At 42.3% G+C, this 70,256-nt stretch overlaps 2 protein-coding genes across 4 annotated transcripts; both read left to right on the top strand.

Annotated features, from left to right (window-relative positions):
* The first annotated feature begins 35,371 nt into the window (after positions 1–35,371).
* LOC140908683 (uncharacterized) lies at positions 35,372–47,716 on the top strand. Of its 2 annotated transcripts, none has more exons than XM_073336347.1 (2): positions 35,372–35,663; positions 47,247–47,716. In XM_073336347.1, the coding sequence occupies exons 1-2, from the start codon at positions 35,625–35,627 to the stop codon at positions 47,337–47,339; spliced, it is 132 nt and encodes a 43-aa protein (XP_073192448.1). In that variant the 5' UTR covers positions 35,372–35,624; the 3' UTR covers positions 47,340–47,716. The 2 variants fall into 2 exon arrangements, with proteins under 2 accessions (XP_073192448.1, XP_073192447.1); XM_073336346.1 differs by having other exon boundaries at positions 35,379–35,663; positions 47,244–47,716.
* Positions 47,677–59,259, top strand: PTP4A1 (protein tyrosine phosphatase 4A1). Of its 2 annotated transcripts, none has more exons than XM_073336345.1 (5): positions 47,677–47,793; positions 50,368–50,460; positions 52,560–52,690; positions 56,330–56,404; positions 57,860–59,259. In XM_073336345.1, the coding sequence occupies exons 1-5, from the start codon at positions 47,689–47,691 to the stop codon at positions 58,008–58,010; spliced, it is 555 nt and encodes a 184-aa protein (XP_073192446.1). In that variant the 5' UTR covers positions 47,677–47,688; the 3' UTR covers positions 58,011–59,259. The 2 variants fall into 2 exon arrangements, with proteins under 2 accessions (XP_073192446.1, XP_073192445.1); XM_073336344.1 differs by having other exon boundaries at positions 47,689–47,793; positions 57,856–59,259.
* The last annotated feature ends 10,997 nt before the right edge of the window (positions 59,260–70,256 follow it).

Genomic DNA, 70,256 nt, shown 5'->3' on the forward strand with positions numbered 1-70,256 from the left:
TAAAGACTGTGCTGAAGTAGCTGAAAATATGTTAGAGTCAGTACAAAAGGAAAAGTCGTAGCAGGAAAATAATAAAATGCCAGTACAAGATACAAAGGACCAAATTCTCATCTGCCTCTAGAACTTGGATATGGTGATGTGGAAAGCCATCAGGGAGCTGGTTGCAGCCCCTTGATCCTGTGCCTTGGCATAAGCTAGAGCTGCTGAAGAGCAGCTGTAACTCACGCCACTGACACAAGATGACCTTACAACACCGGAGTACTGGATTTAGGGGAGATCCACTCTGCCACACTGCCAACATGCACCTGCTTTCCTTTCTGTAGGGGGCAGCTGGCACAATCAGCACAAAATGCACATAGTCCATCAGAGAATACAGTCAAGACACCTTACCCTTCTGTTTCAGTTTCCCTATCATTAAGATGGTGACAATCAATAGTTAACTAGGAACTGAATAGAATTGCTTTGAATTTTAAAAGCACTCTAAGAGCCTTTATTATTAATAATTTTGTGGAAACTTTAGAAGTTACCTTTACCTTTATGTTGCTCTGTTTTTGTTTTTGAAGGGTTTCCATGTGAAACAATTACAGTTGTTATACTGTAATTACTCCAACCGTTTTTTGGTCATTTATTGCACATTCCCAGATTTTGAGCCACGATGACTAATCTCCCACTGTCTCTTTTAAGACATCTGTGATTAGTGAAAACAAATACTGGGCTTTAAAGACATTTTTCCTATAGAGTGGTAAGCAGCATACTGCATTGAATGCCACCTCCAAGTGACTGTAAATAGAGGCGGTAAACTTTCCTTGTAACTTTTTTGAAATGGGAATAAAGCATGTCCTTGTCCTACATTGTCAGTCCTTTCAAAATGAGAGAGGCAAATACCCTGCCAACTCTGAAGAATTTTTCTGGCTGATTTAAAACACTGTTTTCTTAGAAAATCCAAGACGTCCTGTAATGTTCTGTTCCTTGATGCCAGCTTGGCAAATGCATATGGCACATCAGGTTGCAATTTTTTGCCTGAGTGGTAGAATCTGACTGTTCAATAACAGGTCAGTTCGACATTCTATAACTTCACTTCTAGTTTTCTATAGCATTTTTCCCTAGTATATCCAGAAGAGCTTTAACAGTCTGGCAAAATTTCAGCAATTACTAAACAACTAAGGTTTCTTATGTTACTTTGCTTCTTAGAAGTCAGAATACACCTGATAATGATTCCAAGAACCCAGTGCTGCCACAAACCCATTATTCCACTTGAAACAGCAGAACCAGTGGCAAATGTTCCAGAGAAGAACTTTCATCCACAAAATCTTGGAATCATGCCCTCCTGGCAGGGCAAACAGTGAGTCAGATTTGATATTTGCAGTTAGTTCATTCCCCTGCTTGAATGTCTTCTTCCCTAAGGGAAACAAACAGAAGTCTGGGAATTATATGTGCAGTCAGAGGTGGACTGACTGGATAACAGTCCAGGATTCTATGCTACAAGCATAAGCCCAGCTGACGTGTTTTCTCCTCTAGTGCAGATTTGCACATGCACTCAAACCCACCAGTCCAACTCAACTGTCTCAACAGTGAAAGATTCTCCCTTTGGCCTCTTCACTCATCTGGCAAATGGCCTGTGCCTTTGACTAACTGTACACAGGTAAAATTTAAAAAGTGCTGAGCTAAGCAAATATACAGGCCGCTTACCAGACTGTCTACGGAGCTTTCAGCATCTGAAGCACTGTGGACTAGTCAGACTCTATTTGCAGTTCAACTTTCAGAGTGCGTTGGAAACTATTAGCTTTGTAGGTACTGACTTGTGAAGTTAAAATCTCAAACTTAATATTGTGTTAATAGAGTTCTTGCATATAATATTTTTAAAGGAAATAAGCATGAGCCTATTTGCCTGAGTAACACCTAAAAGATCAGACCCATAAAAACTGCTACAAGAAAAATCTCTTAAAATGAAAGTTGATAGACTGAGAGACAAGGAAGAAATGTAGCTAGAACTACAATGGAAGTTTCCACAGATGATAGAATTATGGCTAGACCAGATTCTGCTCTCTGGGGCATCAGTCTAAATCTGGAGCCATTCCACTGAAGTGAACAGAAATACCCAGATTTAGACTGGTCTAAGAGCAGACCTTGGCCCATAACATGATATACTAAAACATACTTGTGCTTCTAAAGACTTCTTTTTCTCACTGTGCATCTCCCATCCAATTTTTGACCAGTCCCAAGTTTGCTTCTCTCAAAAATAATCAGACTTTCTAAAACCTTTTATTTGGGGGGGGCAGGTTGGAAGAAATCACATGGGGATGTGTAAGTATAAGATATTTCAGTCCCCAAAATAAGTGAAACCATTAAGAGCAGATGAAAATAGGGCTTTATAAATTCCACCTCCACTTTAAGTGCAGGATTGCTGTCCTTGACACAATAATTATATGTAGAGAACACAAAGCTCTCCTTGTGCTCAACTTCCAGTTTATAAACACTTGTGGTGTTCTGTCCAAAGCAGGTAAAAGGCCATAAAGCTAACAGGATGGCACTGGTGGTGAGAATTATCCTGCTTGATTTATGGGCTGTAATTATTATTATTGTGGCAGTAGCATACAAAGTATATGCTTTACATGTAAACTTTGTCTTTTTCCACTTGTCCAGGATTTTGTGGCCATGATTTGTTAACTGTTAATGTAAAATTAGAATCAGATTAAGGTATATTCGGCCCAGAACCCTTGGGATTTCAGAAGAATCTTGTTTAGCTTTCCCTTAAAGTGCCATTTAGGTTTTTACAGGGAAGATTCTTTCTGATTTGTACATTGGTGCCTAGTGGGTGGCGGAGGATGTGGGACTTTCCCCACACCTATGGCCCAAGTAAAAGCCAAACAGAATTACAGCACCTGTACTCTGGAGAGCAAAGGATCAGGTATTATGCTATTCCTGCTTCCCTTGGGGACACAGTGTCCATAAGGTCGGGGGCGGTTGGAGGTGCTGATCCTATGCCAGGGGAGAAACATAAAGACACATTCTTGGATCCAGAAGCTGGCTCATATAGTGTAATATTGCACAAGATCTGACATCCCTGAGGAGAAATGCTACCAAATTAGATATTATTTGGCCAACATGTGTGGGATAGAGAGATTTGTGTATGTAGCACTGATCTTAAAAGTCTAAAGAGGGTGTTGTTCCTTGGCCAAGCAGCAGCAGATTTTAGAACTTTGCAGTACGTCAATTTCCTGTTGCAAGAAGCTGTGTATCTGTTTTTCTCCTATTCTATTTTTATTCACAATACAAGTCCTGTTTACCTTACATAGAGATGGTAAAAATGGAAAGCAAAGAGACACCCAGACAATTCCACCTGCAAAAAGCCTACTGAAGACTCCAGTAGGTCCAGTCCTGTGGCTAGATAGCATTGCCTCATTGGCCCAGGGTTTCTCAGCATACTGTTTGTTCCTGTGTGCCCTTATATTCTTGTTTGGGAAACCCTTAGCGCGGGGCGAGAGACATACTGGCCGCCGCTTCCAGCAGCTCCCATTGGCCTGGAGCAGTGAACCGCGGCCACTGGGAGCCGCAATCGGCCGAACCTGCAGACGCGGCAGGTGAACAAACCGGCGCAGCCCGCCAGGGGCTTTCCCTGCACAAGCGGCGGAACAAGTTTGGGAACCACTTAAGACCATACAGAGCAAAGGCATGGAATCCAATGTCCTCCATGCTAAGAATGGACTAACTCAGGTGGATGTGACTATTAACTCCCTCCGCTGTCCAATAGTTCTATAACATGAAGAAACTCCTCAAAATCCTGTTTGCCTTTCCTGCACATCCCCAGTTAGAAAAACGAATGCTTAACCTACCCAGTCCTCATAATGACCATCAGGATGCAGTTGCTGTAGCCAGTTCCTGTGAGCAAAGGCTCTCTTCATTTAAGCCTGTCCATCAAGTGTTTGATAACAAGTATTCATGTCAATAACTCATCACATACATTTCACTACCATTTTAGCCAGAGGAAGAGTTTTGTGTTCACAAGTGCAATTCCTGTGTGTCTGGTGAAGTCTGAATGAACCACAGTGGCAAAAGCAGACAGAGAGTGGGAGAATGTAACGGCTATCTTTTTTGCATCGCTGTTGACTCTACAGAAATAAGCAGAGTTTAGAACCACATTGAGTAAGATGAATTCTAACTGCGATGTGAATCACTGAGACTCCAAACTGACCCAACAGGAGCATTCAGGACATGCCAGTCATCCATAATTGTCAGTCTGTCACAGAAACAACGAGGAGTCCGGTGGCATCTTAAAGACTAACAGATTTATTTGGGCATAAGCTTTCGTGTGTAAAAAACCCCACTTCTTCACAGACAGACAGTGCAGTACAGGTGGCAAGTTTTCCCTTTTTTTTTTTTCCTTCTCTCATTCAAAATAGTGAGTAGTTAATTTGCTAATCAATAAACTACAAGGGTGACATTGATATTCATCAGATTGCTCATCATCTGAGACAAATTATTGCTTCCCAGTGCAGGTATGCTAGAGGAGGGAGATGGAATCCTTTCCCTGCCCTAGCACACTCACTCATGAGGCAGGCATATGACTGCATGCACTTCCCTAGGGGTGCTCACGGTGCTGGCATTGTTAAGTGCTATAGAGCAGCGCTGCTCAAAGTGGTGGTCCGCGGACCGCTGCCGGTCCGCAAGCCATCGGCTGCCGGTGTGCGCACACACTGGAAAAAAAAATTGCCGGTCCCCCACATCAGATAGCTTGAGAAGCACTGCTCGAGAGGGACCACATTTAAGCAGAATGAAGGGATAATTGTGGATCTTCCCTATCTTAGTGGGGAGCACAAGGCACATCTTTTCCAAAGGTGTAGTATGGACCTGTGAGCTCATTCTTTCAGATCAGGTCTAGAGGCATTATGCCTACCTCTGTGCTATGCAGGTTTAAGAACAGTTCACAGGACTAGGAGCCAGGTTCTTTTCCTGACCACTTATGCCACCATATTGCCTCCAGAGGCTAACTGGGCTATCACACTAGCACAGTGAGATCTCTGGGAAAAATTCCTCCAAGTGGTCTCAGTATGCCTTGGGCATGTAGCAGCTGCTGCACCATTCCAGGGGCTGAACTTTCTGGACTAAAAATGGTTTATGGTCACCTCTCATGCACTCTGTCTCACGCTTTGTAAGCTGCATTGTCTCAGAGGACTTTCTTGACTGGTCATGCATGAAGATCAGTTTTGTCAGCTAAAAGAAAAGGAGTACTTGTGGCACCTTAGAGACTAACCAATTTATTTGAGCATAAGCTTTCGTGAGCTACAGCTCATTTCATCGGATGCATACTGTGGAAAGTTTAGAAGATCTTATTATAAACACACAAAGCATGAACAAATACCTCCTCCCACCCCACTCTCCTGCTGGTAATAGCTTATCTAAAGTGATCACTCTCCTTACAATGTGTATGATAATCAAGTTGGGCCATTTCCAGCACAAATCCAGGTTTTCTCCCCCCCCCCCCCCCCCACACACACAAACTCACTCTCCTGCTGGTCAGCTGTTGCAATTTCAAAGCAATTGTTTGCTATTTGGTGTTTTTCTTAAAGCACTAACTCCTGAAGTCATTTTATTTTTTAAGCATCTCAATCTCAACTTTTTAAATCAAAGTTTCTAGTCCTCATTGTATGTTAGTATAGAGGTGGCATATGTGAAACCTATGGGGTGGTAGTTGATTGATTGCTAATGCATCCTGGGCATTGTCTATGTGAAATCCTGCTGTGGATGACAAACCTAGGGAATTTCAACACCATGATGAGCAGAGGTCTATTAGTTGCTCTAGAAAACAGGGCCTTGAGCTGGATATCTGTAGACACTAGGAGTCCTAGGTTTCTTTTGTCCTTTGCCTCACAAGTCATATGGAAGCATTCAAAAGTTTTTGTTTCTGGGATGTGGCACCATCTGAGACTAGAGGGCAATGACTTCTACCAGGCCTCTTCTTTTTCCCATGTTCTAGGTGTGCTGCTCCCTGGGAGTACCCAGTGTTGTGAGGTGCCTTGCTACCACCTGCCCTTAGCATGAGGTTGCCTTGTCTGTGCCTGCTGTGGGTCAGTATGCCAACTCCACCAGCCTGTGGCAATACAACCACTGCCTTCCAGGACTCTGCAGGCCCCACTTTCTCTTTCCAGGTTAATGATAGGAACACTCCAATTCCCAGGTCCTCCAAGCGTGCCCTTGGAATGCCCAGCCCCTGTTCCACTTGTCATTCACAGATCCTTTACTCCCAAAGGAATAGAACACACCAGTTTACCAGTTTCATGTCAGGATCACCACTCTGCTCAATACCCAGATGTGTTTTATAGTAAAAACAAGAAACGTATTTAACAAAGAACAGAGACTTTAGAAGAAGCAAGTAGAATAAATGAGACCAAATGGTTACATAAAAAATAAAACATTCACACACATTCTAGAACTTAGTTTTTCTCATCAGCATTTTTTCAGCCATGCAGGCTGCAATCTCTTTTCCATTTCATAAGCCACACTCTCAGCTTGTTCCCCTCAGTAAAGGATGCAGACTGTAACTCTCTGTACCTCTAATTACAGTCCAAAAATCTATTGTCTTCACTTGTAAACAGGACTCTCTCCTCCTGGTTTATTTCTTCCTGTAAATTCCCTTTCTGGAAGATTTCACAGTCCCTTCATTAGCATTTGTCTCCCATTGTAAATGGGCATCCACTGTGAGCCATACAATACACAATTTACATGTAGCCAGACAGATAAACATCTCTTGCCTGAAAGAAACTTGTATCTCCTGTTTTGGTGACAAGCCCCAAGTTACAGACATTAAGAACATAATTTTCAGTGTAGGTACATCACGACTTATACAATATCCATCCATACATTTCACAGCGGGGACAAGTGTGACACACGCTTTCAGCAGAGACCTTACATGACAATCTTTGGCAAACTTCTATGTAGATACCAGGCACAGGAGATCCCTGTAATACCGCTGTCCCCTCTGTCAGTTGGCACCAAGAGGTCCCCGGATCACAGTAGTTTACGACCATGAATAATCCCACTGACTTCAATGAAAAGTCTGTACAAAATGTAAGTAAATGAAAACATATCTGAAACAAAGTAATGATAATGTAGTAATTGAAAATTAATTTTAAACTGAAAGAACTTTCAGAAACAACCTAATTTTTTATCCTGGAAAAAAATGGAGCACTGTACCTTGAAAACTAAGTCTTCAAGGCAGCAAGCCTAGATCTTTAACCAAACACGTGGTTGAGTACTGCCAACAATAGGATGCAAGAAGTAAGCAGAGTCCAAATGCATTTGAGTCCAACAGACATGGATGTTGACAAATAGCTATTTAATCAGTCTAATTTATCTGTCAATACTTACCTTAAACTTGTTTTTGAAATGTTGTATTTAAGGTGGACAGCTGATTTTAAAAGACCTTAAATAAAAATCAGAAAATGTTATATTTTGTCAAATTACAGCAAAAGGCAGCAAAAAAGTTTACATTAAAAAAGAGAGAGATTTCAAAAGTTACTAATCAATAAGCAGTATTCTATTATCTATATCATCAAAGAACTGGAAATCTTGGGAAAGAAAATGGTGGTCTCTAAACCTGTATTTCAGTTTTAAAATACACTTCAAAGAGCACTAAAAAGCATAAACCAAATTACTTTAACCCCACATGTAATATCCCTTCTTTGAAAATCATGTACGGTTGGAAACACTTTTTTTTTTTAAATGAGCATTTTAAAACTTGGATTTTACCCTTTAAGAGCAGAAGCCAGGAAGCACAAATGTTCAGATTGCCTTCTGCTGGGTGCAGTCTGCCAATAACCAGAATACAGAGTCCTCCTCACCAGTGGGGGATCCAGCTACAGTAAAAAAACCTGTGGCTCCAAGACTTCAGCTCCAGGACTTGTCCCTTTTTCCTCTGAAATTAATACAATTTCTAACCCTTTGGCTCTTTGTTCTTTCATTATGCTACATGACTTGTTGAAATACTGGATTGCTACTGTTCCTCATTCTTACTTTGAAGCCTGGGATTTGTAAATGCTCAGTTAAAGGAGTTCTCTCATTTACTTCACTGGAAGCTGAATTGGACTCCAAAGTCCTGATTTTCTACTTCTTTTCACCTTTTGTAAAAATTTACACTTGTGCAAAATAAGTATAAAGTGATACCATTCTAATTAGGTCCCAGTTTCACCCATTTTGCCTTCACAATGCACAGGTGTAAATGTCTACACAGAGTGAAAAGAAGTGCAAAATCAAGCCCAAAACTAGTTGTGGGACAGAGAGCAAACAAAGATTAGTGTCTGCTTAGGGGTAGAAATCAAGAGGTAAGTCAGGACATTTTTTTAACTCTCTTGTGCTGAGTTTGCACTTGACTAATTTGATGTTTGATTTTTAAAGTATCAGATCTTTTCCACTTCCAGCATAGAGGATTCTTGTTCAGACCTGGAAGTTGTGTAACTTGAATTACCTGATCTACTGAGGATATGGTGAAAATAATAAAGAAAATGGACAATACCCTTGGATATTCACATGCAAATAGATGTGTTCAGTAAATATTGTCACTGTGATTTTGACAAAATCAAAATGAGGCCTGAAATGAACCTGTTGCCTCATGAAACTTGAGTGTTCTGGGCTTAGAGGTAGCAGAGATTACACAATGATTTTTCACTAACAAAATGAAAGTTTTAGGATTTCACTTGTCTACACAGAGAAGATGATAGAGGAAGCATGTTCTCTCTGTCACATTGCTAACCAGAGATTTTATTACTCTCACTGATGTACACGCAAATGGTAGCAGGGACCCACAACTCTGCCTCTGCATTTTCTTTTTAAAATATTATTTTTATTTATTCTTAAGTGAGATAAGTGAGTCAAACCAACAATACTACAAGAATATAAAATATAGGCAACAAGTAAGATGTAAGCCATTTTTAAATAATTCAGAAGCCTATTCCTTTTTCTGTGACAAATGAACTAGTCAGATACATATGTCCAAAGGTAATGGCTGCCTCAGGCCAAGTTTTCAAACTTGAATGTCTGAAGTCAGTCCATACTTAGACAACTAAATAAGTGGCCTGGTTTTCAGAGATGCTGAACACTAATGCTTTCCATTTAAGTGAATAAGATGGTCTCATGATTAAGGTACCAGACTGGGTCTCAGGAGATCTGGATAGAAGAAGAGACTTTCAAATGTACCTTAGGGATTAAGGAGCACAAGTCCCATTAATGAAAAGAAATACAGATACATGTGTCTAACTTCGGGCACTTATGTTTGAAAATTTGGGCCTATACTTTCTTAGGCCCTCAAATTAATGTACATGTGAAGTTAGTTATTAAGGTCATAAATGTTATGCTATTCTTCAGCTTCAGAGCCACCAACTAAAAAGTGTTGAGGTCCTACAAGGAGGGGGGGAGGGAGAATTACTGTGCTCTCTGGAAATTCACATACATTGCATCCACCTTCTATCTGAAGAGAGAATATATGCATCTCCAGCCATGTTACTGTGCTGTGTCCCCATCAGAAACTCACAAGCTAAACAGAGGTAGGTCTGGTTAGTACTCAGATGGTAAGTTTCAAAGGAACACACAGAGCAAGGTATAAGACAAATTACTGATTCAATAAATAGGACTCTTTTCTCTGGTTCAGTTCTGCCTCAATCTCCCAATATGAGGTTAGATAGTATTGGCATGCTGTCTTTCAGACAAGATACAAAAGCAAAGTGCTAACCACTGGTAATGATGAATGGGACAATGGCACTTTCGTTTATGACAAAAGTAGGAGTGTAATCCCTGGTGTGCTGGCAAATTGGACAATGACATTTTGTTTACCTAAAATTCTAGTTTCAACAGAATACAGTGTTCCTCATTTTCTACCAGGAACTTCATTTCAGAGTGGGTATAATTTGTGATGAAAGGCATTACTGTGCCTATTTTAGAATTTTTATTTTATTTTCAGTGCTATGTTTGCATTATCATTGGTCAGTTGTTACCATGGAAGCAAATGTCAGTTTTTCACATTTGTGTCCAGTAACTTAAAATATTGCCCATGATATCATCATATTGGTCTCAAAATGTGTGGATGTGGAATCGTTAGCACTAATAGACAGCTGTCTGAAACACCAACGCAAAACAGATAGCAAGAAGTATTACAAATTCGTGTAGAAATCTTACTTCTCCTTCGAGTGATTGTGCACCATTTACATTCCACTGTAATTGTATGTGTACCAATGCAATAGAATCTTGTCCAGCAGTACCAGTGGACAGCACATGTGCCCCAGCTATCCTTGTGCACGGAGCTGAGTATAAAAGGGACATGGCCATTGCCTCCCTCTCAGTTCCTTCTTACCACCCCTGACAGGAGTTGGAGCTCCTTGTTGCTCTAGAGCTTTGTTTTTCTTGACTAACCAGCTTTAAAAATAAAAATGGTACATAGTTTTTCATAGTTTGTATTGTAGTTTGATTAGATAGTTTTATGCTTTGCACTCTGCATGTCTTTCTCTCCATGCACAGATCCCCAAAATTTAAACAGTGGGCCACTTGCAGGGCTGTGATACCTGTGCGTGAGAGACACTCAAAGTATCTGATTTGTTGGGGAAGGGAACAAATTAGGGACAAATTCCCCATATATACTTCTTTCCCAGCAAGGACAAAGAAGTCAAGGGAATTCCACAGCAGAGTCTGTTTGCTGGAGAAGGCAATGTGTCCCTCTTCAGAATCTGACCATGACCACAGGAGGATGGAGAGTTCTTCTATGAGAAGTGAACTCACAGCTGCCCCAGCCCCCAAACCTATATCTGGAGAAAAGAGACATTGTTCTCCTGTTGCCTTCTTGATACAGAAAAAGTTTCTTCATCCTCTGAGGCTGATAGACTGCATAGGTTTTATACTTCTTCCCACAAACGGGACAAATCATCTAAAAAGTCCTCTGGTACAGAGTCAAAGTTTGGTCATAAACATCTGTGTTCACTGGTACTAAAGTGGCACCACTGACTCCAGCTCTGGCAGTGCTGTCAAGACTGTTGCTTTCATCTTTTCTCTTGGTCTTCAACTCCGGCACCATCAACTACTTGTACTGTCTACAAAGCACTTACCCTCTATTTTGGTATCGTTGACAACACTGGTATTCTTTGCAAACAAAGATTTATTGTGCCTTTCTATCCCTGAGTCACCATTACTTCACTGTCTGACTGATAGCAGTTAGCTCATCCACACTGGCACTGCCTACCTCGCCTGCTTTATCAGCATAGTCTGGATACCAGTCAGCATTTTGTCCTCTGCAGCAGCCTCCATCTGGCTGATAGAGCCAGCTTCAATATTGTCAGTACCAATGGTGGAATAGCATGAATCATCAGTGACAAGGTCTCTACTGACACCCACTGGAGGAGCTCTTCTGTTTCTGGAAGAGAACTATATCTCTTCCTCTTACATGGGGCATGCTTTGAATCTAATTTCTCTTGCAGAGTCTTTCAGGTCACCTTAATCATCACATTCTAGGGACACTGCTCAGACGTGTGGTATAGAACAGAAACACTACCCTCATAACGATGTTCCAGTTTGGCATCCACCATTGTAAGGAGTATAGAGATTGGGCTACCCACCTTGTCCATACTGGGCACTGTGGACTGCTCCCAGAACTTCTAGATCTCCATCTGCAGCACAGTCAAGATATTATAAGGAGAGTTGCCACTTTACTAAGTGTTCTAGAAGAAGTTGTGCAGAACAATCTGCACAAACTCTTAGACATTCTGCAAACTACAACCCCTGCAAGGATTATTTCTTAATTACCCAAAAAAGGTGGTCTCATGCCCACTTCAGATTTGAGAAAATGGAACGTGTTCATCAAGAAAATCAAATTAAGGATGATCACCCTCATGTCTATTTTACTTCACCTGGGCACTGATATGCTGCCCTTGGTTTACAGGAATGCATTCTTTCATGTGATGGTACATCCCGGCCACAGAAAATACCTTTGATTTATTGTTGGGAACATGCACTATAATATTGCCTTTTGGTCTATCCTCAGCCCCAAGGCTGTTCACCGAGCGTATGTCAGTGGATAGTGGCCCATCTCTGTTGTTCCAGCATTCAAATTTTCCTGGATGATTGGTTAGTCCAAGGAACATCAAAAGATCATGTCTGACACAGCAGCAGTAGCATTAGAGATTTTTTTCTCTCATCTGGGGCAGAAATTAAATGCAGTGAAATCTACATTACTACCAACATAATGAATAAATGTCATAGGGGCAGGTTTCAATGCCACAATGAATAGATTTACCTCCTGATGGACAGGTTTCAATCCATAGTCACCCTTTGTGAAAACCTCAAGTCAGATCTGAGGACATCAGTGTATCCTTGCCTCCAGCTCTTGGGGCACATGGCCTCATGCACATACATAACTCAGCATGCCAAACTTTACTTCAGATGTACTCCTGAGGGAATTCTGTGCCAAAAAATTTAAAATTCTGCACAGAAAAATTTAAAATTCTGTGCACGATATTTTAAAATTCTGCAAGTTTTGTCAATAAGTAAATGCGGAGTCCCCAACATGGCAGTGGGGATCACAGGCCGCTGGCGGTACAAAGGTGGGAGATCACCCTGTGGTCCCTCTCCTCCCTCGGCACACGGACACAGTGGTGATGCTGCACATGACCCTGATACAGCACAAGGGCTGGGCCTGCCCCAGAAATACCCTGGGGCCCTGCCCCTCTGTCATAAATATAAAGGGAAGGGTAAACCCCTTTGAAATCCCTCCTGGCCAGGGGAAAGCTCCTCTCACCTGTAAAGGGTTAAGAAGCTAAAGGTAACCTCGCTGGCACCTGACCAAAATGACCAATGAGGAGACAAGATACTTTCAAAAGCTGGGAGGAGGGAGAGAAACAAAGGGTTTGTGGGTCTGTCTGTAGTCGTCTTGGCCGGGGACAGAACAGGAATGGAGTCTTAGAACTTTTAGTAAGTAATCTAGCTAGGTATGTGTTAGATTATGATTTCTTTAAATGGCTGAGAAAAGAATTGTGCTGAATAGAATAACTATTTCTGTCTGTGTATCTTTTTTGTAACTTAAGGTTTTGCCTAGAGGGGTTCTCTATGTTTTTGAATCTAATTACCCTGTAAGATATATACCATCCTGATTTTACAGGGGGGATTTCTTTATTTCTATTTACTTCTATTTTTTATTAAAAGTCTTCTTGTAAAACACTGAATGCTTTTTCATTGTTCTCAGATCCAAGGGTTTGGGTTTGTGGTCACCTATGCAAATTGGTGAGGCTTTTTATCCAACATTTCCCAGGAAAGGGGGGGGTGCAAGTGTTGGGAGGATTGTTCATTGTTCTTAAGATCCAAGGGTCTGGGTCTGTAGTCACCTAGGCAAATTGGTGAGGCTTTTTACCAAACCTTGTCCAGGAAGTGGGGTGCAAGGTTTTGGGAAGTATTTTGGGGGGAAGGACGCGTCCAAACAGCTCTTCCCCAGTAACCAGTATTAGTTTGGTGGTGGTAGCGGCCATTCCAAGGATAACGGGGGTAATATTTTGTACCTTGGGGAAGTTTTGACCTAAGCTGGTAAAGATAAGCTTAGGAGGTTTTTCATGCAGGTCCCCACATCTGTACCCTAGAGTTCAGAGTGGGGGAGGAACCTTGACATGGTGGCAGCGGTGGGATTAACCTGAAATCATTTTGAGATCCAGTTGAGATTTTTTGAACTAGAAATACAGATTTTAAAAAGGAATTTTTAGGAAGTCCAGAAGGCAGCTTTGAAACTGAAAGCAGCTTGGTTTCTCTCTGCTTTGTGGCCAAGCAGAGACAAAAGGGGATTATCTTGTGAATTGCAGGTTTTCTTTGCCTGGAGGCAGGGTACTTAACTCCTGCAGGGAAATTCACAGTCTTCCAACCCAGAGGTTTTTTTTTTTTTTCTTTTCTTCCTAAAAGTAAATAGGGGGTGTGTGCTCTACCCATTTGCCTGGAGACAAAAGTGGCAGGGTTTTTTTTAGGATTTTTTTTGTTTTGTTTTGTTTTACAAGGAGCACAGGTTTGAAAAGAAATTTTTTTTCTTCTTTGGGCTGGGTAAGCAGGTTTCCAAGTAGTTGGAGGGTTTTTGCTTTAATTTGGGCCCAGAGCAGAGACAAGGGAATTGTCTTTTTCTGTAGGCTGACAATCACTATCAGAGAATAGGTATTCTATTCCAGCACAGCAAAATTTTACAGCCAAGTTTTGTTTGTTTATTTCTAAACCTCGGGTGTAAAGTTAGTTAAAAACAGAGAGGTTAGAATGGCCAAATCCTCAGCTCGACTACAGCTGGAATTAGCCAAATTTCAGGCTGAGGAAAAACAAAGGGAACATGAAAGACAGATAGAACTCATGCAGCTGAAGAAGGAACAAGAAAGGGAGGCAGAACAACACCAAGAGGCTGCCCACAAGAGGGAAATGGAGGCAAGGAAGCATGTGGAGGAGGAGAGGGAAAAAGAGAGGAAGCATGTGGAGGAGATGGAGAGGATAAAGGCCCAGCAGAATATACCAACAAACCCTAGCAATCCTTCTCCAGGTACCACTTCCCATCCCAGAAAGTTCCCCACCTACAAGGCAGGTGATGATACTGAGGCCTTCTTAGAAAACTTCGAAAGGGCCTGCCTTGGGTACAACATCTCTACTGACCAATACATGGTAGAGCTGAGGCCGCAGCTCAGTGGACCCTTAGCTGAGGTGGCAGCTGAAATGCCTAAAGAACACATGAACAAGTATGAACTGTTTAAATCCAAGGCGAGAGTCAGAATGGGGATAACACCCGAGCAGTCTCGTCGGAGGTTCAGAGCCCTAAGGTGGAAACCAGACATGTCATTTACCCGACATGCCTACCACATTGTAAAACATTGGGATGCCTGGATATCAGGAGCAAGTGTTGAATCTCCAGTAAATTTGCCCTTCCTAATGCAAATGGAACAATTCTTAGAGGGTGTTCCTGAGGAAATAGAAAGATACATCCTAGATGGGAAACCCAAAACTGTAATTGAGGCAGGAGAGATTGGAGCCAGATGGGTGGAGGTGGCAGAGAAGAAGAAAACTGGTCGCAGTTGGAGCGGAGACCAGAAGGGACCACCCCAGACCACACCCTATTACCGGGGGCCGCCCAAAGCCCCACCTACCTCCCAAAGAACCCTCCAGACCCCTTATCGTCCCACCACCCCGTTCTCCAGCAACCCTCCTCGCCCCAGTGACCCGTCAGCTGGACGATGTTTTAAGTGTAACGAGCTGGGGCATGTAAAGGCCAACTGCCCCAAGAACCCCAACAGATTACAGTTCATTGCACCGGAATCACACCAGAGGTCCACAGGCCCAGATACCTCCCAGATACCCTTGGAGCGGAGGGAAACTGTGAGTGTGGGCGGGAAGAAGGTCACCGCGTGGAGGGACACCGGAGCACAAGTGTCAGCTATCCATGCTTCCTTAGTGGACCCCAATTTAATCAACCCAGAGATCCAAGTGACGATTCAACCCTTCAAGTCCAACTCTTTCAATTTGCCTACAGCCAAGTTGCCTGTCCAGTACAAGGGCTGGTCAGGAATGTGGACTTTTGCAGTCTATGATGATTATCCCATCCCCATGCTGTTGGGGGAAGACTTGGCCAATCATGTGAAGCAGGCCAAGAGGGTGGGAATGGTCACCCGCAACCAGGCTAAACAAGCCGTGAGGCCTAGCTCTGTTCCGGAAACTTCTATCAGGACCCAGTCAGAGGTGATGGACCTGGACCCCAGGCCAATGTCTGCAACAGCAGTAGTGGATCCAGTCCCAGAGACCCAGACGGAACCAGTCCCAGAACCGGAACCAGCCGAACAACCAACACCAGACCCCGTGTCAGCACTGAATCCAGTACTTGCAACCTCAACACCAGAGGGCCCCACCGAACCTGAACTGGCAGCAGCCGATAACCCTACACAAGAGGCTCAGCCGGAGCCTGAATCCCAACATAGTGCACCAGCGGAGAGCGGTTCACAGTCAACAGAAACAGCTCCATCCCCTATATCGCTTCCAGAGGGACCAAGCCTAGGTCCACAATCCCATGAGGAACTGATGTCTCCAGCATCAAGGGAACAGTTCCAGACCGAACAGGAAGCAGATGAAAGCCTCCAGAGAGCTTGGACGGCGGCACGGAGCAACCCACCGCCTCTCAGCTCTTCTAATCGATCCAGGTTTGTTGTAGAAAGAGGACTTTTATACAAGGAAACTCTTTCTGGGGGACACCAGGAAGACTGGCATCCTCAGAGACAGTTGGTAGTTCCAACTAAATACCGGGCCAAGCTCTTGAGCTTAGCCCATGATCACCCTAGTGGCCATGCTGGGGTGAACAGGACCAAAGACCGTTCGGGGGGGTCATTCCACTGGGAGGGAATGGGCAAGGATGTTTCTACCTATGTCCAGTCTTGTGAGGTGTGCCAAAGAGTGGGAAAACCCCAAGACCAGGTCAAAGCTCCTCTCCAGCCACTCCCCATCATTGAAGTTCCATTTCAGCGAGTAGCTGTGGATATTCTGGGTCCTTTTCCGAAAAAGACACCCAGAGGAAAGCAGTACATACTGACTTTCATGGATTTTGCCACCCGATGGCCGGAAGCAGTAGCTCTAAGCAACACCAGGGCTAAAAGTGTGTGCCAGGCACTAGCAGACATTTTTGCCAGGGTAGGTTGGCCCTCCGACATCCTCACAGATGCAGGGACTAATTTCCTGGCAGGAACTATGAAAAACCTTTGGGAAGCTCATGGGGTAAATCACTTGGTTGCCACTCCTTACCATCATCAAACAAATGGCATGGTGGAGAAGGTTAATGGAACTTTGGGGGCCATGATACGTAAATTCGTAAATGAGCACTCCAATGATTGGGACCTAGTATTGCAGCAGTTGCTCTTTGCCTACAGAGCTGTACCACATCCCAGTTTAGGGTTTTCCCCATTTGAACTTGTATATGGCCGTGAGGTTAAGGGGCCATGGCAGTTGGTGAAGCAGCAATGGGAGGGATTTACACCTTCTCCAGGAACTAACATTCTGGACTTTGTAACCAACCTACAAACCACCCTCCGAACCTCTTTAGCCCTTGCTAGAGAAAACTTACAGGATGCTCAAAAAGAGCAAAAAGCCTGGTATGATAAACATGCCAGAGAGCGTTCCTTCAAAGTAGGAGACCAGGTCATGGTCTTAAAGGCGCTCCAGGCCCATAAAATGGAAGCATCGTGGGAAGGGCCATTCGTGGTCCAGGAGCGCCTGGGAGCTGTTAATTATCTCATAGCATTCCCCACCTCCAACCGAAAGCCTAAGGTGTATCATATTAATTCTCTAAAGCCCTTTTATTCCAGAGAATTAAAGGTTTGTCAGTTTACAGCCCAGGGAGGAGACGACGCTGAGTGGCCTGAAGGTGTCTACTACGAAGGGAAATGTGCTGGTGGTGTGGAAGAGGTGAACCTCTCCATGACCCTTGGGCGTATGCAGCGACAGCAGATCCAGGAGCTGTGCACTAGCTACGCGCCAACGTTCTCAGCCACCCCAGGACTGACTGAACGGGCATACCACTCCATTGACACAGGTAATGCTCACCCAATTAGGGTCCAACCTTACCGGGTGTCTCCTCAAGCTAAAACTGCTATAGAACGGGAGATCCAGGATATGTTACAGATGGGTGTAATCCGCCCCTCTGAAAGTGCATGGGCATCTCCAGTGGTTCTAGTTCCCAAACCAGATGGGGAAATACGTTTTTGCGTGGACTACCGTAAGCTAAATGCTGTAACTCGCCCAGACAACTATCCCATGCCACGCACAGATGAACTATTAGAGAAACTGGGAAGGGCCCAGTTCATCTCTACCTTGGACTTAACCAAGGGGTACTGGCAGGTACCGCTAGATGAATCTGCCAAGGAAAGGTCAGCCTTCATCACACATCTCGGGCTGTATGAATTTAATGTACTCCCTTTCGGGCTGCGAAATGCACCCGCCACTTTCCAAAGACTTGTAGATGGTCTCCTAGCGGGATTAGGAGAATATGCAGTCGCCTACCTTGACGATGTGGCCATATTTTCGGATTCCTGGGCAGACCACCTGGAACATCTACAAAAAGTCCTTGAGCGCATAAGGGAGGCAGGACTAACTGTTAAGGCTAAGAAGTGTCAAATAGGCCTAAACAGAGTGACTTACCTTGGACACCAGGTGGGTCAAGGAACTATCAGCCCCCTACAGGCCAAAGTGGATGCTATCCAAAAGTGGCCTGTCCCAAAGTCAAAGAAACAGGTTCAATCCTTCTTAGGCTTGGCCGGTTATTACAGACGATTTGTACCGCACTACAGCCAAATCGCTGCCCCACTGACAGACCTAACCAAAAAGAAACAGCCAAATGCTGTTCAGTGGACCGGAAAGTGTCAGAAGGCCTTTAACAAGCTTAAAGCGACACTCATGTCTGACCCTGTACTAAGGGCCCCAGACTTTGACAAACCGTTCCTAGTAACCACAGATGCATCCGAGCGTGGTGTGGGAGCAGTTTTAATGCAGAAAGGACCTGATCAAGAATTCCACCCTGTAGTGTTTCTCAGCAAAAAACTGTCTGAGAGGGAAAGCAACTGGTCAGTCACTGAAAAAGAATGTTATGCCATTGTCTACGCTCTGGAAAAGCTACGCCCATATGTTTGGGGACGGCGTTTCCACCTGCAAACCGACCATGCTGCACTAAAGTGGCTTCACACCATCAAAGAAACTAACAAAAAACTCCTTCGGTGGAGTTTAGCTCTCCAAGATTTTGATTTCGACATCCAACACATCTCAGGAGCTTCTAACAAAGTGGCTGATGCACTCTCCCGTGAAAGTTTCCCAGAATCAACTGGTTAAAATCGTCCTTGAGATGTGGAAAATATTGTTAGTCTTTATGTACTTGGTAGTATATTTAGAGATGCATGTGTCTTATTAACTCTGTTTTCCTAGAGCTCCAGGAAGAAATCCCAGCCAGTGTTTCACCCTAGCTGAGATTTGGGGGGCGTGTCATAAATATAAAGGGAAGGGTAAACCCCTTTGAAATCCCTCCTGGCCAGGGGAAAGCTCCTCTCACCTGTAAAGGGTTAAGAAGCTAAAGGTAACCTCGCTGGCACCTGACCAAAATGACCAATGAGGAGACAAGATACTTTCAAAAGCTGGGAGGAGGGAGAGAAACAAAGGGTTTGTGGGTCTGTCTGTAGTCGTCTTGGCCGGGGACAGAACAGGAATGGAGTCTTAGAACTTTTAGTAAGTAATCTAGCTAGGTATGTGTTAGATTATGATTTCTTTAAATGGCTGAGAAAAGAATTGTGCTGAATAGAATAACTATTTCTGTCTGTGTATCTTTTTTGTAACTTAAGGTTTTGCCTAGAGGGGTTCTCTATGTTTTTGAATCTAATTACCCTGTAAGATATATACCATCCTGATTTTACAGGGGGGATTTCTTTATTTCTATTTACTTCTATTTTTTATTAAAAGTCTTCTTGTAAAACACTGAATGCTTTTTCATTGTTCTCAGATCCAAGGGTTTGGGTTTGTGGTCACCTATGCAAATTGGTGAGGCTTTTTATCCAACATTTCCCAGGAAAGGGGGGGGTGCAAGTGTTGGGAGGATTGTTCATTGTTCTTAAGATCCAAGGGTCTGGGTCTGTAGTCACCTAGGCAAATTGGTGAGGCTTTTTACCAAACCTTGTCCAGGAAGTGGGGTGCAAGGTTTTGGGAAGTATTTTGGGGGGAAGGACGCGTCCAAACAGCTCTTCCCCAGTAACCAGTATTAGTTTGGTGGTGGTAGCGGCCATTCCAAGGATAACGGGGGTAATATTTTGTACCTTGGGGAAGTTTTGACCTAAGCTGGTAAAGATAAGCTTAGGAGGTTTTTCATGCAGGTCCCCACATCTGTACCCTAGAGTTCAGAGTGGGGGAGGAACCTTGACACCCTCTGTGACAGGTGCATCAGGCGTGGGGCAGGCAGGTCAACCAGGCAGGATCCAAGTGTGGAGGGGCTCAGTGTGGGGGGATCCAGGTGTTGGGTGAGAGGGTTCTGTGTGGGACAATCTGAGTGCAGGAAGCTCAGTGGGGAGTCTAGGTGTGAGGGTATCTGGATGCACAGAAGCTCATTGGGGAGGTTCCAGGTACAGGGGCAACAGGACTCTACAGGGGCTTCCAGGTGAAGGTAGTTGGGGCTCAGCAGGGGGGTTTGGGTGCTGGGGTAGTGGGGTTTGGGGGTGGGAGTCTGTGTGCAACTAGTTGGGAGTCAGTGGGGTGGGGGTCTGGATGTGGAGGTTCATGGTAGTGCAGGGGGATGGGGCTCATCCGGGTGAAGGATTGAGTGCAGGGAGCTCAGTGGAGGGTGGTATGGGTGCAGAGGTGGGGGTTTGGGTGCAGGGAGGCTCCAGATGCAGGGGTTGAGGTTCAGTGGGGTGAGGTTTGGGTATGGAGGGCTGCGGGGGCGGGGGTCTGGGTGCACAGGGTGAGGTTTGGCAGGGGGGCAGATATGGGATGTCTGGATGCATGGGGGTTGGGTGGATGGGGGAACAGGTCTTCATACAGTGACCCCTCCCCCCGCAGCTGAGGAGTGATAGGGGCAGGAAGCAGGGGAGGATGCTAAGCTTCCTGCAGCCAGGGGAGGTTTCTGAGGGTGGGTCTGACACAGTTCCAGACACTCCTTGCAGGGGAAGAGGAAACCCCATTCTCTCCCACCTCCAGCTCAGCCAGGACTAGCAGCATAGGAGCCACCGGCTGGGGTGTCCCCAGCCCTGCAGTTATTTACCTCTCCACCGACTGCTCCGGGTGCCTGAAACCACATACCTGTGCTGCTAGGAAGGGGTGCATGTCCGCTCTTGCAGCTTCCCTTTGCTTCCCTGTCAAAAAGGCATTTTTTCTGCAGGGAAGCTAAGAAATCTGTGGGGATATGAATTCTGTGCACGCACAGTGGCGCCAAATTCCCCCAAGAGTATCAGATGTCTGCAGGCCTGACTTCACTCAGTATACTGTCCAAGTAAACATTTTGGATATGCTGATTTGAATAGCTACCCAGGTGCTTGAGTCTCTGAATTGGTGGTCCCCAGAACATCAGAACAACCAGAACCAGACCATGACCCTTCCGGCAGATGTCTCCACCATGGGCTGGGATCCTCATCTTGGAGATAGTCAAGATTAGGTGTTATGATCAAGACAGGCGGCTACTCTCCATATAAATATAATAGATCTTTGAGACACTGGTCAGGTTTGCAAGATATTCATTACTATCATCAAGAAATCAAATGGCTCAAGTTCCTAAAAGATAGCAGTTGCTATCTGTATCTAACCATGAAAGGAGGTTGGCGGTAACTCAGGTTTGCCAAGAAGCAATTTGATTGTGGAACTTCTGCATAAGAAACAATATTTTTCTAAAAGCATTTTACTTTCCAGTGCTGAAAATACCATGGTGGACTCTCTCAGCAGACACTTTATAGACTACTCATGATGGTTTAAACAAGAATTCTACAAGGTATTTCACATGAATTGGAACTCCTGGTAACAAACCTTTTTATGTCAAACGTAAATAACAAATGCAGATGGTTCTGCTGCAGGGCAGATCACAGCCTGGGCTCCATAACAGATATCTTCTTCCCTGGTCAACTCATCTACTATGTGCATTCCTTCCAGTTCCACTAATTCCACAGGTAATCAGGAAGCTGAAGAGACAAAGGAACCATAATCTTCATAGCATCTGCCTAGCCAAGGCAATATTAATACATGGACCTAATTCAATTTTCAATTTGACCACCTGTATGTCTGCCTCTAGTTGAGGGCCTTTTATCTCAGAACCGAGGCAAGTCACTGCACCCCAACCTGCAATCTCTCCATTTTAAGGCTTGGATGGTCTCTGGATGAGTAATTCTGAAAAAAAAAGTCTGCTCTCAAGATGTCCAAACCATTTTGGCCAACAGCAGAAAGGTCCCCACTAGCACCATTTATGAGGGGAAATGGACAACATTTTCAGTCTGGGCTAAATTGCATCAGTAATCATATTGTCACAGCCAGACATGCATATCAAACTACGTATTACATTTCAAATCTTCTGGGCTCTCAATTAATTCAGTGAGAGTCCACCTATCAACCATTTCAGCATTACATATCCTGTGGATGGATTTCTCAATCTTTTCACATCCTGTGGCAACTAGATTTCTAAAGGGACTTATATATATTTACCCTCCTATGTCCAATCGACTTCCATCATGGGATCAGATGTGGTATTGTCACTCTTAATAGATTCCATCTTTGAACCTTTGGCAACAGCATCGTTACCATTGGTATCAATGAAAACAGCATTTTTGGTTAAAAAAAAGTACTTCTGCAAGAAGGGTGTGAGAACTTCAGTCTCTAAGAGCTGACCCTCTGTACAAGAGTATTTCATAAAGGCAAGGTCTCTCTCAGGCCACACCCTAAGTTTATGCCTAAGGTTGTTTCCACCTCAGTCCAACCATATATCTTCCAGTGTTCTTTCTGAAACCTCACTCTAAATGAGGTTTAGGAGAAATTTCATACCTTGGATGTTCAGAGGGCTCTATCCTTTTTACCCAGACTGTAAAAATTCTTTCAGATCATCTCCTAGATGTTTTTTCTTGTAGCCTATGGTGAAAGGATTAAAAGGTAACGTGTTACAGCTCAGTATATATCACAGTGGATTTCTGACTGTATCAAGCTCTGCTATGATCTCGCTACAGTCTCCTCCTCCTCTAAGGATAACAGCCTATTCTTCTGAGGTTCATTCCACTTTGACAGCCTTATTCAGCAATATACCTTGTCAAGGTTCCTTCCCCACTCTGAACTCTAGGGTACAGATGTGGGGACCTGCATGAAAAGCCCCCTAAGCTTATTTTTACCAACTTAGGTTAAAACTTCCCCAAGGTACAAACTATTTTACCTTTTGTCCCTGGACTTTATTGCTGCCACCACCAAGCGTCTAACAAATATAACAGGAAAGAGCCCACTTGGAAATGTCTTTCCACCCAAAATCCCCCCAAGCCCTACACCCCCTTTCCTGGGAAAGGCTTGATAAAAATCCTCACCAATTTGTACAGGTGAACACAGACCCGAACCCTTGCATCTTAAGAACAACGAAAAAGCAATCAGGTTCTTAAAAGAAGAATTTTAATTAAAGAAAAAGTAAAAGAATCACCTCTGTAAAATCAGGATGGTAAATACGTTACAGAGTAATCAGATTCAAAACACAGAGAATCCCTCTAGGTTAAACCTTAAGTTACAAAAAGACACAAAAACAGGAATATACATTCCATTCAGCACAACTCATTTTATCAGCCATTTAAACAAAACAGAATCTAATGCATATCTAACTAGATTGCTTACTGACTTTTTACAGGAGTTCTGACCTGCATTCCTGTTCTGGTCCCGGCAAAAACAACATACAGACAGAGAGAACCCTTTGTTTCCCCCGCCTCCAACTTTGAAAGTATCTTGTCTCCTCATTGGTCATTTTGGTCAGGTGCCAGCGAGGTTGTCTTAGCTTCTTAACCCTTTACAGGTGAAAAGGTTACAGAGAGCAACAATACCCGAAGTCCAAAGGTGCAAACAATTCAATGTTTATTGGGGTGAACTTCCAGCAAGCATGATTCCAGTTTCCTTCCTTAGTGTCCCCCTTCCCAGCTCTGACACCACAGAGCCTTACCTGTGTCCCTATTCCCATTCCTGCCCTTAGCAAAACATGATTCCAATTTCCCCACCCCCATTCCCTGTTCCCATTTCTCCCGTTAGCAAAACATGATTCCAATTTCCCCACCCCCATTCCCCCCGCCACTCACTCACTTCCTGATTGACTGCAGACTATCTAGTAAAACTTGAGTTCTGCTTAGCTATACCTTAACCAATCATTTTCCTGAAATTTAACTAACCAATCCTAACATATTGTAACATGAGTATTTAACCAATTAAATCCCACCACTTTAATTAGTTTACACCCAGCAAAATTAATTATACAGCAGACAGAAACAATCACAGAACCAGACAGAGATTATACAGACAAACAATAGAGAAATGGGGACTAGAGTGATAGAATAACACAGAAATGCAAATTTCATATCCCAGCTATTGATAAGTGAGTTCTTGCCAGACAGGATGCTACCAAACTAAGTTTCCTTTTACATCTTCTAGGCACTTCCCTTTCTCTGGAGGCGATAGGCATTATCAGGACAGGATTGTATTCCTAACAGCCCAATAGCACCTTATTTCAATGTGACTAGTTTGGAATGTGAGGACGTGACCGGTCGCTTCCCAGTTTATGGCAGCCTCTGCTGCTTAGCCAAAAGCCTTAGCCTAAGCACAGGGCCTCAGACTGTCACAGTAAGAGAAGGACCTTACACCAGCAGACAGTGATTTTGATTCTTTCTTTTATACTTCTATAACTAGCTAAGTGATATGAATATACCTACATTCTTAGAGTATAGGCCTTTACAGACAGGCCTGAATATCTATATCCTAACAATTACCTTTATTACAGTGTGGCTAAAGGCTCTAACAGGGGTCAGGGCTTTACTACAGTAGGTGCTGTACAAACACATAAAAAGAGATAATCGTTGCCCCAAAGAGTTTAAAATCTAATAGACAAGACAGACCAATGGTGAGAGAGAGAGGAAATGTTGTCTCCGTTTTACAGCTGGGGAACTGAGGCACATAGCGATTCATTAACTCACCCAAGGTCTCCTAGTGTGTCAGTGACAGAGCTGGGAATTGTCCTTGAGATGGGTCTAGTATCTCAGTCCAGTGCCTGGAGCACAAGACCATCCTTCTCTTGAGAGAGAAAGGATGGTTGTGCTCCAGGCACTGAACTTAATATCAAGACTAAGCATAATGGTCACAGTCTCACTCTGTCATTTTCTATCATTGCTTGAAAAAACAGGCACTCTATCATACATGCCCACAACTGAGGTAAATTACTTTTTAATGTTCTTTGTTCTTTCAAATTTGTAACAGACTTTAAATAATAAGAGACAAACCAAAGTAACTGAACGTTGGGATGATATACGGTGTTGGCGGTGGTGAGAAAATCTTTCCTCTAAGGCCACTGTGCTGTAATGAGAAAAGGAGTACTTGTGGCACCTTAGAGACTAACAAATTTATTTGAGCATAAGCTTTCGTGAGCTACAGCTCACTTCATTGGATGCATTCAGTGGAAAATACAGTGAGGAGATTTATATACATAGAGAACATGAAACAATGGGTGTTACCATACACACTGTAACCAGAGTGATCACTTAAGGTGAGCTATTACCAGCAGGAGAGAAGTGGGGGGGAGCCTTTTGTAGCGATAATCAAGCTGGGCCATTTTCAGCAGTTGACAAGAAAGTCTGAGGAACAGTGGGGGGTGGGAGATGATACAGTTCTGTGGTGACCTAGAATCCTATTTTTGATGCCTCCGACTCAAGGAATATTTCCAACACACCTCTGAACAACATACTAACCCACAGAGACCTTCCTACCAAGACTACAAAAAGAAGGATTCTGGGTGGACTCCTCCTGAAGGTCGAAACAACAGACTGGACTTCTATATAGAGTGCTTCCACCGACATGCACGGGCTGAAATTGTGGAAAAGCAGCATCACTTGCCCCATAACCTCAGCCGTGCAGAACCCAATACCATCCACAGCCTCAGAAACCACTCTGACATCATAATCTAAAAGGCTGACAAAGGAGGTGCTGTCGTCATCATGAATAGGTCGGAATATGAACAAGAGGCTGCTAGGCAGCTCTCCAACACCACTTTCTACAAGCCATTACCCTCTGATCCCACTGAAGGTTACCAAAAGAAACTACAGCATTTGCTCAAGAAACTCCCTGAAAAATCACAAGAACAAATCTGCACAGGCACACCCCTGGAACCCCGACCTGGGGTATTCTATCCGCTACCCAAGATCCATAAACCTGGAAATCCTGGACGCCCGATCATCTCAGGCATTGGCACCCCGACAGCAGGATTGTCTGGCTATGTAGACTCCCTCCTCAGTCCCTACGCTACCGGCACTCCCAGCTATCTTTGAGACACCACTGACTTCCTGAGGAAACTATAATCCATCGGTGATCTTTCTGAAAACACCATCCTGGCCACTATGGATGTAGAAGCCCTCTACACCAACATTCCACACAAAGAGGGACTACAAGCCGTCAGGAACAGCATCCCCAATAATGTCACGGAAAACCTGGTGGCTGAACTTTGTGACTGTGTCCTCACTCATAACTATTTCACATTTGGGGACAATGTATATCTTCAAATCAGTGGCACTGCTATGGGTACCCACACGGCCCCACAGTATGCCAACATTTTTATGGCTGACTTAGAACAACGCTTCCTCAGCTCTCGTCCCCTAATGCCCCTACTCTACTTGCACTATATTGATGACATCTTCCTCCAACTAAAACCTCTCCAACGCATCATCAAGGATCTACAACCTATCCTGAAGGACGACCCATCACTCTCAAGATCTTGGGAGACAGGCCAGTCCTTGCTTACAGACAGCCTCCCAACCTGAAGCAAATACTCACCAGCAACCACACACCACACAACAGAACCAACCCAGGAACCTATCCTTGCAACAAAGCCCGTTGCCAACTTTGTCCACATATCTATTCAGGGGACACCATCATAAGGCCTAATCACATCAGCCACACTATCAGAGGCTCGTTCACCTGCACATCTATCAATGTGATATATGCCATCATGTGCCAGCAATGCTCCTCTGCCATGTACATTGGTCAAACTGGACAGTCTCTACATAAAAGAATAAATGGACACAAATCAGATGTCAAGAATTATAACATTCAAAAACCAGTTGGAGAACACTTCAATCTCTCTGGTCACTTGCTTACAGACCTAAAAGTGGCAATACTTCAAGAAAAAAAAATTCAAAAACAGACTCCATCGAGAGACTGCTGAATTGGAATTAATTTGCAAACTGGATACACTTAACTTAGGCTTGAATAGAGACTGGGAGTGGATGGGTCATTACACAAAGTAAAACTATTTCCCCACTTTTATCCCTCCCCACCCCCCATTGTTTCTCAGATGTTCTTGTCAACTGCTGGAAATGGACCACCTTGATTATCACTACAAAAGTTTCCGCCCCCTCCCCCCCAACCCCGCTCTCCTGCTGATAATAGCTCACCTTAAGTGATCACTCTGGTTACAGTGTGTACAGTAACACCCACTGTTTCATGTTCTCTATGTATATAAATCTCCCCACTGTATTTTCCACTGAATGCATCTGATGAAGTGAGCTGTAGCTCACGAAAGCTTATGCTCAAATAAATTTGTTAGTCTCTAAGGTGCCACAAGTACTCCTTTTCTTTTTGTGAATACAGACTAACATGGCTGCTACTCTGAAACCTGTGCTGTAATGGAGTGACTCCATGTATACTTTACACCCTGACCTTCTGTGAAGAATTCAGTCAGGAGACCCACATGGTCATGATTCCATTGTCAGGCTCCTGCCCCTCCTGTGCCACACTCCCAAATGACTTACTCCCCTCTCTAGCAGTAGAGAAGGTTCTCCCATGAAGCACAGCTCTGCAGCATGTAAAGAGTCTTCACACTCTGTAGGGACTCTCCACATCCTGGCTCCTTCCAGACACAGCCCAACTGCATCAATCCCACTGCCTAATGGGCCATCAGCATCAACAGCAGAAGGTACAGGAATTGCTCAGAAATGTTATAAATATCCATGGGATAAAATGTTCAAAAAATCCCACTCCTAAGTGTCTAACCCTAACTCACTTTTGAAAATAGGATTTAGGCTCTTAAGTTACTTAGGCAATTTTTGAAAACTTTACCCATGGTCTTTTAAATTGTCTAAAAGCCAGCTCCTGAAGTTCTTACTCAGTTTTTACTCAGTCGTAAGTCAGGCAAATTCCCATCATATAAGCTGGATTTATTTGGACATAATGAGGAATTTGTCTGAGTCAGGACTGAGTAAAAACTAGATGAGGACCTCAGGATGTGGTCTGAAATTAATAATGTTAAAATAGGAAGTATGCTGTTTTATTAATAAAGGGTAGCAACAGCACATCAAAAGTAGAAAGTGAGGTGGTTCTCCAAATATGTGAAAACACAAAACAGTAAAACAGTATTTGTGGCAAGTTAAGTAAACAACAGTATTGATAACTATGAACTAGTGATTTCCGAGTTTCCATTTACTGTGGCTTATTAAAACTGGAGGTGTTTTGTTGTACCTTTTTGTCCTGTTCAAAAGGTTACTGGTTCTGGAAGTTTCTATTGAAGGCTGGACTTGCTGAATTGCTACAGAGTTTTGAAAAGCAGCTTCCTAAATTGTATGGCTCATGGATTTCTTTATGGTAGCATAAACATTGATGGCAAAGAGTTTTAGGCTTTGTTCTGATTTTGTGCCCACTGAACGATATGATGTGTCTGCTTTCAAATCCTTTCCTGTCAAAGTTTGTACTGCAAGTTGTTCTCAGACTGTAGTTTGTGTAGATTTCTGATATCGTTTTCAGTTTGTCTCCTGCTCACAAAATTGAATCTTAATTTGTGGCATGTTTCTTAGATGTGTTCTGTAATTAAAACAAGTGCCTGCTTCCCTGTGTCACTGTTTTTTTGTTACTCTGAAGGACTGTGGAACAACTTTTCTATCTGTTTGCATCTTTTAATCTTCTCTGTATTCTGTGAGTTTCTTTCTTGTACACACCTAGGAAACCTATGTTGAATTTCTTTTGGTGTGTCAATTATGTACAACAGGCTATGAGAGACGAGATGAAATCCTGTCCCTATTGAAGTCAATGAGAGCTGTTTCACCCTTCTTGCCTTTGTTGTGAACATAATCTTGGATTTTCCGAATTCCTTATTTGTGAACTATATCAGAGTTTGACAGTTGTGAGGAGAGGATTAAGCTCTAGAATTCATCATGAGGAGATAGCAAGGGACTCTGAAGGGTTCGAGAGGAAGACCATGCCAGGGCATTTGCTATATTGAGAGAGTTATCCAACTGGATAGACTTTTGGGTTAAGTCTAGAAGGGGAAAATATGGCTACATCCAGCAAGCTGGAGAGCACTGAGGTACATGAGGAGCACTGAAAGGGTTAAACAGCAGGAAAGGGATTAGACTGGGTACCTGTGTGGAAATCGCTGTCTGCAAGGAGAAATATATGCACCTTCAGAGTTGCTTAGTTTACTGAAAACAAGGGTTCCAAGAGTTAATATACAGAAGACACTTTTCACTGAAACCAGTCGGAGAACACTTCAATCTCTCTGGTCACGCGACTACAGACATGAAAGTTGCTATATTACAACAAAAAAACTTCAAATCCAGACTCCAGCAAGAAACTGTTGAATTGGAATTCATTTGCAAATTAGATACAGTTAACTTAGGCTTGAATAGAGACTGGAAGTGGCTAAGTCATTATGCAAGGTAACCTATTTCCCCTTGTTTTTTCCTACCCCCCCCCCAGATGTTCTTGTTAAACCCTGGATTTGTGCTGGAAATGGCCCACCTTGATTATCATACACATTGTAAGGAGATTGGTCACTTTAGATAAGCTATTACCAGCAGGAGAGTGGGTTTGTGGGGGGGGGGGTGAGAAAACCTGGATTTGTGCTGGAAATGGCCCAACTTGATTATCATACACATTGTAAGGAGAGTGATCATTTTAGATAAGCTATTACCAACAGGAGAGTGAGGTGGGAGGAGGTATTTTTTCATGCTTTGTGTGTTTAAAAAGATCTTCTACACTTTCCACAGTATGCATCCGATGAAGTGAGCTGTAGCTCACGAAAGCTTATGCTCAAATAAATTGGTTAGTCTCTAAGGTGCCACAAGTACTCCTTTTCTTTCTTCACTGACAGAAGCCTTCAAACATGTTTTTGTAGGCCTGCAATAAACTCTCATTGTCAAGTTTCTCAGCAAGACATTCCAAGGTGTTCTTCACAAAATGTATCATCCGCCTTGAAATTTTCACACTCTGGAGAAAATTTTAACCATGTACTTTTAGAGGATAGGGTCTACCACTGACTTGCTGTGTGAATTTGGGCATATCATTTTAAGGCCAAATCTTCAAAAGTGTCCTGAAATAAACATAAATATGTACTGTATTTAAAGTACATTTAATGGAGCTCAAAACCGGTTATCGTAGACTATACAATTACATTTTCCTAGAGCTTGGTTCCTTTTCTCACTGTGAAGAGCAATGGAAGGAGATGCTGTAGTTTATGACAGCTACATTGACTACGCTGGTATAAATTCATATGATGCTGAGGAACTCCCATTGATTTCAATTGGAATTCTACATATAGAGTGCTTGTAGGATCAAGCCCTGTGTGGTTAAAATGGATAAAGAAGTTGACCTATACACTATCTCTTCTTTTTTTCAAAAAGCCCCAGAACTATTTATTTAGGATGTTATGACCAGTGTACAAATCATTGCTATGTAAATATCAGAAACAAAATTATAATAATTGAAACAATGAGCTTACCTTTTGTTTTAAGAAATCTTATGGAGTAATATAATAATAACCAAATCCTCTATTTAACAGGGTGTTACCATATTACTGAATGAACCTCTTTCCACCATCCAGAATGTATTGTTTCTAGTGATTTTATTAAATTGAAGGAAACTACTTAAATTTATCAAACCAGACCCGTCTATCAAATGTTACTAGTAAAAAAAAACCTGGACAGGAGTGCAGTCGTTTTTGTGGGTGCTTGTACTTTGATCTTGAATAAATGACAACAAATCTACTTATCCTCTGTATATTTAATGATGTGCTCAACATCTTTGTTTCTTCATTTTAGGGTATCATAAAGGCCCGTTTAGATGCTTTTATACAATGCTTAACGCAAAAGACGCCCAGTGCCTCTGATGGGGGGAGAGGAAATAATCTATTATTATGATATATATATCATCATACTATTAAGTCACTGTCATCGTCAACTGAAACAGTTTTCATTATGCAAGAAAATCCTAAATTTCCCGATCAACTACTGTCAATTACTCCTATTATAAAGGTCCAATTTACATTTCACTCCACATTATTACCGAAATGAGCAATACCCACGTAGTGCACAGAAATAGGTGAACTTCCTCAGCATTGTTTGATCACGTTACTAATTGTGATATCCTACAGTTTTCTACCTCATCATTCCGTGCTGCAGGGACGATAATATACTTATGATGATGAAGCAAGAAGCATGCTTTGGACTTCCACCTCCCAGAGTGAGAAAAAAATCAATCTGTCCTCAAAATATAATATTATAATTGTAAAATGTTTGAGTCTTGAAAAGAAATCTGTCTTGAATGGGAATCCTACAGTAAATACAGTCTTGTCTACATGCCGAAATATACCGGTATAATATATGTGTGTGTGTGTGTGTATGTGTATATATATATAGGAATACCGATGTCATGCTGTCTGAAGTGGCTAATATACCGGTATAATATATGTGTGTGTGTGTGTGTATATATATATATAGGAATACCGATGTCATGCTGTATGAAGTGGCTAATAACTGAGTGCCTATCTCAGGGCAGACTGTCAGGAAAATAAGGGCAGACACCCCAAACTGGTGGTATATTCTATTATTATATTTCACCAAGCCAGTAACAAATGTGAACTCCTGGATCACTATACGAGGCTTACCGTGTCGTCACAGACAATCCCCTTAGATCCTCCAGCCTATCTTGCCACTCAGACAAACTGAACTTTGTGATAAAAGGCTATGTAAACCAAAAATCACACCACATTTGGTTAGTCCCAATTCCAAAGAATCAGTCATGTACTCCAGATCAATCTGGTCCTCTGGATTTCACACCAAAAACAACACTGGCAGCCAATTCTCTAATAAACTACCTAAAGATTTATTAGCTAAGAAAAGAAATGAGAGTTATTGAGAGGTTAAAGCAGGTAAAATACATTAACAGGTGAGTCAAAGTTCATAAATCTAAAATGATAGCAGAGATGTAGTAATCTCTCAGGTTTCAGAGTAGCAGCTGTGTTAGTCTGTATCCGCAAAAAGAACAGGAAGACTTGTGGCACTTTAGAGACTAACAAATTTATTTGAGCATAAGCTTTCGTGAGCTACAGCTCACTGTAGCTCGTGAAAGCTTATGCTCAAATAAATTTGTTAGTCTCTAAGGTGCCACCAGTCCTCCTTTTCTTTTTAGTAATCTCTCAGTTTCCCTATAGTCTTTTTAGGGAATCCAGATGTTTCTAGGGATCTCCACTTTAATTTGGTATCTTCCCTATAAAAGTTCAAACAGTCAGAGATAAGGATTATTCCTTTGAATCAGTATTTGTAGTTTCTTCTCATAGAAGAAAATCTGAACGATGTCTTCATCCATGTGGGCCAGTGAATTTCCATTGTCAAACAGAACGGCCCTTGCTTTGAGTTTAGCACTCTTCTTCATCTACATTTCTAAGGCTCCAATCATGTTCAACAGGTAACTTAATTTTAGGGATATACATAATGTAAAAGGTAATGTAATAGCAAACACATTTTTCAGTAGTTTTTATGAAGTTTATGCATCAAGTACAATTATAATACTGTGAAATTTTATATTTAAATAGCTGAAATCATGAAATTTACTATTTTTAAAACCCTATGGCCGTGAAATTGACCAAAATGGACCATGAATTTGGTAGGGCCCTATCCATAATGTCTCAAAGATCTAATCAAACTTTTGTTTAGGCCTTCGTCATCTCCTGTCTTTGAATACCATAACTATAACCTCCTTCTCACTGCCCGTTCTGATATCCACATTCTCTCCACTTCAGTTCACTCAAATGCAGCTGCAAAGATCCTTGCCTGTCATTCCAGCCATGTCACCCTCCTCTGAATCCCTCTTTCCACCTTCAAGGCCCTCAGAGCTCTGCCCCTCTGTACTTATCTGCTCTATTTCTTTTTGTCACCCCTTCTACACCCGCTCTGTTCCATAAATTATATTATCTGTGGTGACTCGCGTCCTCCAAAAAGTATCTTTGCACCTTCCTCTATGTTATGAATATGCATGAAATGCACTTCCCAAACTGTCTTCTAATTCAAATCCCTCCAGATCCACCTCTTCTGCAACATCAACAAGAAAGTACAGGCTCAGGCAAAGCTGGGTATAGCAGAGATGTTTTTATTTCATTATTTTTTTAAAAGCCTTTAGATGCTTTCTAGGTGAGAGGAAGGGGTTTTCCCCTCACTATAGATAATCCACCTCCAGGCCTGGAAGTAGGTAGGTTGACAGAAGCATTCCTAGGCCATGTCTGTACTGGGGGTTAGGTCAGCGTAGCTACAGCTCTCATGAATGTGAATTTTTCAAGCGCTTGAGCACTGTATCTATGCCAACCTTTTAAATGTAGACTAGGCCTCAGATTGTACTTGGAACATGGATTGTAGCTGTCTATTTATGTAGTGCATAATACAACAGAAACCCCATCCTGACTGAGGCCTCTAAGTGCTACTCTACACAAATAATACATAAATAATACTGCATTTTAAAAATAGCACAACCCATCTTTTGCCAAAATGCTAAAATCTAGGGGCTGTCTTTTTGTTCTGTGTTTGTACAGCATCTAGCACAATGGGGTCCTGGTCCATGCCTGGGGCTACCCAGCACTATAACAAAAATAATACATAATAATAGTTCCAACAGTAGATGTTTGTGTGGATTAACCCCTTCCTAGTTTGGAAATTAGGGATTTTCAAAGGAATAGCCAGTGACCCTTACCTATAGTATAAGCCTCTATAATACCATAAGGGTGCTGCAACATACTAAGAAAGAAAGTAACTTGATCCCTAAAGCCCTGATCAGTCTAATGTGCAGTGAAAACAGTAAACAAAAGCCTGTACTGTTAGAGGAAAAACAGCATAGGTTAAAGCAGGTAAAGGGCCTGTTTAATCCTTCCCAGGACTCTACCCTGAATTCCTCAGACTTTTACCCAAGATATAGAGTGTCTGTGTCTACTCCAATCTTTCCCCCCCTAAAATTTCCTACTGTTATTACCACCAATAGAGTGGCAACAGTGGGAGAGCGCTTCATGTGAACGCTGGCCTTTTAATCAGCACATTGTCTAGCCCTGCTCTGAACAGGTCTAAATGACACAGTCGTTAAAGTGCCACGGGCCACCAAAGCCTCTGTACTAATGCCCTCACTGGTAGTGCGTCACAGGTGATAATACAACATAGGGAAACCCTGGCAAAACAAGTTGTTGAATAATGCAGTGGAAAATACTGAGTTTTAAACACAAATCTGAGCAGTCTGGTTTCTTAGTCCAAAATGAAGCCTCATATATGCTGGGAACTAATCTATGCAGGTCACTTCATATTACGGATGAGGGAGGGCTGAACTAGTTTAATCTGGAACAGTATGAGAAGCAACCTTGAAGCTAAAATAGGCAATTTTGTATAAAGGTGGGGTTGGCACACATAAAGGTATGTTGAGGTGCTTTCCCTGCTTGGTGGTATTTAGCTAGGGATTGTGCTACACATTCCTCTATCAGTAACATGATTTAATGATGCCAAAGTTGGTCGATTAAAAGATACGACTTTACCCACGTTGTCTCTCTAAAAGTGTTTCCCACAATATCACTGGAGAGATGGCGGCTTTTCAGTGCTCCACGAAGCCATCTCTCTGTATAGTTTATTAGTCCATTAGCATTTTGGGGGTTCCTTCGGGAGCAACGGGGCTAGAGAAATGCAGGATGTTCACTTCACACCTGCCGATCCGTGGTTCTTTACCTACGTTATCAGCACGGGCTTATTCAAAAAATCAGGACTCTGGCACGCAGTGGGCTGCGCAGGGACTGTAACTACCCCCTTTGTTGTCTAAAAGGCAACAAAGTAAAACGACCTTTCTGTCCCCCAGCCCCCGGCCACCTCCCTGCTCAGTGTCGCCCTCCCGGCCCTTCCACTGACCCCTGGCTGAGCTGCCTCCGCACCCAGTCAGCCCCAATTCACCCTCCGCCTCCGCCTCCGCCTCCGCCACGCGTGCATGAGACAGGCTGGGGCAGGGCTGGGGATATTTTTGGACGGGCGCCAAAAGACCACCACTGACGAGTGTGAGTGAAGCGCAGCCCCCACCGTGGGCGGGTCAGGCCAGTAGAGGCTTCACCGCACTTTCCCCTGGATCAGGCGGGGCGAGCCAGTCGGAGGGAGACACACAAGGCACTGCAGTGACCACTCCTCCTCTGACCCTGCTGCGAGGGCAAATCCTGGGCTCCCTGCTCCCGCCCCTCGGTAGCCCCCGCCCTCGCAACCCGGCCAGCGCCGGTTCATTCACGAACCGGTTCTCACCGGCTGCCTCCGCCTCTCGACACCCTCCCGCCCCCGCCCCTCCACTTTAGGCCCCGCCCCGCCTCCCAAGCGACAGCTCTGATTGGTGGGGCGCGACGCCCGTTACGGAGCAGTGTGTGTCACGAAACGCCTGTGCGGGAGGAAGGCGGCGCTGGCGGGTCCCCTCCCCTCCTGTGCCGCTTCGTCCGCGTTGGCACCGCGCTCTGCAGAGCTGCCCGCTTGCTGCCGCCGTCGCAGCAGCTGTATGGTCCAGCGCCGCTCCGCCGCCGCACCCCCTCCGCCAGCTCCCCGGCCTCCAGCGCCTCCAGCTCCTCCTGGTTCTGATCTTCCTGCCCCCGGCGGTGGCGCCCGCACCCCGGCTGTATGATCAGGCTACAGTCTTCAATGAGTAACCATATTCCTGTGAGTACCGGCCCCGCCACCCCTGCCCAGGCCGGTCTTGCCGCCCGCCGCCCCGTGTGCGGGGCTCTCGCCTCCGGGGCCGCCCGCGCTTCGCCTCCTCCCGGCTCCTCCATGTTGGCTCTTTGTTCTGGCGACTCCTTGAGTCCCTTCCGCGCCGGGCGGCGGCTCCTCCCCGGCGGGGAGCCGCGGACGGGGCCGGGCCGGCAGCAGAGGACGGGGACGGCGGAGTTCTGGGTCCCCCCCCCCCGCTCTCTTCCTGGGCAAGGCGGCGGCTCGACACAAAGCCGCTTTGTGAGCGTGGCTGCAGCCGGCCCCATCCGCCTCCCCTCGGTGCGAGTCTCGCCGCTGCTCTCCCTCCGTGCCCCCAACGGCCGAGCCCAACGCCCCGCAGCCCCGGGAGGCGGCTGGTCCCCGGTGGCAAAATGGCTTCGTGTCAGGAGCCTGCCTGAAGCGCGATTCAAGACCGGGATCGACCTAGCTCGTCCCCTGGACGCCTCGTGCGGCCCGGCTGGGCAGGAGCCTCAGCCTGCCAGCGAGTGCGCTTCGCCCGCCGGGGGCGAGAGCCGCCCCGCTGCCCGTCCCGTGATGGCCGGGCAGCCCCGGTGGAGGTGCGGGCTAACACACAGCGGGGGCCGGCACCACGGCGGGGTGAATGGCCGGGGTTTCACACTGACCCGGCCTGGGAAAGCGCCGAGACAAGCCGAGGCTTGTCCGAGGGCGGTGCGTGGGCGTCCGCCGGCCGGGCGGTGTCGCAGGGAGCCGAGGGCTGGAAAGTGACTCACTACGCGCGGGAGGGGGAGCCCCGCTGGAAAGTCACGATTGAGCCGTGACGCGGGCCACTCGTGGCTGTATGCAACTTACTGCCAAGCCCCTGGATAGCCCCGCTCAGACCCGACGAGTTACTTCCTTTGTTCGAGACATACCTGCGTCAGGCTGGGAAACCAGAGCCCCTGGCACCTCGTGTAACTCTCCTTTGTCCGAGAAATATGAGGCCTGTTTCTCTGTTGAAGTGTCTAGCTAGTTTACTTCCGACCAGATTTTTGGAACCCCTTTGTTGTTTGTATTCTTTTGCTTTTGAGAGGGGACCTCAGTCGAGATACCTATATTAATACGTTTTAAAACAAGGCTATTTTCATAAATGTATTGTCAACTTCCAGTAGCTTTTTTGCAGACTCAAAAATACCTGACTTGCTGAATGTTGGTTAGACATCTACTGTGAATGTATCTGGTAACTTGACAGAGACTAGGAGTACTTGTGACACCTTAGAGACTAACCAGTTTATTTGAGCATGAGCTTTCGTGAGCTAAAAGCTCATGCTCAAATAAACTGGTTAGTCTCGAAGGTGCCACAAGTACTCCTTTTCTTTTTGCGAATACAGACTAACACGGCTGTTACTCTGAAACTTGACAGAGACTGTCTGTTGTAGTTGTATCTGGTATCAAGAGATCTCAAGGTTGGTTGGTTGTCTTGTGGGTCAATCACAAGACTAGTGTCAGGAGCTTTGTCTGTCTTTGCTGTGACTGAGTCCATTAATCTTTCTGTTTCCCTTTCCTCATCAGTAATACCCTTGTAAAGTAGCAAATATTAAAATATTATCCAGTATTAATTAAGATTTCTGATGAGAGACTAAGTATCCTCACTAGTAAAGAGGCTAAGTGTGTGAAGGGGGAGAGAGGGAGTGCTTGGATGAGGGCAAAGCTAAGCAACTAGCAGATGGTAATCTTTGAAAGTCAGAGCAGTGACATTTTGTGCACACTGCACTTGTGTCAGTTGATAGCGAACCAGCTGTATATTTATTTATTTATTTATTACAAACAATAGAGGTAGTCAAATATCAGACTTGTGACATATTAGGATTCTAATTTTTTTAAGTGTTTTTACCTCTCCGGGCTCCAGAGGGAGCCTTCAAGTGTTATGTCTACTTGAATCTGCACATTGTCAGAAACAATGACTCAGCAGTCTTAATTCCACCTGTTTCATCTACTAATCTCATTGGGCTGTCAACTTGGAAGCCCAAAGATGACATTCAGGTGTCCAAAATTAAATAGCCCATTCCTGATTCCTTTAGCAAATGGAATGGCAAAAGGGTTGGGAGGGAAGGAAATTTAGAGAGAAGGATGTAAAAGATGGAGACACCAAGGGCAGAAATAGCAGCAATCCAGAGGAGAGCATATTTTTCTCAGTGAGTGATCCTGAATGTGTCAGTAAAATACTAAATAGATAAGTTTAGTTGTACAACAAAAGCTCCCTTCTCTTTGGTCTCTGTGCTATCTCACTCTGACGTCAATAGGAGATCTGCTGTGGATGGAGGCGTGTAGGGAGTACTGAATTAATATTTTGATCTACAGACCACAACTAAACAAAATCTGTTCTTCTTTTCAAAATGATCCCCAGCGACAAGCTCTTCGCTAAAAGTGCACTGCTTTGAATATATGGAAATGTGTTTTTTATGGTTATTACCGAGTTCTAAATTAGTGTGGCATATTATCCTGTTATATCAGCAATACAAATTTTAGTTAAGGTTTAATTAATTACACATTACATATGCAACCCAGGTTGCTAAGGGGCTATGCTTATAAATTCTCCTCAGGGGTGGGTGTGTGTGTGTTCAAATGTACAGATCTATTAATTTAACAGTAATGAGATAATACAAAGGCAAAATTTTGATCGGCAAAAATTCTGTTTTTTTTAGTCTTGAGGAACAGAATCTTGCTATTACAAAAATTTACAGTTCATGAATCTACAAATATATATATCACCATGTCTTTGTAATATGTTTCTATTTCAAAAGGATGGAAGATGCTTAATTAAGATAACAGGATTCTAGTGGCTTGCTGTTTAACTACTACTAATATGCTTAGATGATTCTGTACAAGACCAAAAAACAGTCCTTGCCCTGAATAATTTTACAATGGGAGACGCAGAGAGGAAGCATTGGACAACTAAGAGGAAGGAGTAATTTAGAACTAGGGCTTGACTACATGGGGGCTTTAAGGAAAGTTAATCTAAATTAACTGAAGGTGTGAATTTAAAGTGGATTAGTTAAATCATATTTAAAATCAGTGTAGATACTTATTCCGAATTAACATGGCCTTAATTTGCTTTGGAAATGAATTAAGTGAAATCGAATTAAGTCTGCTTTAATTCTGAATAAGAGCATTCTCACAAGAGTAAAATGGGGTTTATTTAATCCACTTTAAATTCACATCTTCAGTTAATTTGGACTAACTTCCATGAGTGTGTCTGAGTAGACACATGTCTTGTATGCGTTGGGGAATGAATGACTGTTAGCATATATGTGAGGGGGTGTTGGGGGGGGTTGCATGTTAATAAATTAAGCTTCCTTTACCTGTGAAGTAGGAAGATACTGTACAGATAATGAAACAGAGGACATGTGAGGTTACATGACTTGTCTTGATATAGGAAGTCTGGCAATCTCCCAGCGCAGTCCTATGCTTTAACCGCAAGAACATCATTCCTCCTTGAAGTATTTCCAGTATATAGTGTGTTGTGTTCCAGACACTGGGAACCTTCTGCCTGAAGTGATATATGGACAAGTTTTCTTCCAAGGAATCGGTCGATTTTGTGACTGAAAAGCATGGACAGTATCTGTTCATGTACATCAGTATGGGTAACACTCTTTGGTTACATGCACAAGAAGATGGAAATCTTTTGAACAGCAGTGTCTGGGAATGGTCATGCAGGTTGCAGGCTTAGTCCCCTATGCCTCTTCCTAAGGGCATGGTGGCCATAATCGTTCTTCAGTTTCCTCTTACTGTCTATGTCAGCATGAACCCATAACCAGCCTTGTTCACCTGGAAGTGATTTGTCTGGCTAGCAAATTAGAACTAAATTAGCTTCCTGTTCTTTGTTACAGTTGCAGAAAACATTCACTAAAGGGTACCCTTGTCTACCGTTCCTTCAGGATGACACTGATTAGACATGACATCTCTAGTTTAGAGGTACTTCAGGCTAGGGGGGACATGCATGCAAATCCAACATTTAGGGTCTACTGGTATTCATAAAATCACTGTTTAGCTGCTTCCTAACCCTGTAGGTGCATACATTTCCACTGCTAAAGTTCCCTAGGTGTCTACATTTCTGCTGGTGGGCAGGTGCACCGCCACTTAATTCATGCCTGAACTCTGGCAGGATTTACAAACTAGGCATTCACTTGCTTATCTTGTCTGTGGGGCATGATCCAGTAAGCATGCTCAGAGTCAGCATAAAAGTGTGTCTACTGTATTGAGTACCCCCAGAATTCAGCCAGTGGAAGTGGTGATTTGCCCTTTTATGTAGTAGCTCAGTGTTTAGAGCATTCACCCAGCACCTGAGAGACCTGAGTTCAGTTTCCTCCTGCCTGATTTGAAGCAGGGATTTGAACCCAGGTCTCCCAACTCCCAGGTGAGTGCCTAACTGTTGGGATATGTGGTATTCTGGAGTGGGTTTTGGAGCCCCTCCTGTGGAAACTGTATAAAATACTTAAGCAGTTACTGAAGTGGGTGCTGGAATCTGGGTCTCCCAGGTGACTGCTAACTAGCGCTGTCAAGCTATTAAAAAAAATAGAATACCATTTATTTAATTAGTTGTGGTGGTTTTCTACATTTTTAAATAGATTGATTTCAATTACAAAGCAGAATACAAAGTGTTCAGTACTCATTTTATATTTATTTTTTATTACAAATATCTGCTCTGTAAAAAAACAAGAGTTTTATTTTTGAATGCAGGGTTTTTGTACATAATTCTACATTTGTAAGTTTAACTTTTATGATAAAGAAATTGTACTACTGTACTTGTATTAGGTGAATTGAAAAATACTATGTAAAACTTTAGAGCCTACAAGTCCAATCAGTCCTACTTCTTGTTCAGCCAATCGCTCAGACAGACAAGTTTGCATACCTTTGCAGAAGATCATGCTGCCCGCTTCTTGTTTACAATGTCATCTGAAAGTGAGAACAGGCATTTGCATGGCACTGTTGTAGCTGGCATTGCAAGATATTTATGTGCCAAATGTGCCAGCTGGGCCAGCTACAACAGTGCCTTGTGAACACCTCTTCTCACTTTCAGGTGACATTGTAAATGAGGAGGAGGGCAGCATTATCTCTTGCAAATGTAAACAAACTTGTTTGTCTGAGCAGTTGGCTGAACAAGAAGTAGGACTAATTGGACTTTTTTATTACATAACTGCATTTTTAAAAAAAAACCCTATATTTGTAAGCTGCACTTTCATGATGGAGATTGCACTGCAGTAGTTGTATGAGGTGAACTGAAAATTACTGTTTCTTTTATCATTTTTACAGTGCAAATATTTATAATAAAAAATAATATAAATTGAGCACTGTATACTTTGTGTTCTGTGTTGTAATTGCAATCAATATATTTGAAAATTTAGAGAAACATCCAAAAGTTTAATAAATTTCCATTGGTATTCTATTGTTTAACAGTGCTATTAATTGCAATTAATTTTTTAATCGCAATTAATTTGAGTTAATCGTGTGAGTTAACTGCCACTGTTAACCACTGAGCTATAGTCATTCTTTCTGGTCCAGCAATTATTTAAGTATTTCTTACAAAGTGGACCAACTTCAACAAAAGGGACTGAGACTCTCACCCAGATTACCCTACATCCTAGTATTTAGGAGGTGGGAGCCCTGTGTTCAAGTCCCTGTTCTACATCAGCCAGAGTGGGGATTTGATCCTAGGTCTTCTATATCCTGGGTGAGTGCACTAACCGCTGGGATAGAGGGCAAGTATAAGGACTGACTTGATTCAGGCACCTAGCTCCAGGAGAAGGTTCATGGCTGTGAATCCTGAGTGGTAAGGAGGTGGAGGTTGGGTCACACCCTTCTTTGCATTTCCTGCTGGCTAGTTTTGATGGCTCCCTTCGCAACATGCAGGCTTCTGTGAACCTTTTTAAGGTGCCTAACTTTCCCCAGGTATTCTGTTGGGTGCTTGGGTGCCTAGCTTAGGGTTGTGAGTTCCATTAAGTGGTAGGGTACCTAAAAGTTTAGCATTACAATGCATAATTCCCTCTTCTGAATCTAGCCCTTTTCTCAAAAGGACTCTTGAGACTCAACATTTATGCCCTGGAACTACAAACATTCCAGCCCATGCTACAAAATTCAGTAGGACAGAGCTTGAAAACACATTTGCAATATATTACATGAACAAGTAGAGAGGAACTCGTTCATCAACCCTGTGTCAAGAACCATCAAGCTATGGACATGGTGTCAGCAATGTGGGATAATCCTCATAGTTCTCTACCTCCCCGGGTCAGCAACGGTCTCAGACTTCCTTAAGCAGGTAGTCAGTCACCAATCATGAATGGTCACCATAGAAGTCCATCCACAGATCTGACATTCCACCCTGGTGGGGGGTGCATCCTGTGATAGGCCTGTTGGCCACCAAGGGCGATGCTAAATGCTTAATCTTTTGTTCCGGGGGAAACATGAGCCTCGATTTGTTAAAAGATGCCTTCCTTATATCATGGTCTTGTGTGCTTTCCTTCTGATTCCTCTAATTCCCAGAGCGATATGCAGGATCAGAAGGGACAAAGTCACATTAATCATGATAGCCCTTTAACAGTTCTCCAGAGGGGTCAGTTAAGCCTCTCGTCTGACTTCGGGATTGTTTAGACATAATATTGAAGTACCAAGATCAGATGCTTCATCCATACCTGAAGTCAGTGCATCTGTCACCTTGGATGTTGGCTAGTTGAGTACTGCTGATAGAGACTGCTTCCTACAAGTGAAAGAGATCCTTCTACAAACTATAAGATTTCCACAAGGAAAATTTATTCCTTGAAATGGAAGATAGTCAGTTTGGGCAGCCAAGCATGATCTTGACATATTGGAGGCTTCTATACTAAAGATCCTTGAGTATATCCTGCATTTCAATCCGTTCCATCAAAGTATACCTTGCAGTAATCTCTGCATGTCATTCATGTGTTCACTCATCATCTTTCACCATGTACTCTATCCAGATTTCTGATGTGATTATTATATGCTTACCTGCCAGTCAAGAATCCCCCACCCCCTGCATGAGATCTTAATATTGTCCTTACAAACTTCATGAATCCCTCTTTCAGATAACTCAGTGCAATCTATACACCACCTTCCTCAGGACTTAGTAACCATCACATCACCTACAAGGGCTTGAAAACTCCCATGTTCTTTTGGCTTCCTCCATCCCTCACCAAGTATACACAATTTCACAGAGACACAGTCATGTTAAATTTCAGATAAAGTCTCATCCCAAAAGTGGTTTTGGAAATTCATTTGCACCAGTCCATTAGTTTACCTGTATTCTTCCCTAAACGTCATTCTGCTCCAGGAGAGGCGAAACTTAACACTTCAGATATTTATGGGGCTTTTGTATACTACCTTGACAGGAGAGAACCTTTCAGATGATGGTCTTGTCTCTTCATCACCATCTCTTTTCTTTAAAAGATCAAGCCATCTTCTCCCAGAAGATGTCAGAATGGATGAGGCAGTGCATATCTATCTGCTCCCAAATGCCTGTTGAACCTTTCCTTCCAGATTCACAGCAGAAACTACATCCTCTGTCTGTTTTTAGGAGTATTGTCATATCTAAAATGTGTAAAGCAGTTACATGTAGTGACCCTTGACTTTTGTCAAGGATTGTGTCCTTGACTTAGCAGCAGTACTTAATGTTTAGTTCAGAAGGGCAGTGCTACAGTCACTGTTTTAGTTATTAACTGTCAACGCGACTCAGTCCCACCTTTCAGATGGATGCTGTTTCAATCAGTCCTCTTCATCTGAGATACTGGTTTTAATAAGGGAATTGAGGGGCTCTGCCCTCTATGCCTTGGGGAAGAGAGATACAAACTTCGTTACGCAGGCTGCTTTTGCAGCCCCAGCAGACACTGCTGTTCACAAGATTCTAATCTTGTGGAGCCTACCTGAGGTGCGTATGTACACAATTTCTATACCATGAGTTACTGTGGCATTAAGATAGAATGGTTACTCTTTTTCTGTAGAGTACTGATTAGCAATGTGTATATATGAACAGAATAAAACTGCCTGGACACTAAAAGCAGTGCATGTTATGCATTTTCCTCATGCGCTTTGAGCTGTGCCTGGTATATCCAGTCATAAAATTGTACACAATAAATTGGCACATTAGTCATTCATATGATTACTAGTTTACATATCTGGTAATGGGAACCATCACCATTTTATATATTACCCAAATTTAAATCAAACAGACAATTAGAATACAAGTTAGGTGTTTTCAGCATCTAAGAACATTCCATTTCTAATTCAGTAATAGAGGATTACAGAAACAGAAATAGCATTGTCAAGATTGGAGCACTAGAGATGAGCTATTTGGTGGTCTAGCTGAAGAATACAGAGATTAACTAGTTCCATTCATCCAAGGGTTAAGTAACCAAATCAAGTAAATTGGTGGAAACCTGTGTGAGGTGTTACAGATAATTAACCACTTCATTGCTGTTTAATGTACCAGATATATAGGCCAGCACTTCAGATGCACTTCGTACACTAACCTCATACAACTGCTGTTGCCAAATGTAGAGCTTGTGAAATTGAACCAAATAGGCTTAATGTGGTAGGAGCTTACTTTGGGTTACAAACTGGCTGCTATCAACTGCAAAAACGGAAGGTGACTTAAAGCTTGTGTAAAGCTAGTCAATGACCTGACTCTAGTCATAGAAAATCTCAGGGTTCAAAACCATCTGCAGATCCTGTATGGTTAGTAGTAAGTGTTTGGACTAGGAAATATTTAAGGTAGAGGATAGGGGTTGATAATATGAATGTTTCCCAAATGACTAATACAAATCAAGTGGTTCCAAAATGCTTTCGGTGTCCACTTTAGAAGTCAAATGTAACGCATCTAAAGCTAAAATAGGCTGGCAAAATAATTTAATGGTAATACAGTGCCATTTAAAGGAATTAGTTTCCATATTGAGCTCCTCTGGCTAGCAGCGATGAGAAGAGATTGCATTTGCATCAACATGAGCTTCGCTCCTTCCTTTAACATAGTTGACTTCTCCCACTGTAGCCAGGAGAGCAGCCTGTCTGGCTCCAATTCTCAGAAGAGCAGCAATAGAAGCCATGCTAGTATTAAATAGCTATGTTTAAGGACTTTCCATTTTGGGGGGTGGGAGTACTGGGTGCTTTCTGTTGGCCCACTAGCAACATATGGTATAGATTTGACCCAGCACTAACTAGCCTGATATCACTCACTCAGTGTTTATCTGAAAACTCATGTATGGCATTGGTGTGTATAATCACTGAAGACAAGGCTCAGTTTAAACCATAGAGCGTGTCTATTCTGTCAAGTTTTCAAATCTGTTGACAGTAGACAATATTACGTACGCCATCAATTTCCACAATACACAAGCTTTCATTAAATCGTGAGTTCCTGGCTATTGTGGTTGAGGAGATTATATTCAGCTGTATCTCAGAAGGTTAACTAATGCTTTGTAGTCCTGCTGAATCTGCAGATGGCTTTAGTACCTCTATTGCTATAAGTTTTTTGCTAGCCAGAAATTATATTGCTGAAACACTCCTAGTGTGTGTCACTTTTGATATTCATTATCCAGTTTACAACAGTAAAACTCGTAATCATGTCAGTTTTCATGCTGCTTATGTTTGGGAAGGCCATGAGGGTAGTGGTCTTACAGCAAGATAGCTAATGCATTCGTTACCTTGCTCTCTGTGTGAGTGGATGGGGTGGAGTTTGGGTTTTTTTTGTTTTTTTTTTTAAGAAGCCATCTTTTTGGCAATGAAGAACACAGAGACTATCACATCATCAAGGAGACTTTGGATAGGGTGAAGAAACAAAGCCCCTATGTTCCACTGAATAGGGTGGAACTTAATTCACGTTGTTTATTCTTAATAGTCTGGTTGATACGTAGCTTGAAGGATCCAGGGTTAGACTTTTTGTTTGAAATCCCTGGATCCTCCCCATGCCCAGTAATTTGGAGATGGCTGGATTTCTTCCTGAGGCATTGTCTCTGGATGTTGTTGGTGGAAACCGCACTTTTGTATCCACCTCTAGATAATATAGTCGTTTGGTAGTAGGTGGCTGGCTCTGCACACCATTATTTTTTGAGCTAAACAACTTTCTTGCCTCCCCCTCAGTTCTTCCTTTCCCCTTTTCTCTTTTATGTATCGATACAACAGAGAACTGCAAAGCATTACATTCATTGGTAATGTTGTAGTTTGGGCACAAAGCGGATCCCTGCAATGAGACTCCACAGTAAACTAAGTATGAAATAACTGAAGTTTTTAAAATGACATTTCTACATCTTTCAATATTCCTGCTTGAGTATGAATGCTCATTTGCTTCAAAGCAGGATTCATGGTATCCTTACACCCCTTTTTGCTGCCCAACCATGCAATATATACCATGAGGTATCTTCACTTGGAAGCATAAAGCAAGTGTAGCGGCTAGGAATAATACTACTTTAGTAGGCCTGTTGTTCATTGTTATAATTAGTAACACCAGTAGGTTTTGTGTAATGATTTGGTGGTGAAGAAAGTTTTGGTGGTTAGACTAATAAAACTGGCTAACGCAGGCATAAGTTCAGCAGGTACCCACAAAACTGATAGTGTACATCCATTCTAATAGGTGAAATCCTCTCTTCAGTTTTAGACCTCTCTTCAGTGGACTCCCAATATGGCTGACTTCCATCTTTAATGTTGAAATGCATCTGTTCATCTTGCAACATTACTCTTCATTAGACAACTTTAATCCTCCTATCTTTTTTTAAAATGCTATATTATTTCTGGAAACATTAATTGGTCAGATGTCTTACATATGGAAGCGCATGTGGAAGTTTTGAATTTATGTAATAGGCACTGTTTCACAGTGGCTCTGCTGAATGGGAATTAGCGATGCTTGCACTCAAAGCGCACATGTTATGGTAGCAAGTCTTCTGCTTTTGCCTTATCCTTTCAAAGGGTGTGAATTCCATTTAGGGGGTTGGGCGTTTTGTGTAAACTGGAAAGTATATACAGCAGATACTGGAAGTATTGTGCATGAGATAAAGTTAATATGACTTCAAAGATGCACTAATCTCCAATGAATATAATTTCAGTGTCTGCTTTCTGATATTCTTGTCTTGATTTGAAAGCTTATCTTCAGATTGTTCTGGGTGCTCTTAAATGTAGCCTTTTTATAGAAATACAACTGTTGAATAAAAGTTTGGTTAGAACTCTCTCATTTATGCAACTTTTAAAATGTTGGTGTATTAACTAATTTAGAAATACCGTTTTGTCCTGCCATGAGTTCAGGGGACTGGAGTAAATGACCTTTCCTTCCAGTTGTATGATTCGATACCTGATCTTTGAAAATGTAATTCTGAAGTCCAAATATTACTCATTTGTATTACTGTGATATCTAGGTTTTTTTTTTTTTTTTTAAAGGTAATTTCTTTGAGGACAGCTTTAGTTGTACGAGATTGTAAGATATATTCCAAGTGAGACTACTTTTTTGTATAGATATTAAAATGTCTTCAAGTAACTTGTACTTTAAAACAGTGATAGAAGTAACTTCTTGTTTTTTGTTTGTTTTTCTTCCCCTCTTTACAGCAGTTCTGTGGTGTTCTTGGTCACACATTTATGGAGTTTCTGAAGGGCAGTGGAGACTACTGCCAGGCACAGCACGACCTCTATGCAGACAAGTGAACTGTAGAAATTCATTACTACTCCACCAAGAAGCCCCCATAAGAGCAATTAACCAGGATAAGAAGTGTTCAATTGAAATTGGCAGAGCATTTGACAAAGGAGTTCAGACCTGGATGGGGTAAACCTCAGCGCACTGCCTTCCAGCCTCAGTATTACTGGATTGAAGAATTGCTGCTTCTTGTTAGGAGGTTCATTTCATTTCCCATTGCTCCCAATTTCATACTTGCCAACACTGAAAGTTTTCAAGTGGAGTATATTGAAGTAGACTTCAGTTTCACTACATCATTTCTGTATTAGAATTTTTTTAATCCTTTCACAATCTTGTTGCATGTTTTTTAACTAAATTAATATGGCACGAATGAACCGCCCAGCTCCTGTGGAAATCACCTACAAGAACATGAGATTTCTTATCACACACAATCCAACCAATGCAACCTTAAACAAATTTATAGAGGTAAGGTCTGTTGGACGGAATGCTTATTTACAATACATGTAATGCTTAGACTAGTTCATATTTAATAATAATCTATTTTAACCAATCAAACTCAACTCTTGATTACTGTTCATTTTGCTTCAAGACTTAATATAGACCAGTTTTCAACCTGGGGTCTGCAGACTACGTCTACAAAATTTTGGGGGTCCTCCAATGAAAAATGGTTGAAAACCACTGATATAGAAACTTTTCAAGGAATGAGGCATGCTTTACAGAGTTCCAAATTATAAATATGGAGATCATTCCTCATCCATTTTTTTAAGTGAAACATAGTGATGCTATCACCAACAAACAGTTGCAGAACAGGCAGGAAGCAGAGAATGTGTGATCTAACTGAAGCAATGCAGAACCCTGATGGTGTCTTAGTTATCTTCTCCTTACATGAAAAAGTTGTTAATGAGTGGTCAGTAAGGGTATTTGCTGCTTAAAATGAGACAAAGCTTAGTTCTTCACTGCCACTGATTCAATAATGACATTAAAGGAGAAGTGCCACATACCAAGTTACTTCAGAAGCTGTGCTAGTATATGGGTTTTCCAATGGAAGTCTGGCCCTCCACAAGTAACAGTGCAGCCAAGGACAATATGGTTGCAAGGTGTATTGTATATGCACTTTCTTGACAGTTAATGGTGTCTTCCTTCCAAAGGGTCAAAGTCACATGGTTTCAATTCAGTTCAAAGTGTGGTAGGTGTTTGTCCCCACTTTACATTTGTGGGAAAGAGGACACAGTTTGTCTTGCTGATCATGCAAGAAACTTTTGGCAGACGTATGTAACAGAGATCGGATTCCCGTTTCTGTGCTTTAATCACTAGATAAGATCCTGAGTATATAAGAGGAACAATCTTAACAGGCAAGCAACATCATTCATATCTACTATGAAGCTAAAGCTCTTTTACTAATTTGCTCATTATCTTAGGTTTCACCATGGAATACTTGTTCAGGATTATTCATGAGTCCATTAGTTTTGTAGTACAGCAGTGTTCAGAAGTGCCAGTCACAGTAGGCACTATACAAACAAAGGAATAGCAATTTTTTTTTTTTAAGTACTTGAGCTTGTCTATCTCCACAACTCTCTAAAATCCTGTTTCTGGGAGGCCAGTAGGCTCATAAAGGGATTCATACTCTCCACTGTTATCAAGAAACATGGATAGGTTCCTGTAGATCACTGTTCCATGTCTGAAGATGCAGCTAGTTATAGCCGATTAACTTAATCTCCCCATACCACCAGCAGCGGCACCACCACCACCTCTTTTGAGTTTCTGTAACCAACGTGGATATTGCTTCTCTTCCTCACACCTAGGCAATTTAGCAGTTTCTCAGAGAGAGGAGAGAATTCATGTTGAAGCTAGTTAGATGAAGACTATTTTCCTATCTGCAGTTGTAGTTTTTGCTACCCAGGAAGTGATTTATAGAACAGAGTCAGCTGAAGATGTATTACAGTGAAACTTGATGAAGAAAAAGCTATCGTAAAGCAATACAAGATAAAGCTTCCATAACGACTAGTTATAAACAGAAGCCTGCTTTAGTTAAAGACAACTAAAATGCTGAAGGCTGAAAGGCTAACTTCAGCTTCCTGAGTAATAAAAACCCAGAGATGCAGGTGCTTGCGTTTGATTAAAACATTAGGGTGGGGAACCCTAAACTTATTTCAAAATAATAACAGCAATTCTCATTCAGTGGCATCATATAGATTTATTTTTGCATCTGTTTTTTAGCTTAGCTTTTTTAATATGCCATAAAAAATAAATATGACTAGAGTAATTTAACTCTTTACCTTCTGACAGTCTGGAAGCAGTCACTGTTGATTTATTACTGACTTGATATTCAGTGAAAACTAACTTTACACTGAATGCTTCCGGCAGTAGGTAAGCAGCATTCCTGTAGTGGCCAGCTGGAAGTAACATTAATGTCATTGTTCATTCTCTTGTGCTAAAATAATCGGTTCTGCAGTAATATGCTCACTTTACAGACTGAATACTGAGTCACAAAAATTAAGTGATTTGTCCAAAGGATCACAGGAAAAAGCATATTAGTGTGTCCCGTAGTATCTTAAAATCTCAACTGGCATTTCCATAGTTAGTTTTAAGTATGTGTTGCTTAAAATTTCAGTTAATCTGGTTTAGACTGTAAACTCTTCACAGGAGGGGACATTTTTTTTAAATCTGACCAGTGTCTAGCATAATAGGGTCCTAATCCTGTTTGGAGCCTCTTGTTATTACTGTAATACACAACACATTGTTTAGAACTCTGTGTTACTCTCAGAGCCAATTTAAGAAACTCTCAAACTTTGTATCTTGAGAATTTTTTTGAGGATCAGCATCTGATGCTGATTTACAATGAAGTAAACAAAATAACAAGAGCTACACTTTAAACATTGTTTACCAAATGGAAGACAATTGGTGGGTGGGGTGGAAGGGAATCGTATTGAAACTTACGAAAGATGTTCATACTATTAAAGTACAAAAAATACTTGTCTTTGCCTTGCTGAGAGAGTCACGTCAGCTGATTATAAAACAAAGTAATTTTTTCCTTCTTAGGAACTTAAGAAGTACGGCGTTACCACGGTAGTAAGAGTATGTGAAGCCACGTATGACACTGCACTAGTGGAAAAAGAAGGCATTCAGGTTTTGGTGAGTGGCTTAAAAAGACTCACTTTAAGGCTTTATCAGACCTGTAACATTCACAAGCTGTTAATGTCTACTGCACGTTCATGAATGACCTCAACTCTTAAGATTTCTCCTGGATCTTCCTTACTTTAACTTTTTTGGCAGGGGGAAAAGGAGAGCCTAGCACTTAAATTAAGAGTTGAAAGGTGAGACTTATCGCTTCAAAGCCCAAATCATCCTGCAAGCATGCTTCCTGAGTAACTGGACTTGGTAGATGGAGATGGCACTTAATAAACAGAACAATATAACGTGCCTATGCTTAGGAATTTATAATCTGCAGGCTATGCTAGTGAAACTCTGGAATAATTATCCACTTGGTAACACTATTTCAGCTAAGTTGGTGAGAGCAATGTTAAGCACTTAGGGTGGGCAGATAACCAGTGTGCACTGCAGTATAGTGCTCTATCCCTTCCCAAAAGTTGACTTTTAAACACAGGAAATTCAGGGCTTGTTTAGCGCTTTTTTTTTTTTTTTTTTTTTTTTTTGCATTAAAAGCTTATTAATAGGACTATCCTACTTTATTTAGGGGCTAAATTTGGTCTCATGTCTTTGGGGCAAAGGTAAATGGAAGTAGAGGGTTCCCTAATGTTGGAACTGATATGGGTCTGCTATGAAAACAGGAGAGGGCAGAATTTGGGGAGGCACACACAGCCAAAATTTCCCACAATTGCTCACAATGGTTCAGATGTTTAGCAGTTCAGTGGTGGGAAGTGCTAATGTAGACAAGGCACTGGCCTCAGTGCCAAGTACAGGACTGTTGAGACCTGTCGGCATGGTTAGATGATAGTGTTGAACTTTGGTGGCTTCCTGAAGTCTTTTCTACACTAATCCTTCCACTGTTGTGTGGGTTCTTAATGTGGTGACATGAACAGATGTTGGGGACAAGGTGGTCCAGACCTTCCATATGGCTAAATGGGAGATGAGTTCTGTTGGATATTAGTTACAAAGGTGGCAAGGGTCTATCTCTATGTAAAAAGTTAAAAACCACTGCACCATTGTTGCCACTGCAGGAATTGAACTGACTGTAGCAATGATGCAAATTTGAGACCAGAAAGACTAGTACAGATGTCTGCTCCAGGAGTGCAAAGGTGCCAGAAGGCAGCCTAATCTTCATATTGAGAATTCCCCTAGTGTGGAGCAGTCCTTGGATTTCTAGGCAGTGGAAACACTGAATATTTGGCCACACATCCATCTTACCCTGTGTTCAGAATGCTACAATACTCTGCCTATTCTCAGCTGGTGAGTGGGGGGGCTGTTACCGGCTGGTGTAGTTCAGAGCAACACGGGGTTGCTCTGAATTGCTTCAGTGAGAGTTTTGGGCACAGTAGAGAAAATGGCTCAGTACAGTGATGGGCCATATGAAGCATTGCTGTGCAAACAATAATACTGTAGACTTCAAAATGGAGTGTGTCTTATTACATAGGTATGCATATTGAAAAGTCTATTTTTCTTTATATTGCTTAGGCTAGCAGCACAGTTTTATCCCTCTTAGCATCTGATTTTGTACACTCTTGAAATTGTACAAATCTCAAAGTTGGAGAGCGGGGTAGCTAGTCAGCTACTTTAATTTTGAAAAGTGAATATACACTTTAGTTATTAAAAGCAGATAGTTCAGAAAACGTTAAATACGTATCCACTGAAGCTAGGTTGCTGTTGCTATTGTATTGCCAACTTGTCAAGAATTGACCCTGGGGTATTCGCCACTAAAATGAGATTTCCCAAAAGGAGGGGGATATGGTGTACCTTACAAGAGAATGAAAATAATGTATTTAACATGCATGAAACTTTTTTATTGTATTCCAGTAACCAACATAGGTAATCATAGAATGAAGCTACTTGTGTTCTGACAGAGAGATGTCAGTCTTTAATTGAATGAACTACCTCTGAATACAAATCATACCTTTCAGCTGTATTTCATTATCTAATGACAGGAACTTCAGTCTAAGGGGTTAAGTTGAGGGATGGATTATCAATTGAGGAAGTCACTTTCTCATAGTGGTTAATGTTCCCAGCTATAGTAGAATCTGATTCTTTATGTGGAAGAAATTTGCCTTTCATTCTAGGATTGGCCCTTTGATGATGGTGCTCCACCATCCAACCAGATTGTTGATGATTGGCTAAACCTCCTGAAAGTTAAATTCCGTGAAGAACCTGGTTGTTGTATTGCTGTACACTGTGTTGCTGGTCTTGGGAGGTAAGTGAAACTCTAAAATAATCAGAACCCTTTGGAACAGAGATAGTGAAGGCTTTTTCAATTTTTAGGCATAAATATTTCTTTGTAGAAATATAAGAAGTTTCTTTCTAGAAATATAAGAAGTGCCCGGCAGTCAACCTCAGAGTTTACCTGGAATTTATAGGCTGGGAGATGGAGATTAGATCTCATGTTTACACAAACCCTTATTCTGGATTAAAGTAGGGTGTGAATTTTAAAGCAGAATAGCTATTCTAGAATAACACCATGGTAGGCAAGCCCTAAACCTAGTAGTTAATGTGAAAATACCTGTGCTGTCATGCCTTTTCACAACTGTTTCTTGCTACTTAAAGGAATAAAACAGCAGTGTGCTCTAACTTTAACCTTGTTAATCAACTTTTTTATATATATAAATTAAAAAAACTTGCTACTAGAGCTGGTCAAATAGCAGAAAATTTTAAAATTGTATTTAGTCTATTTGCTGAATAGTACTTGACCAGTTCTATACGCTGGTCAAGTAGTACAAAAAAGCTTGTTGAATAACTTATTCAGAAAATACCAGTGAAAATTGTTGAATATATTAGTTGAATATATTCGTAGTATTATTTGACTCGTTCAACTAGCTACATCCCTTGCTCTTCTTGTCATTTCCTTTCTGGCTCTTTAATCTTAAAATATCTGAGTTGTTCTCAGTGTCACACCTTTTTCTGTTACCTTTTTCCATTCCTCCTGTTTGGAAATATTGCCAGACTCCTAGAAGCTAGAGGACTTATAACTATAGCCACAGATGGATGTGGGATAGTGAGAAGGAAGGAGGATCCTGGGAACTACAGGCCAATCAGCCTCAACTCAGTCCCTGGAAAAATCATGGAGCAGGTCCTCAAGGAATCAATTCTGAAGTACTTAGAGGAGAGGAAAGTGATCAGGAATAGTCAGCATGGATTCACCAAGGGCAAGTCATGCCTGACTAATCTAATTGCCTTCTATGACTAGATAACTGGCTCTGTGGATGAGGGGAAAGAAGTGGACGTGTTCCTTGACTTTAGCAAAGTTTTTGACACGATCTCCCACAGTATTCTTGCCATCAAGTTAAAGAAGTATGGGCTGGATGAATGGACTATAGGGTGGATAGAAAGCTGCCTGGATTGTTGGGCTCAATGGGTAGTGATCAATGGCTCCATGTCTAGTTGGCAGCCGGTATCAAGCGGAGTGCCCCAAGGATTGGTCCTTGGGCCGGTTTTGTTCAATGTTTTCATAAATGATCTGGAGGATGGTGTGGATTGCACCCTCAGCAAGTTTGCAGGTGACACTAAACCGGGAGGAGAGGTAGATACGCTGGAGGGTAGGGATAGGATAGAGAGGGCCCTAGACAAATTGGAGGATTGGGCCAAAAGAAATTTGATGAGGTTCAACAAGGACAAGTGCAGAGTCCTGCACTTAGGACGGAAGAATCCCATGCACCGCTACAGACTCGAGACCGAATGACTCTGCAGCAGTTCTGCAGAAAAGGACCTAGGGGTTACAGTGGATGAGAAGCTGGATATGAGTCAACAGTGTGCCCTTGTTGCCAAGAAGGCCAATGGCATTTTGGGATGTATATGTAGGGGCATTGCCAGCAAATGGAGGGACGTGATCATTCCCCTCTATTCGACATTGGTGAGGCCTCATCTGGAGTACTGTGTCCAGTTTTGGGCCCCACACTACAAGAAGGATGTGGAAAAATTGGAAAGAGTCCAGTGGAGGGCAACAAAAATGATTAGGGGACTGGAACACATGACTCATGAGGAGAGGCTGAGGGAACTGGGATTGTTTAGCCTGCAGAAGAGAAGAATGAGGGGGGATTTGATAGCTGCTTTCAACTACCTGAAAGGGGGTCCCAAAGAGGATGGATCTAGACTGTTCTCAGTGGTAGCTGATGACAGAACAAGGAGTAATGGTCTCAAGTTGCAGTGGGGGAGGTTTAGGTTGGATATTAGGAAAAACTTTTTCACTAGGAGGGTGGTGAAACACTGGAATGCGTTACCTAGGGAGGTGGTGGAATCTCCTTCCTTAGAAGTTTTTTAAGGTCAGGCTTGACAAAGCCCTGGCTGGGATGATTTAGTTGGGGATTGGTCCTGCTTTGAGCAGGGAGTTGGACTAGATGACCTGCTGAGGTCCCTTCCAACCCTGATATTCTATGATTCTAAGGAGGGTGGTGGCACTGTCCAGAGATAACATTTGGTGAGAATCAAGCACCTGCCTACCGGTAGCTGGGAAAGAGTGTAAGTGTTGAGATTTTTTTTTTGGGGGGGGGGGGGGGAGCTCGGTCCCTAGATCCTTTTGGGGGACTCCATCTTATTTCTACTAGTCATAGGCTATCGTATGAATGATTAAATTTCAAGACTTTCTTCTTTGGCCTACTTGAAGGGGTACCTTTTTTCCCCTTCCTTTCGCACCCCAGAACTTCCTGGTCGTGTGTGTCTACTAAAGTTTTCTGACTGCTGTGAGGGGGTGTCTCTGGTGCTCTACTCCCTCTTGTGTCGGCCTCTGGGTTTTAAGTCTTCTCAGGTGACTAGCTCCTATGTGTGTTTGCTGCTTCTAGCTTTCCCAAACAATAGCAGAGTGAAATGGACCTAATTCTTGTCAGTTTCAGTTACTGCCTAATCTTATTGAATAACACTGAAAAATAAGACTAATCAGTTTTTCTTTCTGCTGCCCAAGATAGTATCCAGCATCAGCAGGCATTGGAGCTGTCTGCAGTGTGGAGAATTATATTTCTCTTTGAAGGCTTATTTCAGTTGTAAGATGGACATTCTTTTTTAATTGAGCTCATATTCTGCAGAAGTTGACAGCAGTTGCTCATAAAGTTTTGACATGGAAGTGGACTTTCAAGCCTTGACAGCAATACCAAATACTAGTTGCTTGACTTCACTACTTAAGATTCAAATTCTTGGATATGAAAGTGACTTCTCAGCCATAATTACATCTTCCAATATAAATGTATATTTTTGAGTGTTTAACTCTGAAAACATTTCACTTTGGACTGAAATATTTCATACTTATCAATCTGAAGAACACTTTGGCAAGTCGGGAAAAATTGTCTCTTGTTTAAAGATAGGCATAAATAATTTGACTTTCACCAGTTAAGACTTTTCAGGTATTCTCTGTAGTCCACCTTGCAGTTGCTTTTAAAAATTTGCTTTAGAGCATAGATTTCATTGAGAAGAATTGCTTCTAACTAAATTTGAAGTTTTGTTTCTAAATAGCTGTGATCGTTACAACTGTTAAACAAAACTGAGTTGGGAAATGGGTTGAAAGTGTCAGTTAGTGAAGACTCACATGAGGAAAACACGGTCTCCAAAGAGATTTCTTGCAAAAATTGCAGTCTGAAAATGAACACCTAAAGAATGTAGCCACTTTACTCATGCCATAGTCCTTCATCTCCTGAAATGTCACTTTTGGTCAATCTCATTAACATATTGCTTCTCCTATTTCCTAGAGTTGTTTCAAAAACAATTTGTATACTGTGTCAGAATCAAGAAGATATAAATGACTTAAATCCATATAGAAGAGCCATTTTATATGCTTTGAAAAGAATCTGCTGAGGTTTAAAATTTGACTCTTTTGCCATGTACATTCTAAAGACTTCTCTTGTTCTTCCAGAGCTCCAGTGTTGGTTGCCCTTGCACTTATTGAATGTGGAATGAAGTATGAAGATGCAGTGCAGTTTATAAGGCAGTACGTATTAAACTTGCGTCTGTTCATTCTTTTTAAGTCTAAAGTAGATAGTGAGGGGAGACTCGTCTATCAAACATAACAGTATACACAAGGGCATTGTGTAGGAATCTGGAGAATAAAGATAATATGTTGCTATGAAACTTGTTCTTCAGATTTAAACATACAGTACATTTATTTCCTAAGTAATATTGAAAAACCAATTAAAGGTTTTAAGTCTGAAACATTTAAACCACCGGCCCATAGCCCAGATCACACCCACTTGATGTATTTACATGAGCCATGTGAAATGTTAATGTGTGCTTCAGGCTCTGTTTTTAAACTTTTTAGCTTTCATAATTGAAAGATAAGTTTCCAAACAGAACACCATTAATACATCCTTTTCGTTAGTCATATCTGCAGAGTGGTAGGTATGCAAGAGAATTAATACACTTGGAACTCAGGTTGAATCTGTAGTACTGATAGCTGGAAACAATTCCTCTTGAATTGTAAATCTTATTTTCATAACCGTGTTCAAGAGTAAATATGGATACATGATTTCACTTACCAATTATCTGATCTTAACTACACTTGAGAGATGCCACAGTTCAGACTAGTTTTGAATTGGTTTTGCTCAACACTCTGACAGCTTAATGTTTGTAAGTTTGATGTGAGTCTGTCTTGTGTCCATTTTCACAACTCCCTGGTTTGTACTCACCAGCCTGATGGCATTTCCTAAAACAAAACAGAATACTACCGGTATACCACCACCACCTCAAGCAACAAGCTGTATAGGTCAGCCTTAAACCATGCTATGAAGGTTGACAAAGTTGGGTTCTAATATGACCATATGTTCAAAATTCTTAAAAAGGCCACATTTGTGGCAACTTTTTTTGTAGGGTTGCATAAACGGAGTGTGCTTTTATCACTGCCACCAGCTTCTGATTCAAATCCAATACATTTTTTCCAAAGTAGAGGATTTTTTCCAGTAACTTAATGTTTTGAATGAATTTATCAATGAGGTACTAAGCAAGTGTAGTTAACGTTCTTTTAGCACAAAAGAACAGCTTTTTCATGTGGTTCTAGGCACTGCCACTTTCCTCCTGAGGGTTTCCCGAGATCCAGGAGAATGCTTAGTGTGCAGAAGCCTTGCCTTAGAGTACATCTGCTGAAGCACCAAATTCTGAATGCCATCTGAAAAGGAGATTAGAGTATGGTTAAATAAGATAAAAGAAAAAAAAAAAAACTACAGTGACTGCAACTTGGTGCTACATCTTTTAAAAAAAATAAATAATTCCCTTGCTCTGGTTACCATGCCATTAACTATCGTTTGCCCTCAACTATCTTAAAGAGTGGAGTTTTTTTTCCATTATTTTTTTCCCATGAACGTTGTTATTTCAGGAACTATATTTTATTTCAGAAAGTGATGTTGTTTTGTTTCTAAAGATGATTTTCTAACAACTATCTCTGTTTAGGAAGCGACGCGGAGCCTTTAATAGCAAGCAACTTCTGTATTTGGAGAAATATCGTCCCAAAATGCGCCTGCGTTTTAAAGACTCCAATGGTCACCGAAACAACTGTTGTATTCAGTAAAGCCAGGATGCCTTTGGAGCTGCTGCTTTGGAGCTAGAGGATGGAAACTAGAATTAGGCAAACTACCTGCAGAAAGACATGTAGGGCTGATAAATAGGCTAACTGAAGCTTCCTTAGGAGTCTTTATAGGTTAAAAGTATGGCAGAAATGCAACTTGTCTGTGTAAGTTAATATCCACCTGTTTGGAGAACTAGTAAATGTTTTGCTGTATGCTGTCTTTGAAATGTCTCCTTGGTCATAATTTGTATCAACTGAATTATCTTTGAATCATGTAGCTGATTCTTATTCATCTATTTCCCAGTAATAAAATCTGTCACAGTATGAAGTGTAGAGAGTTTAGGTGCCAAAAACCCAGCACAATATCTATATTTTTTCTGTAAATTACAGTGTAGTTCTTGTGATGCGTGAACTACAACTATCTGGACCTTACATTTGTCCTTTTTCCTACAATCATTTCAATATTGAGGATAGGGCCTATATGGTAATCTGTCTACTCTCACTGTATGTTTGTCTCCCGCAATCGCACTAGAATATCAGGATTTGCACAATCTTTGATTTTTACTAAGACTTACAGTGACTTTTTTGGTGTCTTTCAATAACCCTTCCATTATCTAAACCTCTGCATTTTACAAATACATCGATTCTCTCTTTACTCATGTAGAAAATAATTCTTTACATTGTACAGAAGCACACAGTCTTTAATGTCTCCTGACAAAAAGCCTTACATTTAAATTAATCTTGGCACTTCATGTGCAACTTAACAGAGGGCCTGAAAAGGATGGGAGGGGCTATTTAATATTTCTAGTAAAATGTTGCCTTTGTCTTGTGCAGGAAGTATAGAATATGCCCTTTACTTTAGTAAATATTTTTTTAAAATGTAGAAATGCTTAGTTATTGTAGCTAAAACAATTCTTAATCATAAAATTTCTGAAGATATTGTAATTTCTTTTACTGTACCTGTTGAAAGTTGTTTACCAACTATTGCTTTGTTGTGTGATTATTTTTGTTTTGGGTTTTTTTTCCCCTTGAGTTTCTGCTATCAACTGGGAAGACCTGTAATATTTTGTATGCCTTTTGAGCTGCGTAACTTAATATTTGGATACTTGATAATTTGTTTTATTATGTAATTGATAAAGTGGTGTGTACTAATGTTAGTTCAGCCATATATTTATACTGTCTTGGGAACGTGTGGTTATAGTTCTGTGGGAGAAATAATTTTGCCAGTGTTCACCAGCTTGTAAAATCTAGTGCGAGAGCTTAAACATCTAAATAAATACTGAAATGCACGTAGTGAGTCTGGTGAAATATTTATAGAGGCTTTTAAGACTTTACTGTGTACTCAATCAGAAATCCTAAATATGGATTTAGGAGCTTAACTTTAGGCACCCATTTGTTATCTTGGCCCAAGTGTTCTCACTTCTGTAAGAAGGTAAAAATAAATAAATAAATAAATGTATACTACACATTTGTACAAAATAGCTGCCACTGACACTCAATTAAAATACTTGCCATTAGGAAGCAATCAAGTTTGAAGTAGCATCTTTAATATTAAATTAGAGCTCGTGTCGCGAAGATGACTGCACATGTAAAGAAACACTACACGGCTGTATATAAAAACACACCTCTTTCCAGTCTCAAGGGAACTATCAAAGAATTGTAAAGGAATAATCTGAAACAATTCTACATTATCAAGGTTGACTGTGTGCCTCAACAAAAATATTTGAGAACTGAAACCTGCTTAAATGTAGGTTTCCAAAATGAGTGTGGTGATGTAGATAGCATCCTGATGAGAAGCTGGAGGCTCTTACCAGTAACACATTTTGGGCACCTGAGTTCATTTCTCCCTGTTGTTGGCTTTTTTTTAAAAAAAAAAAAAATTGAGGGCATAATTTATTTTTGCTTGCATTACTTCTTCTGCACAATTAAAGCACTGATCAAACTTGGTATGTATTCTGCATTTTAATAAAGGAAGAAAATCAGAACATATAACTGTACATAAAAATGGGTGTCTCAGCAATTTCTTACTTCTTCTTGCCATGCTACAGAGACCTCTGAAAGATTTTATTGAGGAAGGGGTTAGTCCCTATATAACCAGAGTAGTTAACACAGAATAACTTTAAGAAAATTGAAAATTAACTGAGTTCTAAAGAATAAGTGATTTTAATTAATGCTTAGTGGTGTATATTTTAATACGGCATTGTCAGGAAAGATGAGATCCTTTCAAGAACAAAGAAAGCATTACACAAATATACAGATGAGGCACCTGTGTGTTTTGAAGAGGAATGAGATGATTTGAGCATATGAACACTATTACAGAAAACTAAATTATACAGTTCAGTAGGAATAGGTCATATAAAGGAGTAGGAAGTATATCTTAAAACTCTGACTCTCCCCACCCCTTCACCTAGGACAAAAACCACTCAAACTACTATGTAATCTGACTTGGGAAATCTGAAAATGGCCAGCTAGTTTTCATACCACTTACTGGTTTCAGGGTTGTGAAATTCTGAGAGGTTTGAGAGAGAGTGGTAACTTTCTTCCTTATCCCTTCTGTTCTCTGCACCCTCTGAACTGACTGTCCTCATTGCCTATTCTAACTTCCTCACCTGTCTCTGATGCTCTGGTGGTGGGGAAAGGCTGCAGACCTGCAAAGTTCTGCCTGACATCGACAGGCAAGGCAAGGCATGGCCCATTCCTCAGCCCTCTGCCAAGAAGCCGTCAGACCGTGGGACTTCTGTCTAGCCCACGATAATTACCTGGAAGCCCACCACTTACTGGGCGTCTAGAACTCTCAGGTGGATCAGCTGAGCCAGGACTTCTCCTCTCAGCACAATTGGTCGCTACACCCAGAGATGGTGCACAGGATTTTTCAAACGTGGGGCGCTCCCCAAGTAGACCTCTTCGCAACCCGGCAGAACCACTGGTGTACCCGCTTCTGCTCCAGGGGAAGGTTGGGCATGGGTGCGATCTCCAACATCTTCTTACTATCCTGGTCGGGCCAACTTTTCTATGCCTTTCCCCTGATTCCACTGATCGGCAAGGTATTCGAAAAGATAAAGACAGACAGGGCCTGGGTCCTCCTGATCGCCCCGACATGGCCCAGGCAACATTGGTACAGGACGTTCACGAGCCTGGCAGTCACCACGCCATGGCTGTTGCCATCGCACCCAGACCTGCTCTCCCAGGACCAAGATAGCCTCCTCCCCCCCAACCTGGCAGCACTCAACATCACGGCATGGCTGCTCAATGGTTAGGCCGGGAGGAGAGAACTTGCTTGGAAGGGGTTCAGCGCATCCTTCTGGGGAGCAGGAGGCCCTCCGCGCATCAGGCCTACCTGGCGAAATGGTCTCTGTTCTTCCGGTTGGCCACTGATCGGGGCATCTTCCATGTGGCTGCTCCAATCCATCTTATACTAGGCTACCTCCTTCATCTTAGAGCCCAGGGCCTAGCGCTCTCATCTGTCAAGGTGCACTTGGCAGCTCTATGGGCCTTCCACCTGCCAGTGCAGGGTCACATGATATTCTCTCATGTCCTGACTGGCTGATTCCTTAAAGGTTTGGATCGCCTCTTCCCATAAGTTAGGCCCCCAGTCCCATAGTGGGACCTGAACTTGGTGCTGGCCAGGTTAACTGGCCCTCCATTTGAACCGCTAGGTACATGCTCCTGGTCACACCTCTCATGGAAGGTGGCCTTCCTGGTGGCGATCACATTCACTAGACAAGTCTCGGACCCCCAGGTCCTGACCGCTGAATCCCTGTACACAGTGTTCCATAAGGATAAGGTCCAGTTCCGACCACATGCTTCATTCCTCCCATCTACCATATGGGCCAGGACATTTTCCTGCCGAATTCCATGTGTCCCAAATTCCATGTGTCCAGTGAGGAGCACCGCCTCCCCATGCTGGATTTGAGACAGGCTCTGGCCTTTTACCTGGAATGTACAAAACCGTTCAGGAAGTCTTCGCGACTGTTCATCGCCTCAGCCGAACACATGAGAGGCCGGCCAATCTCCACTCAGCGGCTCTCCAACTGGATCCCCTTGTGTATCCGTACTTGTTACGACCTGGCGGGAGTTCCCCCTGCCGCCGATTGTGAGGGCACACTCAACTAGGGCGCAAGCCTCGTCAGCTGCCTTTCTGGCCCATGTCCCTATTCAGGACATCTGTAGGGCTGCCACATGGTAATCAGTTCACACATTCATCTCGCATTATGCGATCGTCTCCCAAACCAGGGATGACGCCGGGTTCGGCAGGGCTGTGCTCCTTCCGGAGTGTCTGTGAACTCCTACCCACCTTCCACGGATATAGCTTGGAATCACCTATTGTGGACTGCACTTGAGCAATCACTCGAAGAAGAAAACAGTTAGCTTTTCTGTTACTGGTGTTCTTCGAGATGTGTTGCTCATGTCCATTTCACATCCCACCCTCCTTCCATGCTGTCGGAGTTGTCTGTAAAGAAGGAACTGAGGGTGGGGGGAGCGCGCAGTGCCCCTTATACTGCGCCATGGCAGCCCCACTCCAGGGGTCACTAGGGCCGCTCCCCTACCGGGACTGCTAAGGGAAAAACTTCTGGCAGCAATGCACACGGTGAGCATGCACACCTATTGTGGAATGGACATGAGCAACGTGAGCATCTCGGAGAACACCAGTTATGGAAAAGGTAACTCTTTTTCTGCAAGTGAAGCAGATTTATAAGAGGGGGTTGTGCTATTGTTAATGATAAAGTGGCATGTAGAGTACATATTGCATGACCCCTAGCGTAGATACAAAAAGCAGTGTAGCTGGTGAGGCATTATGTAGGAAAGTAGGCTACAGGCATGCCAGAATGTTAGATTATATACCCTACATGGCTCTTTTATGTGCCCAAGTAGTGCCTCCCATGTCTGCATTGTTATTTTTAGCAGTCTAGTACTTGCTTCAAGAGCCTTTCCCCACCATAGGCCTCTGGTAGCAGCGAAAACCTCTGGCAGCTCCCTGGTGCTGCCAGAGTCCTTTCCCCACACGAGAGCCTTTCACAGCCACGTGTAGCTACATGTTGCAGTGTAGATGCAACCTGCTTTTCACTGTGGTATGTTGCTGTGAGTACCACACACTCTGCTGCCAGTGTAGACACAGCTGTAGATGCAAATTTCCTTAATATGTAGACCAGGTCAGAATAAGGAACATATCCCTGCAAATATGGAGCATGCTCTGCTTTTTCCGTTTCAGAAGAAAGACAGATTGAAAACAACATTCATGACCTGAAGGAAGAGAGAAGAGAGAGGGAGAAGGAAAAATTCCAAATGTAGGATACTTGCACTTTAGCCTATACTCCGTAGAAATGAATAACTGCGAAGAGAGCATTGTTTTTCTTGCCTTCTCAGTAAAAATTATACCTTAGAAGGGAGATCTTTAATTCAAACAGATCCATGCAATAAAAGTAGACTAAACCCTATGTCATAATAGGTAAGTGTCCAAAAGACTTTTGATTTTTACTTAAGGTGAAATAAACATAATGAAAGTATGAGCCCTTCCTGGCTGTTGTTTCCTCCTTCTAGTGCTGTGCAGAAGTCCTGAATCACTAACAGCAATCCTACAAGCATGCAGGTCACAATCCTGCCTGCCACTGCTGTCAAGGTTCCTCCCCCACTCTGAACTCTAGGGTACAGATGTGGGGACCTGCATGAAAAACCTCCTAAGCTTATCTTTACCAGCTTAGGTCAAAACTTCCCCAAGGTACAAAATATTCCCCCCCCCCCATTGTCCTTGGACTGGCCGCTACCACCACCAAACTAATACTGGTTACTGGGGAAGAGCTGTTTGGATGCGTCTTTCCCCCCAAAATACTTCCCAAAACCCTGCACCCCACTTCCTGGACAAGGTTTGGTAAAAAACCTCACCAATTTGCCTAGGTGACTACAGACCCAGACCCTTGGATCTTAAGAACAATGAACAATCCTCCCAACACTTGCACCCCCCCTTTCCTGGGAAATGTTGGATAAAAAGCCTCACCAATTTGCATAGGTGACCACAGACCCAAACCCTTGGATCTGAGAACAATGAAAAAAGCATTCAGTTTTTTACAAGAAGACTTTTAATAAAAAAAATAGAAGTAAATAGAAATAAAGAAATCCCCCCTGTAAAATCAGGATGGTAGATATCTTACAGGGTAATTAGATTCAAAAACATAGAGAACCCCTCTAGGCAAAACCTTAAGTTACAAAAAAGATACACAGACAGAAATAGTTATTCTATTCAGCACAATTCTTTTCTCAGCCATTTAAAGAAATCATAATCTAACACATACCTAGCTAGATTACTTACTAAAGTTCTAAGACTCCATTCCTGTTCTGTCCCTGGCAAAGACGACTACAGACAGACTCAGACCCTTTGTTTCTCTCCCTCCTCCCAGCTTTTGAAAGTATCTTGTCTCCTCATTGTTCATTTTGGTCAGGTGCCAGCGAGGTTACCTTTAGCTTCTTAACCCTTTACAGGTGAGAGGAGCTTTCCCCTGGCCAGGAGGGATTTCAAAGGGGTTTACCCTTCCCTTTATATTTATGACAACTGCTCAGTAACTTTTTGCAGGGTAACCTTAACACCCTGCCCCACCCAATCCCAAATTTCACCAAACTTCTGCCCTGTGATGTCCAGCTCTCTCAGGGAACACTCACAGAAGTTGTTTGCTCCTTTAAAGGGTCAGTAAACAGCAGCTCATTAATTTAACTGGGGTTTGATAAATACTTTTATTTCAGTCAAAGCACTCAATTGGTTTATAGTAGAAGAAACAAGTTTAGTAAATGAAAGGTCATAGGCTTACCTGATACCAAGTATAAAAATAGACATGGTAGACATGGTTACATGCAACAAAAATAATACGCTTCTAAGACAAACAATTTCAGCAAATTACAATCTTTGCCTCACTATATTCAGTTCCCAGAGACCTCAACTTTCTTGGTTGAAAGATCCAACATTCTGTGATTTCCGGAGCACTGGCCCCTTTAACCCCGCAAGTGATGGATGCTAAAATAGCTTTTTCTTCTTTTATCTTCCAAAAGTTCATCAACTTTGCTTCAAGAGGCAAGAAGCATGCCTGTGGGCTCAGTTTGCTGTGTCACAAGGGAGCTGTGCTGTTCATTTTTGCAGTCTGCCTGCGACCCCGTCTTGACAGTTAACTAGCCCCACTAGCTAGTTGGATGGCTTTGTTTACCTTTTATGTAAATATACCTTCATTGTCTCTGTCTGATGACCAGGCTGAGATAAGTTGATATAGTTGATATAGTTGGTGAGATAAGTTAATATACCTTCCTTTATGTAAGGCAGACTGTTCTTATGAACTGCTCGCCAAACACTTTTTAAGAACATAATTCTAGCATATATTTATAACTCTTTGTACATATCCCATACAAACATCACAGGGGGATATTAATGATCAGTGAGTTGTTAGTTTTCCAGTGATATATTGCGTGCCACCATTTGGGTATATATAATGAAAACAGAATGGGAGGTGTAATGAGTATGTCCGGCCTCACAAATTGCTGACAGAATAGTGAGCCATCAGTGGGCCTCTCTGTCACACTCTTCCACTTCCTGGGCTGAACTAGCTGGCTGTGAGACTTCAGCAGCATAACTGTGGGCAGTTTATGCCACTGTTCCACCTCCCCCCAACACACACACACACACACACTTTTTCTAGGCCCACTTCACCACCAAAGGCCTACAGCTTGCATTCCATAAGCAATAAACATGGTCTATAGCATTTTAAGTCCCATTCTCCTAATTCCAAGTCCTTAGATGCCAAGAGTACTTTGAAAGCAGCATATTCTCCCTTTGAGTTGTGGAGTAAAGGGGAGTGTTTCTGCCAACACAGGAAGGATAGGACACAGGTATAATAAATACAAAGAGAATTCTATATTTCTTATGCCTGGCCATGATTTAGCAGCTCCCTGCCTTTTCAGCTTACAGAATGAGGAGCACAGCCAGTGCTGAACAGTGTTACTATAAGTCCTGCCTCTGACAGAGCAGTTATGGACTAGATTGCAGAACACATATATGCATATATATTTCTAAGCAGTGATTGACCAGTTTTAGTGGGCTGCTGCTGTGCCACCCGAGAACCACACTCAGCTTTGGTAATTATCAAGGGTTGGGAGTGTTTTACTAACCTGTTGTGGACGTGTGTATAAGTGCTTAAGACTAAGTAAAGTTTAGCTTTAAGTAAAAGCACTCTTGTGTTGTCCTGTTTGTACCAGCCATCTATCGGTCGGAGGGCCATGTCTCCCCTGATTTATTTCCTGACAGCACCTCGCACAGAGTAAAAGTTACCAAGAGCTTTGGATTGAAAGAAGCCTGGGTAACAGAGGATTGGTGGAGAGAAAGGAGATGGATGGTACAAACAGTCTGTAGTTTGTCCACTGTAGTTTGTCCAGGAGGTAAAAGATGGCAGGGTGGGGTCGCTCCCTACAAGTTCCCGTGTCGCAGTTTGCAAGTTAATTTACAGATACATTCCGTTACTGGTACTCAGAACTCAGGCTGATTGCCTGCTTGAGTGGAAAAATTATGTCCAGAGACAGGGAACCAACTCCAGGACACAGCCCCAAAGATCAGAGCTGCCAGACCTTAACACTCTGCCAATGATACCGTGCAGAAACTGGAGTCCCACAGATGGACCTGATTCTGACTGGCCATCAGGAAAAGTCCATCTGTCTTATTGGGAGTGGTGAACACTGTATGTGTGTGCATTCTGTTTTGGTGATTGTTAAGAAATGGAGGTTATATAGTATATTACTGTGTAAGGCTCTTTCACTGGTAAAAGACCCCATAAACCTGCAAAAGATTAAGCCCTGAGTCCACAGGAAAAGGGAGTTTGCTCTGAGTCCACAGGGAATGGGTACTTGCCCGGAGCCCATGGAGGAGTAGAGACCAGAGCCCACGGAGGGGTAAAGTTAGGTGCTTTTTGCCTGGAGCCCTAGGAACTGGGTAAAGATGGGTGCCCTTGAATGTGTGAGTAACAGAGAGAATTTTGTGCTGGTAACGAATTCAGTGAAGACACTGCAAGCAGCCTAAGGGCTTTTGGACTGAACTGATAGAGTCTAACACAGTAAACAATAGCAAAGTACCTGTGCCTTCTGGCAGAATGACCACCCCAGAGCAACAAGAGAGAAGGGAAAAAAGAAAAGGGACCAGGAGGGGTGGAGGCTAGTTGAGGAGCCCACCCTCCTTGCTAAATGGTTAGTGGGACAAAGCTTGTGCCCATGGGAAGGGGTGGTTCAGGGAGGAAAGCAGGATCAGGACCAGACAAGCAGGCAGGTAACAGATAAAGAGTGAGAAATTAACTCTGCAGAGGCTGAAGGGAATTAAGCAGTTGAACCTTGTACAAATGTTAACAGAAAAAGTGTTATAGAAAAAGAATTCTTGGTTTCTTTGCAGCCATTCTGATGGAAAAATGGGCCCTTTTCCAAAGGAATGTTTGTAAATAAGCCAGGCAAAAAGACAATCTGCTTTGAATCATTTGACTGAACAATTTAGTCAAATTTGCCAAAAGAACATAAAGGGGTTTTTACTGGAACTTACCTGACCCCAGATATATACCAATGTAATCTATGTACAGCTGTGTAAAAATTAAAGCAGTGTAAGGGACGTGAAGCAGAAGAGTATGCTTTTATCTGTGTGTGTACAGATATATTGTGTAGGTGTATGGAGTGTTTGGGACCAAGGCCAGTGCTTCTGGCTTGTGAAACTCTGTTTTGTGGGTTTAAGATAAACTGGTTTTTGGTTTGGTTTGCTTTTAAATAACACCACTAAAAAGCCATCTGAATCTTTCTTTCAAAGTTGCAAAACTGAGAAACGCTTTTTTGCCAGACAAAGGTGACTAGTGTTGTTTGGCTTTGGTATTTAGCATTTAACCCTTAAGGTACCTCAATGCTTTATACAGTTCCATATTTTTTTTAAAGACCAAAGTCCTGGCTGCAACAGGGCTGTCAAACCCAGGAGAATGGGGAGAAATTCTGGATCCTTCTTTTTGGGGTAACAAAATAGCAGGTAAGAGCTGTAGTATAAGAAGTTAAAAAAAAAGACACTGCCTCTCTGGAGCAACAGCAGGGGTGAGGTGTACACAAAAAAGAAGCAACATTAGAAACACTGAGCCTTAAGGTGGTTCTGAGTAATCAGACTGTCATTTTGATAAAGGTACATGAAAACTCTGTGTGAGCACAAAAGAAACTGTTACACCTTATGTAAAAATTGATATGGCTAATATAATGTTATCGAAGTTAAACTATGAAAGGAATGTGCATTTCTCCCAGGACATGTGCAGTGTATATTATAGAAGGGGTAAAAGAAATGCAAACAAAACATGCTACTTAACTAAAATCCTATTAGGGCTCTAAAGGGAGCCACAGTAGGTTGTGTTTTCTTTTTCAGATCACTGTGTATTTTGGAAGCAGAAGTTGAAAGTGAAAAGAAATCAAAACTCAGGTGGAAGTTGATTGTGTCCCCTTTTAAGAGAGGGTCTCTGAGCTGCTGATGGCTTTGGATCCAAAAGCAAGCCAGAAAGAGTCTGTGAAAATGCAAATTACCTTACTGATAGAGGAAGGTGGAAAAAGAAGTCAAACCTAAAAATAAGAGAGGGATAGGTTAACCCTAAGTAGGAAAAATATTCTTTTTGTGTGTGTGTGTGTGTGCAGTGCTGAAATATGAAGTTTTAAATAGATTTGATGTTAATATTAAAGTCTTTAAACCATGATTTGAGAACTTCAATAGATCAGACATAGGTTGGGGTTTGTTAAAGGAGTGGGTGGGTGTGATTCTGTGGCCTGCGTTGTGCAAGAGTTCAGACTAGATGATCATAATGGTCCCTTAAAGTCTATGATTCTATGATTCAATCAGCAAGGATATTTGTGAAAGAAATGGATATTTTAAGCAATAATCTGTCACCCCAAAAGGGGAAGAATCATGTTCTTTTTGTCTTTCAGAGAATCAGGAAAAGCTGGTACCAGCTAAAGAGCAATCCAGAATACCATGGATCTACTGTCGCGACAAAGATTGTGTTTTGTGTTTTAAGTTTTGTGTTGTGTTGTTTGTCTTGTTGCTAGCATTGTTGTTTATTGTGTTACAAAAAGGGAAATACTACATTAGGCAGAAAAGGATTAACAAGCATTTTAACTGTATTTCAGAAATGCCAGTCTGTTACCACCTAAGGATGTTTCCCTGTTAAGGCACATTTAAAAGCGAAATATGCATGAGACACAAGGTTTATCTGTTGGTGGGAATAAAATGATGGACATAAAAAGTTTTCAAAGCACAAAGTGAAATTACCAAGGGAAAAAAGGGTATGTAAAAACATTGGTTACTAAAAGAATAAGACTTGCCAATTATTATTTCTTAAAAAGAAAAGGAGTACTTGTGGCACCTTAGAGACTAACCAATTTATTTGAGCATAAGCTTTCGTGAGCTACAGTTCAGCTCACGAAAGCTTATGCTCAAATAAATTGGTTAGTCTCTAAGGTGCCACAAGTACTCCTTTTCTTTTTTGCGAATACAGACTAACTGTTACTCTGAAACCTGTTATTATTTCTTAGTCAACTTCCAGCATGAGAGCCCAGGTGAATGCATCTGGGTGTTGTATGACATTGGATATAAGGAAAGAAAGGCCCAGTGATGGCATAGCTGCCCTAATACTATCTCAATGTGAACTACTGAAGGCTATTGGATTTTGCCTGGCAGCCAGGAGGGGTGGGTAACCTAAAGAAAAGGCTCCCAAGAAATGTATTGAACTGCTTTGGGTGGAACTGGATTAGAAGCTGGAGTGCTGGATGCTACTAACATAGAGGTATTGGCAGACAAATGAAGTTATGTTATAAATGTTTCTGTCATATTATAGCAATTAGGGTTGTGATTTCGAATTTCATGTACCCGAATTTAAATATAGTCAGTTAAAAGTGTCTTATACTTTGTATTCTATTGTAAAACCTGTGCCCCTTGGAATGGATTTATCTGCTTTACAAACATTGCTTATACACCCTGATTTACACAACCAGTTACATACTGCAAAACAGGAAGGGTACAGAGTCATGATTACCGTGCATCATAATGCCAATGACATTAAACGAGTATTTGCAAGAATTGGCCAGGACCTGTCACACCAGTGGTGGGAAGTGTTATTGGGATGGTCGCCCACTGGCACAGGCATCCTGAATTTGGCCCTACACCCCGTCATAGTAATCTTAGGGTGCCAAATAGTAGTGGTTTTTGTTACCAGCCTGATGACATGCTGGATATGGCGCAAAATTCGGCAATTGCAAGTCCCCT

The sequence above is a fragment of the Lepidochelys kempii genome, chromosome 3 (genome assembly GCF_965140265.1).
Source record: "Lepidochelys kempii isolate rLepKem1 chromosome 3, rLepKem1.hap2, whole genome shotgun sequence".
Classification (NCBI taxonomy): domain Eukaryota; kingdom Metazoa; phylum Chordata; order Testudines; family Cheloniidae; genus Lepidochelys; species Lepidochelys kempii.

Excerpts from the sequence above, each read along its gene's own strand:
- LOC140908683 (XM_073336346.1), top strand. The coding sequence starts at position 35,625 with ATGATCAGGCTACAGTCTTCAATGAGTAACCATATTCCT. Across the intron at positions 35,664-47,243 it reads CAATGAGTAACCATATTCCT|CAGTTCTGTGGTGTTCTTGG; the intron begins GTGAGTACCGGC and ends CCCTCTTTACAG.
- PTP4A1 (XM_073336345.1), top strand. The coding sequence starts at position 47,689 with ATGGCACGAATGAACCGCCCAGCTCCTGTGGAAATCACCTACAAGAAC. Across the intron at positions 52,691-56,329 it reads TGTGTTGCTGGTCTTGGGAG|AGCTCCAGTGTTGGTTGCCC; the intron begins GTAAGTGAAACT and ends TTGTTCTTCCAG. Across the intron at positions 56,405-57,859 it reads GCAGTGCAGTTTATAAGGCA|CGACGCGGAGCCTTTAATAG; the intron begins GTACGTATTAAA and ends CTGTTTAGGAAG.